Source organism: Clytia hemisphaerica, unplaced genomic scaffold (assembly GCF_902728285.1).
Source record: "Clytia hemisphaerica strain Z4C2 unplaced genomic scaffold, Clytia hemisphaerica genome assembly, whole genome shotgun sequence".
Classification (NCBI taxonomy): domain Eukaryota; kingdom Metazoa; phylum Cnidaria; class Hydrozoa; order Leptothecata; family Clytiidae; genus Clytia; species Clytia hemisphaerica.
Window position 1 is genome coordinate 546650 of NW_027103510.1, and position 60948 is coordinate 607597.

At 35.5% G+C, this 60948-nt stretch overlaps 2 protein-coding genes across 3 annotated transcripts; both read right to left on the reverse strand.

Moving 5' to 3' along the window:
* Positions 1–19546: 19546 nt before the first annotated feature.
* On the reverse strand, positions 19547–29780 carry LOC136799077 (programmed cell death protein 10-like). 2 transcript variants are annotated; one of them, XM_067055759.1, is made up of 9 exons: positions 29570–29780; positions 29095–29166; positions 28635–28692; positions 27424–27483; positions 26180–26236; positions 22324–22393; positions 21307–21400; positions 20546–20628; positions 19547–19957 (listed from the first exon to the last, which is right to left on the reverse strand). In XM_067055759.1, the coding sequence occupies exons 1-9, from the start codon at positions 29648–29650 to the stop codon at positions 19870–19872; spliced, it is 663 nt and encodes a 220-aa protein (XP_066911860.1). In that variant the 5' UTR covers positions 29651–29780; the 3' UTR covers positions 19547–19869. The 2 variants fall into 2 exon arrangements, with proteins under 2 accessions (XP_066911860.1, XP_066911861.1); XM_067055760.1 differs by having other exon boundaries at positions 19871–19953; positions 20542–20628.
* A 17506-nt stretch (positions 29781–47286) lies between these two features.
* LOC136799032 (regulator of nonsense transcripts 3B-like) lies at positions 47287–56798 on the reverse strand. The gene is made up of 13 exons (XM_067055711.1): positions 56660–56798; positions 56107–56213; positions 55742–55848; positions 55248–55343; positions 54655–54765; positions 54115–54188; positions 53835–53867; positions 52262–52317; positions 51647–51713; positions 50389–50614; positions 49717–49926; positions 47859–48040; positions 47287–47457 (listed from the first exon to the last, which is right to left on the reverse strand). The coding sequence occupies exons 1-13, from the start codon at positions 56747–56749 to the stop codon at positions 47287–47289; spliced, it is 1530 nt and encodes a 509-aa protein (XP_066911812.1). The 5' UTR covers positions 56750–56798.
* Positions 56799–60948: the final 4150 nt, after the last annotated feature.

Below are 60948 nucleotides of genomic sequence, written 5' to 3' on the forward strand. Positions count from 1 at the left end.
GATATTTTGATCAAGGTTACCGGTATTATAAAGTTTAGATGTTGGTATCTGACTTGCATTGACTTATCATAGGAAAAGAAAAGCAAAGCATTCTTTTAAAGCAGAAATGCCATCATCGATTGTGAGCTCTGCCCAGGCAATTACAATCTCTGAACGGACGATAGCATCGCTTACATTGTTTTAGGAAAATATTGACGTATTGAAATACATTACATCGGTAAAAAATTTCATCACTTGCCATTATTTTCGTCACTTTATCGACGAATTGATTTTCTGATGACATTTTTACCAGAGAGTAACTTCTTCAAAAATCATTCGTGCCACAGAGCGATTTCTTCGTCACTATCTGCTGAAGAATGTTAAGGTATTCTAATTCAATTCAATATTGCAATTATAATTTTTTCCTGCTCAAAATAATTCTTGAGAAAAAAAATATGTGTGGATTTGTGTATTGAAAGTTTTTCATTTGAGTTGATTTCGTTTTGAGAGTTTGTTGTTGCTTGATAAATTGTTTTCTCGCTACGCAAGTTTCTGCGTAGCTAGCCCTTGTATCTATAAGGCTGGAACACCGGATTCTTCCAGTCGTTTATACAAACTAAATCCCGTATTTTTATTATTAGTATTGGTATTAGTAGTATTACACGCATTATAAACGACTCAAGTCTAATACTTAACAAATATTAAGCACTCGAGTTATGAAGTAAATTAAAAGGCATTATTAACTGAAGGAACGAGAAAGCTTGTTCGAGCTAAAGAGACATTCGAGTTGTAGAGGTTCGAGTTAAATAGATTTGTATTCGTAGGAATATCCATGGAATATCCCACTTTAGATGTGGAAAGGAAGAAAGAAAAAAATGTGTAGGCATCTCTATTATTGCGTCTTTTAAAAAGAGGTCGTTAAAAGGTTTGATGACTTCCTATTATTAAAGACCAGTTATAGCATGCCATTTTTGTAGCTTTTCCTTTTCCGCTCAAAATTCATTCTCTTGAGACATTATGTACGAACGAAAAATACACAAAGGAGTAATTAACGTCTTGGACAAGTAATTAGATGCTTCTATTCTTCTCCTTTCTTCAATGTCACACGATGGGTAATTGCAAACTCATATCCAGTCCCTTAATTCGCTTTTTGATCATTCTAGATAGCGCTCGCTAAAGGTTGTACCAACGTCCTGTAAAATCAAAAAAATTGTACAAGTGACTCTGGGCATGACATTGGTTTTAAAATAGTGTTGCTAGAATGTTCCTAAGAACGTAAATATCATGAAGATTTTTATGTCTTTTTGTTACAAAGACAGATACTGCACGAGTACGCAACTTTCCTGCAAAGATATTTTCATCTCCTGTGAAAGTGTTATCCACTTTTTGGTGACGGAGGAGGGTGCGTGTACTCCAAAATCCTTAAAAGGAAGGCGACATTCTCCATCAAAGTGTGATCTTTCTGTAGGACGTCTAAATCGGGATTATTTCGGCTAGTTTTGTTTGTATCTCTGAAATTAGTGTCCTTATGAAGATATTTTTTGCACACAAAGTCACCACATAATAAGTCAAATTCAAAAGTAGAAGAAAAGTTTTTTGATACACAACAAGGGGTCATAAGTTCCGGGGCACTTTCGTTTTCGAGAGATCCCTTCTATACCTTCCTCATCCTTGGTGGGATCCCTTTAAGTCGGAATCAATATATCTCCGGATTGGAAAGTGCTAGGGACTTGAAATTTTGAGAAAATATGCTCTTTATACTCTTTTAAAAGGATAAAGGAAAAAGAGATTATTTATTTGCAGTCATTTTTTTTAAATTTGGCTAAAACAGAAAATTATGAATCCGATTAATCCACCAGTAACAGATCGCCGTGTCATTGTAGAGAAATTGGCAATAAAAAGCATAATCATAAATTTAAGCTATGCTGAATATAATTAACTCCAGTAACAACAAAGGGAAACGAAAAAGACAGAGCAATCATCTCAGATAATTAAAAATGCGTTCGATCTGTATTCCTCAACCACGCATATCGAAAGAGTTTTCTCTTCCAAATTGCTGGTAATTGATTCAAACAAAGATGGTTCGTCGGCTTATTTCCTATTTAGCTAAATGAATAGCGAACGTCATCTACGAATTATAGCAAATTATTTGGAGATAGTGAGAGAAGAAGGTATATGCGTAGATTGATTTGCTGAACAATTAGTAGGCCCGGTGGTGATTGTGATAGCTGTGTAATATAATAAATCACCATGACTGACGAATCAAAGAATTGGAATGCATCTGTATCTACTATCTTTGACAGAAACTATCTACCCACTCCCGCAATATGGATGTGTATGGAGGAGTCTTGTGAATGTGCAAATATTCAACTCCAACTTTTGGCGGGAGAGGGTGGAGGTGAGGGTGGGCTTTCTGGTAGAGAAGTGTTATCAGACACCAGTGTTTGACCATGATTGTTCTGTATTTCAATTTTTTGAATTGATAGATTCTTTAAATTTTATTAGAAATTAGTAAGACTTACAGTTGAAAATCCTTCTTATTGTATTATTGTATCATATTCAATATGGAACTTGTTATGATGATTTTGTACTAAATCCATCCGCCAAATTTTATTCTAATAAAGTTTGAGCTACGAAATATGATTTTTTTGGTTATTCAGTAACATTTTATTAAAATCTTGGTCGTTGGAAAGATGATCTTGAGTTGAGGCTCTGGAAAAGGTCCAAAATTGTTGAAACCCTTTCTTCTCTGTCATATCTCTTGCGGAAAAAAGGCACCCGAAAACACCGGCACTCAAATAAGTAATTGGATCTTCATAATTTTAGTAAAGATTGAATATACATAATGATTGATCATTCATTTGTAAAATCCAAATGAAAGTTATCTTATGCAAGAGTTAACAGTCTCAAGGGCTTACTTACACTATAATGAAAACAATCAAATATCAAAAATTAAGTAAGAGACGTGTTTGATTAGATTCTAAAGAAATTGAAACAGCACTAGTTAATTTGGACTCATTAAAACACCAATATCAAACTTAATTGAAATTTTTCATTGAAAAGATTGGTCATAGTGTGGGCTATATTTAATTAATAAATGGCAATTTAGAATGATCGATTGGTTTAGTAGTTGAATCAAAAGTTGTTTTGTTCCAAATTTCGATATTTTTCTTAATTTTCAATACCATTTGATTTTTAACTATAAATTTTCGAGTCTGATTTAATTATGACACATTTTTAAAGGTCAATAAAAGGATTTAAATGCGTCGTCAATTTATACAATAGATGGCTCCATGTGAAACAACTAATGACCTTTTTATTGTCTCTTTCTTCAAAATGATACTTTTTTAATGATTCTATTGTCATTAGATCATTAACTTCCTTAATTAAAAGTAGACAAATTAAAACAACAGCTAAAACGATCATCACTCGGGTAACTTAATGCATGTCCCAAAAATGCATTAATTTTTCCGCCCCAGTTCCAGTCCTTAAACCATAACAAACTATACATTTTTGGAAGCGTATTTGAATGTAGAATACTGTATTCGGTGTAACTTAAATTCTTTCTCAGGAGAATTTGAGTTTTTTTAAAAAACGTGATTATGACGTCATTATTTATGACGTCATAATTTTAAAAAGTTGAATATCTCAAGAACTAATACTCAAAACTTTATAAAATTTGGACCAATGATAGAACTTGTCAAGAAGAGGAGAATATTTTTCAAAAAATTTGAAAATTTGCTGATGTCAGCATTTTATCGCAAAAATTAGAATTCTTGCAATTTCTGATGACGTCATTAATTTTGGGTAATATTTTCAAAACTTTTTGAAACATCTCAATGTACTTTATCACTGGTCCAAATTTCATAAAGTTTCGATTTATATTTCTCGAGATATTTAACTTTTTGTATTTATGACGTCATCAATCATGACGTCATAATCAGGTTTTCCTAAGATATCTCTAATTATATTGAGAAAGAATTTAAGTTACACCGAATACGGTATTCTACATCCAAATACGCTTCCAAAAATGTATAGTTTGTTATGGTTTAGGGACTGGAACTGGGGCGGAAAAATTAATGCAATTCTGGGACATGCATTAAGTTACCCGAGCAAGGTATACAAATGTATTTGGATTTGAAGCAAAAACGGTTTCTTTTGATTAATGAAAGTATTGCGCAAAACGTGTAAAAGTTTTCCGGATGTTTAAGATGGGCGGAAAATTGTTTTGGTTTTTTATAAGAAAAACTATTGTTATGTATATACGTAAAGAACGTACTGAACGGACTAAAGTAACCTGTTTGTATTTCCAGTAAAAATACGACTCTTGGTTGAAATTAAATACAAACTGAAAGAGACAGAGTTGTTATCAAACATACAAAGAGGCCCCCCCCCACAGCGGACCCTCAATTCACACAATGAAGCAATTTTTTTTCGAAATTCACGCATTCACGCAAATTTTCCTCGAATTTCACGCAATAACCCAATTTTTCAGAAAATCGGAAAATTTTCGGGAAAAATCGGGGAAACATTGGAAAATCGGGAACACTGCACACAATCAGTGGAAAAAAGAGAAAATTCACGTATTCACGCACAAAATAGCCCAGATTTACGCATTCACGCAGTAAAAAAGTGGATTTCACGTTCACGCTAGTTTTTTCAATTCACGCATTCACGCAACTGAAAATGCCCATTCACCCGGGGGGGGGGGGCAGTCAGGCAAATTGACCGACGGGTATGTGCGGCGGTTAAGGGTATGTTTTTCAAAATATCAGAAATGCACTGTAAGGGTGGACTTTTGATAAATGTACTGTAAGGGTGGAAATTTCAGCAAATCTGGGAAAAATTGCAAATTTTTGCTCGAAAATGTTGATTTTTTTTGCTCTAAAAGAGTTTAAAATTTGAAAAAATGCACTGTAAGGGTATGAATTTCACCGATTTTTTTCTGCACTGTAAGGGTGCGATTCTAAAAGCCAATTTTTTCGCCGCACATACCGTCAGTTGGTAAACCCACTGCCCCCCCCGGGCCATTCACGCATTCACGCAAACCGCTGGGGGGCCCTACAAAAACATCGAGAGCTAAAAAATGTAACGTTTGTTAAAGTTTTGAGCTCCAAGATAAAGAATAACCCCAGTTAGGTTTATAACATAGGTAATTGTCCAAAAGTCCAAAAAACTAAAAATGACATTCTTATATAGATTCAAGTTTTTCCCAAAATATAGAAGAATCTCGTGTTTTTAAAAATAATTTCTCATAAGGAAGTTTCTTATAAAGGAGACTTTTGATTGGCAAACATTTATTAACCGCACCCAGTGTGTTTGCCAAACAGGAGCTTTTTACAACAATGGTAGGGCTTTGAAGATCTTCATTGCCAGAAAACGCATAATAAAGAAAGAGAAAGATACGTGACATGAGTCTTCCTGCCAGTGGCGTTGTGGCAGGGGGGGGGGCCGGGGGGGCCATGGCCCCCCCAGCGGAGCTTTTTGAAGGGGCGCCGAAGAGCAAGGGGCGCCAAAAGAGATTTTTTTAAATGCCCCAATCTTAAAAATCATACTTTATGCGCCTTAAATTGCGCCCAGGACCAATTTTACTGAGATAATTTTAAAATACTTGCAATTTTTTTTGCTCGCTTCGCTCGCAATACAGTTAATTGGTAACTTCTTTGCTATCTAGCTAATTTACAACTTCTTTTTGTGTACAATATAGCATTATTAAATGAAAATCTAACTGCGCCCCAAGACCAATCTGGTGACAACAATATTGAAATCATAAAACATCAATTTTTTCGCTCGCTTCTCTCGCATAACACATTGTTTCTTTAAGTTTCTTTTCACTCTAGCAAGTGTCAAATTTGCCTATTTTTATTTAGTGATTTAGGGTATCTTGGCAGCTCATTTTAAAAAATTTTCTATTCGGCCCCAACCATGATGGGGCCTGTTTTTCCCTTTTCCATTCATCAAAGATAAATCTACTCTTCTCCACTAAATATTTCCTTCCTCATTATGCCTAGGCAAATGAATTTGGTAAAATTTTAGAAAATGATGGGTGGGGACACCACTTTGAAAAATTGGAGTCGGGGCGCCATTTAAAAAAAATTGACTTTGGCCCCTCCAGAAAAATTTTCCCACAACGCCACTGCTCCTGCTATTAGTAATGGATCGTGAACGTCGTAATGAAGTCCAAATGTCCAAAATAATGTCCAAATAACGCTTGCTGAGCATTGAAATAACGTTGCATGTCATCTTGGGGTTTTTATCTCTTAAGGGACACAGGGTTATTACCTGGTCGAATATATATCGGATATATGATAAGTAACCCTTACAACCTGTCAGGAATGATTCTTAATATCTTGTTCAATACATTTATCACGATATTTGAACCTTTAAAAGTGAATTAAAGATTCTGGAGTTCAGTATAGACTCTTACACAATAATTCTATAACAGCTATATTGTAGAATTTTGTTTCCAAAGTCCTCAATTAATCCAAAAATAAATTATAATTATTGGTTTCGTGATGCAATTTACTGGTATTTACAGGTTACCTTGGTAACCCCTCTCTAGAAACCAGAGCGTGGGAAGGCCTAAAGAACCTGTATGTGATGTGATATTTCTTTGAGGTGTGTTTCAAAACCACATAAGTAGACCAGTAATGGCTCCGGTTAAAAAGTATTTTCTAAGATTGGCATAATAATGTTTAGTGCCTGGCTTAGATCATGCTCGCACGTGACGGTTTCGTTTTGCTCACTGACTTTTATATATCCCTGGACCAAGCTATATCCGCCATCTTTGATCGAAGTTTTTTGAATGTTGGTACCCGCAAAGAAGCCATTGTAGTGTTTGGAACTTTGCGTACCGACAAACGGCGCTACATCACTAGTGCACAAGCCAAATAAGAACTAGCGCTCTCTCCGCGGGTACCAATTTCAAAAAAATCCCGATCGTAATATTTTGCTTGGCCGGCATTGAGTAACTTGGTCCAGGAATATATAAAGGTCAGTGGTTTTGCTCTGAAACGAAATGAAGCCATTTTATTTACATTCAAGTGTTATGTCACTTTAAAGGAACCGCCACGTGTAGGATTTCCTACCTAGCCACGTCACACTTTTCAGCCAAAACACGACATCTAACCCTTCGGGTTTATAAGTCTGTGTGCTCGGCTTTCTTATACTATGCTTAAAGTACTGGGTTGTCTCTTAGTTTTATACTTTCTGCCCTAAAATGTAAACAAAAATCCAATGTAAAGGATGTAAACTTCCGAAATAAGACACAACAAATTTGATTTTCCAAACCCCCGGCAAATGAATGCAACTGTTTCAAAAGTCTGTATTCTGTATAATTCAGCACGCTCCCTAAATTTGGTTTGAAAAAAAATTACAATCTGTTGTTTTATATTGAAGATTGTTCCTGTGTATTCCCTTCCACCAACGCACAAGATTATAACATTTTGTCCATATTGGAACTCCTACGACGTAATTCGCACATTACTGAAATTAAAAAATGTTGTGAAAAAGTCATTATAGCGTGGGCTGTGAGAAAACGTGCAATACATAGACAACGACGGCTTCTTAGAAAAATATTGCTCCATTGTACGAATATTCAATCCCTGAGCATATTTTGACGAATGACATCTCTCTGAGGGATGAAAAGATGTATATTCTATATGCTCACGGAAATCTTTTTCCATATTTTGACAACCAATGACAAGCCTGAAAATGTTACCTATAAAGCTTAACTGGTTGATACTTCAATTAATTATGTTTGAGGAAAAAACAGGAGAAGGGGGTACTATTATACTATGCTATGGTCTAAGACAAACCACTATTTGCCCAAAGCCAAAGAAAATTCGCAAACGGGTTTTTTTGCCGAAAAGAGTTTACAGTCGGTAGAGTTGCCAGTCTCAGTTTTTTGAAACTATCCCGCCGATTTTTTCTCCGTATACCGCCATAGCACCATACCGCCATATTTTCCCGCCTTAACGGACGATAACATCGTCTAGATCGAGAGACGAAATTTTTCATAAATCATTTCTGGGAACTCGTCAATGAAAAAGGGCTCTCCGAGTCTTAACCAATCTACACTTCAGTATATAAAATGTTATGTGATTGTACGTGATTGCAAAGAATTTTAGATTGGGAGTCTAAGGATCCCTCCCTGTAACACTTAATGCAGACTAGCTGGATAAATCCTGCCAAAATTAAAGAACAATTCAGAAAATTTACCTCAGATTTATTATCTCGATAAAGACTTTACAAGACATGCTGTTTAAGAAATCAATGACGTCATTAACCTGATATAATCAACCCCTCTGCAAAACATGAACGTTGTCAAGGGGTCAGTTTTCTAAACATATGTAAAAAAGATTATAGATTTCGCAAGTAAAAACCTATACATTTTATTCTCTATCAAAATAATGTCAAGCCAAGCAGACCAGTAAAGAAAATATATGACGTCATAATCTAAGTCCCACAGAGCATGGAATTTCATTATCAGCGTACTATGAAGTAATATGGACATTGGAAAAAGATTTGATTAACAGATAAAACGATGGGTTTTAGCTATTATAAGAATATGTCACTATCAACCCGCCTATACAGTATCTAGATAAGCCAAAACTATTGGATGAAAATGAGCAGATTCATAAAACAGGCAAATTCACCCAGGGATGCTAGAATTGTGAGATGACTGGTATTTGTAACTCAAATTCTAGGTACAAATTAAGAAAAATAGCAAAAATTTCGTAAATTTGTTGACTCTTGTTGGATCTTTTTTAGTCTTTTGAGAGTCAAACACCAGATTTTTATACTTTTAAATAACATAACAATTGTTAAAGGGAATTAAGATAGATACTACTGTAGATGTTTTTTGATTTATTTACTCTTACAAGGAGTCATTGGAAGCCCAAAAAAGCAGGCTTAAACATAAAGGGTGCACATACAAGGACATTACATTTGACCAGGTAAATCCCAGGGCGAATTTGCATCTTTTTCAATTTCGGGTCTTTTCCGCAAGTAGCTTCTGACGTACTCAAAATGCTTACAATACGTCATCGGAAAATACACTTTAATCTCCCAGGTGAGAGTTCGTATTGTATAGTTGTCATGCAGATCATTACAATATTTGCATTACGTCAGGTGATTGACATGTCATAAAATATAAACAATAGAAATAAAAAGATACGGCTCTCCCGTTACAATACGTAATAAACCTAGGAAACCGGACAAACTTGTTTAACATGTTTTGCACTTAATGTAGGGGACATAAAGTTATAAGAACAAGAACGAAATTATAAGGAGCATAAATTTAAGCTTATACAGTAGAGTCTTTATAACTCGAACACTCACGGGGAACAAAAAGTTGTTCGAATTAAAGGAATTTTGAGTTATGGAGTAATGGTTTATAGGGCAATTCTAACTGAAGGGAAAAGACAACTCGTCTGTGTCAAGGAGACATTCGAGTTGTAAAGGTTCGAGTTATAGAGACTCTATTGTATATGCACAACGGCATGACAGTTTGTTAACCCAAATCTTTGAATTCAAATTGAGTACCCCTAGGCCCCCCCCCTAGGGGGAGTAGATGTAGACAGATGAACAAGTCTAACTAAGGGTCGTTAATTGCCAGATTTCGAGAGTCGAAAGTAGGGCGAAAAAAAACCCAAAGTGTTTTTACTAGCTCTATAACCGTTTGCTGCTCTAAAAGTTATCGGAGTAAGGGATAAAAGAAAATCGTTCACTGCAAAAAATCATTTCTTGTTAGAAGAAAAAAAATAACGAGTTAAGTAAAAACTTACTTAAGATGAGAAATATTTTCTATTCCGATAGGTAAGAAAAATTTTCTTAAAATTCTTTTAAGATAATTTTTCTTATACCATTAAGAAAATTTTTCTTATGTCAAGTATTTTTACTTAACTTTATAAATAAATATTTTCTTGTGATGAGAAAATATCTTCTTTAATTTTCTTAAATCAAGAAAAAGTTCACATAAATTATCGGTAATAGAATACGCTACTATTTTATAAGAAAAAAGGAAAAATATTACTATAAGAAATATTTTTATAAATTGTTAGAGCACCAGATAAAGTAGCTGGAAGACCTGGAATTTTATACACAACATAAGTAGATTTGCATGGATAGTCACTCACTTTTCACTCTATCATACAGCTGAGCTTATAAAATATTTATGGCTGGTACTAAAAACAGCACTGGTTAAAGCACTTGAAAGTAGACCACATCCATGAATTTTACTAAATACCACTGACTCGTTCTTTCCCATTTTTACCTTCATACAGCTAAGCGAAAATCGTTATGGCTGGTACTAAAAACAGCACCGTTTAAAGTACTTGAGAGTAGACCACATCCATGAATTTTCCTGAATACGCTGACTCATTCTTTCCCATTTTTACCTTCATACAGCTAAGCGAAAATCGTTACGGCTGGTACTACAAACAGCACCGTTTAAAGTACTTGAGAGTAGACCACATCCATGAATTTTCCTGGATACGCTGGTCTCATTCTTTCCCATTTTTACCTTCATACAGCTAAGCGAAAATCGTTATGGCTGGTACTACAAACAGCACCGTTTAAAGTACTTGAGAGTAGACCACATCCATGAATTTTCCTGAATACGCTGACTCATTCTTTCCCATTTTTACCTTCATACAGCTAAGCGAAAATCGTTATGGCTGGTACTACAAACAGCACCGTTTAAAGTACTTGAGAGTAGACCACATCCATGAATTTTCCTGGATACGCTGTCTCATTCTTTCCCATTTTTACCTTCATACAGCTAAGCGAAAATCGTTATGGCTTGGTACTACAAAACAGCACTGGTTAAAGTACTTGAGAGTAGACCACATCCATGAATTTTCCTGAATACGCTGACTCATTCTTTCCCATTTTTACCTTCATACAGCTAAGCGAAAATCGTTATGGCTGGTACTACAAACAGCACTGGTTAAAGTACTTGAGAGTGGACCACATCCATGAATTTTCCTGAATACGCTGTCTCATTCTTTCCCATTTTTACCTTCATACAGCTACGCGAAAATCGTTATGGCCGGTACTACAAACAGCACTGGTTAAAGTACTTGAGAGTAGACCACATCCATGAATTTTCCTGAATACGCTGACTCATTCTTTCCCATTTTTACCTTCATACAGCTAAGCGAAAATCGTTATGGCTGGTACTACAAACAGCACCGTTTAAAGTACTTGAGAGTAGACCACATCCATGAATTTTCCTGAATACGCTGTCTTACTTATTCCTTTCCATTCCCTTCAATAAAATTTGCTTAAAGATTTGCTTTACATGTATCAGCTTATAACTGTGGTATGTTATAGCTTTACAGGCAAAAAAGCAATAAATAAACGATAAAGTAACAATGAAAGAAAAATACTTATCTTTTAAGTTTTTGAAGACACGTCTTCTCGCACCGCGTGCTTTTTTGAAAATTAAAATTTTACACTCAACAATTCTATATCTTCTCATAGCATTTTGGTACTATCTTTTCGTCAATTTCCAGAGAAACATTTTTTCAAATGTTTATTCGAAAGATAAAAGAAATATGTTAATAGGAGTAAAAGCCTATTGTTAAAAAATACGCTTGCTATTGATTTTCGCCCTTTTTAAGAAAATTTAAGAAAATTAATATTGTAATTTTCTTAACATAAGAAAAATATTGACAAAATCTTTACAGTAAGATTATTTTTCTTGAGCGAAGAATTCAGTATTTCGACTTTTGAAAATTCTAAGAAAATGAAAAACATTGAAATGGCGTTTTCTTGTATTAAGACTTAATTCCTTATTAGGAGTTTAACTTTCTTGCTATAAGATGTGTGACTTTCTTTAAGAAATGATTTTTTGCAGTGTTTAAATGGTGTAAAAGTATATTCCACTTGTATCAAGGAAGAAAGGTCAACAAATGAATACCCAAAAAGGTTACAATTTCTAAGATAATTAATAACAGCAAAATATAAGATGAAAACACTCCTGTCTCAGTGGACTGTCATAGGTCAGCTACGATGAATATCCAATAAAGCTCAACTCAAGCCCTGGTGGGAAACAGGCTCGGCGGAACAACCGCAAAAGCGGGGAGACTGAAAGCTAAAATGAGATAGAATTCGCTAGGAATTTGAGAGAAAAAAAAATCTCATTTGCTCAAAGTTGGGGAGGCTGAAGACTCCCAAGTCTCCCCGCTTCCGCCGGGCTTGGGAAACAAGTCACTGACGCCAAGAAGATTGTCTAAAAACGTCAAAGGAAAAGGGAGGTTAGAAAAAAAAAAACATCGATGCACAAATTATGGAAAATCAAAAATCTGATACTAATAGACGAACTTCCTTATCAAAAACCATATAAATATTCCTATAATAAAATGTGTACGTGCCACTAAAGTACATCCTCAGTCAGACAGAAACTAATTGAAAAATTTCCCTTGCCACACCGCAGAAAACGGGGATTAACGATCAATGCAAAAAGGATAGAATAGAACTGACAAAATACTAACTGTGTGTTACTTTAATTTACGTGATTCCTTATTGTATTGACATCTCGAAAGGAGTTTCCCAGACTGCACACAACGTCAAAACAACGTCCATGTGACATTCATAGCGTCCGTTATTTGAACGTTAAAACAACTTTGTGTGCCAGCTGGGTTGACATGCGCAATAGGACATTGTGTACTTAGTAAAGATAAGTGGAAAGTAAATCCTTATCCTTAGTTATTACAGAGTCGGATGTATATAAAACACCACTATTGCAGTTCGAAAGAGGAGCAGCATATGGTTTAATTGTGGAAGCTTTTCTGTGTTCCTGAAGTAAGGAAAATATGGGGACAAAAAATAGCTTGGCGAGATTAAATTCTCATTTTTTGCGATAATTTGGATACTGATTGGCCAAATTTAGACTTACAATTTTTTCTAAACCCATCCTGAAGATTTATGTAGAATAAATGATTTTATCGAGAAAGACCTTTTTTTTAGCAGCATGACAACGTACAACATTTGCTTAGGTAAAAACCCATAACATCGTCTGATGATATCAGAGTATACAATCATTTTCTTCGAGCGAACTCTATCCTCAAAAGATTACTGCTAGCGTCTTAGAAGCAATAACCAAGGAGCTTGCAATGACGTAAATCTTAAAAACATCGGAAAAGATAAATACAGAAAGCGTCCTAACAGGAACCCAGTGATTAAAAAACTCTGCAACAGTATAAGAGGTTTTTTCATGTAAGGATCTGCGGAAGAGTAACGCTTTTTTCTATCTTATCAGATATTATGAGTAGAGGCTCCCCCAGCGGTAGCTCTCATTATGTTATCACACAATTTTTTGTCTTCGATCACGATCACATAAAATAGCAAAATACTTGAATAATCACGCATCCCTTTGAAAAAGTCCAAATCACGCATCATGCCTCAAAAGTCTTTCAAATCACCATCACGTTTCGAACTCTGATCACGCAATCAGGAAGAAAAAGTTTCATAATCACGTAATCACGCTAGAAAAAAGTCCCCATCACGACATCACGCTTGGGGGACCTCTGAGTATGAATTACGGTAATCGTTCCCAGATCAAGGTAAATTAGGTTATCTCACAAACACTCACCTCACCCATGCCGATGAGATTTGTCATTCACGGGGGTTTGTGTTTGTTAAAGTATTGAGGTACTTTTTGTTAGAGTTTGAAATTTCATTGTTTGAGAAAGTGAAAATTCATTCCTTAAGGTACTTTATGTGGTGATTTTAATACCCGGGGGGTACTAGGGTTGCGAGGTGAGGGGGGGGGGTGCCGCCCGACTTTCGAACTTTGGACCCTTACTGCGACTAAAAAGGAGAAAACAAAGGAAAATTTTGGGACTTTTACGACCCTTAACGGGATAAATTTGACCAATTTAGACCAGATTTCGCGGGACAAATTTGACCAATTTAGACCAAATTTCGCGGGACAAATTTGACCAATTTAGACCAAATTTCGATCTTTCAGGGGGTAAAAAGTTGAAATTTTCCTTTTTTTCCGACCCTTAGTGAGACTGCAATTAGATTATCAAATTTTTCCAACCCTTAGCGGCACTTTGGAAGTCCAAAAAAGGTCCCCTCTAGGGCGGCACATACCGTAACCTCCATTTGTCTAAGTACCCCCCCCCGGGTTTTAATACCGCCAGCAATGACTAAGAAAAGCGTGTTTTGATGCGATGTTGACACATATAGTTAAAAATGAATTTGGCGGTTTTCAGATTTTGAATATTTTTAAAAATATGGCGCAGTAGTGTAGTGGTCATCGTTCTTGACTTCCGGTCAGGGTTCGATTCCCACTCGGTGCTACAATTCACTTGGTAAATGAATATACCTTGGCCCGGGTCAACGATGATATCGGAGAGTCCGCTTCTCTTCTCTTTCTCTTCTCTTTACAAGATATGGTACTTATTCGGTTGGAATTTTATAGTAAATATTTTATTTCATCAAATGTATCTTTTAGAATTTAAAGTTAGCCTCAAATAACGTAAATACCGATTTGTTCAATGGTTACAGCCAAATGGCAGTCATTAGATCAGTTGAATGTGCCATTAGTGGCATTAATGTGTGCCATTATTGTTATGACGTAATGAGTTTAAATCATGAATGAACATTCGACAGGATTTTCAAAAACGTCTTCTTACATAAGATATTAGCAAGCTACTGTTAATTTCTTACATTTTTTGACACTCAGCTCAGAGAATGCATTTTAGGAAGTGGTAGCTAAAATGTTACAATCCCTTGAAAATTGAAAAGGACGCTGGAAAGTAATTTCATTAGCGTTGCCAGGTGCTACCGTTTACTGTATGTTAACTTTGGAAATGCAGGATGATTTGTGTAGGAAATATGGAAGCATGGGAAAACTTTCCTTTTTAATCAAGGAAACAATAGGACTTAGATCGTAAATGCATGCATATCGGGCGTCCCTATTTCAAACTGAAAAGTGTTGTGTAGTCTGAATCGTAGCGAGCACCTCACTAAAAGCCGGGATTTTTCATCTCGTTAATTGCGTAAAAAAACGCGGGTGACGTCTAGTGTAGGCTATTTGAATTGCAGACCTCTACAAAACCCCAGGCAGTATATATATAAATAAGGAGCACGAATCCGTTAGTGGATGCCATTGATGCCAGCAACCTAGGGGTTATGGTGATATTTGTGGGTTGTTTGAATTTCCGAGGCCTAGAGCTATTTCGATTCGTTCATACGCTGCTAAGACATACTGACTACGCACACAACATACAATAGAACACAAATAAAAACATAAACAAAAAGTTGTAAAAATAAAGACAATAGAGTAGCGTCCAGAGGGAATAAAAAACAACAGAAATTGTCGTTAAGTGGAAATAGTAATTATTTTTACGACTTTGTGGTTCGTATTCGAGCGTCACTCATGAATTTTCTTTTATCTTTTAATGACCCCTATTATTCACTTAAAAAGAAATTAGTATGACTCACAAAAGGAATGAGTAGAACCCATTCTCCCAATACTTCGCCAAAATTGTGGTAAGAGCCCTGGGCTTGAGATTCAAAATGGAATGTTTTTGTTTAGCAGTTTTTTTTTCATAGGAACATTTGAATTGTTGCGCTATCTTTAGAACAAACATTTTAGGACATTTTAAAAATAAAAGTAATACAACGGAGTCTAGACGTTCTTTTATTAGAACGTCCAAAATTTTTGAAGCCTTCGGATAGATAATCTTAACTTTTTGAGTTTTAAGCCTAAAATGTTTTTAACATGCTCTTATTTTCACCATTTTTTGAGTATATTTGTCCATCCACTTCGTGTCCACGAAGCCTTAAAATGTTCTTAACTTGTTCTTAGTGTTTTGGCCATCGAAGCCTTATGTTCTTATATAGTTTGTTCTTAAAAAAACGTGTAACTCGAACACGCAAGGGGAACACAAATTTGTTTGAATTATGGAAACTTCGAGTAATGAAGATTGGTTTATAAGACCTTGTTAACTGAAAGGACCAGAAAACTTGTTCGAGTTAAGGAGGCATTCGAGAGTTATGGGGAAACTACAGCACACTCAAAAATGCAAACCGTAAAATGGGCCAAAAAGAATTTTCCAGAGAATTGTGACCCTCAATTACAGCTCATATCGAAAACCAAAGTAGTTCTAATTAGAAAAATAGGATGTTTTATTATGATATCGTAGGAAAGACAGTTATGTCTTGTTGTTGCCAACGAAACGGATCAATGATGGCTATTCAAAATAAGTTTCCATATAATCAGGATAAATTGGACTTCCCGAAAATTAATCATCTCATGATGTATTATTTATCATTCCACATAAGAAAGATATTTTTAAATTTATGACACATTATATTTCAGTCAATGCACGTTTTTCTATGTAAGAACAAAGTGTATAAGAAAAATAGTCAGATAGAATTAGGTGATAAACCTTCAAAACCGGGACAAAAACGGTGTAGAGATGAAATTTTGAGGTTTTTGAGGTCCAGGAATATGCCAGGAATCACCAAGAAAAGCCACACCCCCAGGAAGATGGGAACCCGGGGAGGGGGGGGGGCACTGACCTTGACGGCCGACGGGAACGTGCCGCTGGAGTTGACCCTGTCAGATATGAATTTTGGTAAAATGGAAACTTCCACCCTAACAAGTGGCAAAAATGACTACAAGTAGTAGTTATCCTGAAAAATTGTCCAAATAACCAAAAGTGGATCCTGTCAGATAATTCTGTCTTGATAATTAGTTGATTTGGGACCCTGTCAGATATCTTCAGAGCCCAAAAAAGGGAATCAGACCAACGGCACGTCCCGTACCCAATTTTGCCTAAGTGCCCCCCCCTCCCCGGGATGGGAACACCCTCAAATCCATAATGGCTGACATGGTACTTTTTTTCTACAATTTATCAAGGGGGACCCTTAATAACTGCTGATTTTCGATGGTTTTCGAATGTCAAAAATAACTAGACAAAGAGATTCCTCTCGATGAGTAGATAAGAAAAAGGGGTCCCTTTTGAAATTTGGACCACGTGGTCCCAAGATATGACCTCTAAAGTCCAAAAAAAGACGATTTTGACGCCGTCAGCAGGTAGCAATGCACTTCTACCTGACTAAAAGCTTCGATGCCAAATAATCTAAGTGATTTCTTATGGGCTATATACTACGTATAACATAATTTTGTTAGAAATATGGTGAAAATAAGAACATTTCAATGGCTGATAGCCAAAAAAGTTAAGAATGACGAGAGAGATGTTCCTATAAAATCATATGTAGCAAAGGTCTTATTATTACTAGAACAGTGCTCACATCACTGGATAACGACCGCCTTAAATTTGATGAAGAATTCATCGGTTTAGACAATGATCCACTTCGACACTCTCGTTTGCGTGATTTAACTTGAAAATATGGAATTATATTCGAATTGCACTCGTTATCATGTGATTACATATACAAATTAGGCATATAGCAAACATTACTTGAGCCTACGAAAAATGTTTTTTTCCTGATTTTGGCTGAAATTTTGCAGATTTTCAGTATTTCCCTAAATTTATGTTTTCGATTTAAGCATCCCCTCAAGCATTTTTCAGCCTTATAAAGCTTTGAACCTAAGCATCTCTGAGCCAGTTTTCGGATTTTTGTATGCTTATAAACAAAGACATACATAAGCTAAATACTGTGGCAGTTTTGCTAAGTTGTTTGACAAGATCAGTGATTTTGATGACCTAGTATATTTTGAGTTGTTTAATCACCTGAATCACTTGTGGTTTGAATCAAAAGCTGATAAATACTTTAAGTTTTTTTATTTACTTAACATTTATCTCCCTAGCGGGGCGCCACAACATGTTTTTCATCTATTCATGATTAACGTCGTTATCTCCGAAAAAATGCTTTTTTTATCTCCGTAGTAAAACGCCACACATTTCAGAAAACCAGCGATTCTACAAATATCTCAAATTTGTCTCAGCTGCTCAAACCTTTAACCGACAAAATTCTGCAAAACGTGCAGAATAGGCATGAATGGGCGAGTCAAATTTTAAAATATTCAAAAGGATAGCACAGTTGTGACAAATTTTGAATCCAACTTTTTTACCCGTATACAGCTCGGAAAATTAACCGCCTTCGGCGGTCGATTAGTCAAAAGTCGGGTTTCACATTTGTAATATTAGTGGTAAGCCTTTTATCTTACTTGGCTATCTACAAATTATCACATGATCAGACAGAGATTAAATACGCTGAAGTCTTTTTTAATCGAAAGACGAGACCAAAAAAATATTGCAAAATTTAGTTTACTATTTGGGCTCTCGTAGGAATTAAGTACCTGCTATACCATGTACTTTTTATCATTGGTTAATTAAACCAACCATTATCCGACAAATAACATCTTTCAACGGTCTTTTATCTACCCTGTGAAATTCTACTTTATTTCGAACCGGACTTTGAGGAAGTATTATTCTTTTTGGAAAGAAAATCTATTTCTCCAATATGCATTCATCAGAGTATATTTAAAGCTAGTTACAAACAACCCCTTCTCACAGACCTGTTGGGACCCCCCGCCTTAACTGGAAAAATTGGCTAAAATATCGTTCCCAGTGCAAAATCATACTCCAATTTTTGAACCCACTGAAAACAATCGTAAAAGCAAATCTAACTACAAAATAGTATGCTTTCTTTTCCCATCCCCAATGAATTTTCTGCTTGAAAGCAATGGAATTCAGATCCCCAGCCATAAAAAACATGGCATTATCAATCCCCATCGGGTTTCAGTCCGTTATTTTTACCCTCACTACAGTGGCAAAAAAATGATCAGCGAAAAGGGGGTGTTTACAAAAAATGAAAGGTTTTGAACTGAGGAAAAAGTGAAAAGCTTAATTACTTTATGATATACAAATCTTTAAAAACACGCATAATTCATTAAAATATACAAAAATTTAAATATTACAAGACATTCCCAATAGTGCATCTTAGTGCATTCACTCGATACAGTGACATTACGTTAGGCCAAAACACCCCCATAGTTCGAATGCGATGTCAGTCAGCAGGTTGCTGCAGTATATTTTTGGAAATGAAAAAGGACAATATATCCAAAGTAGTACCAGTTTTTACTTTTCACAATTACTCAGATATGACACATTCCACTTCTGTAACCTGAGTTTACATCTACAAAAGTTTCGACCACTGGATCCATATCAGATGACATGCTCAGGCAAATGTTTGTATTACCGTTCCCAGAGGTACTTTATATTTCAGTGGGCCAAAAGAATGTCAACATTTTGTTTGGTTTGTACAATTTGAAGTTTACAAGGAAAAACTCCGTGCCAATACAACAAAGCCAGAGCAATAATAACCGTTCAACGTTACAAAGCAAGATACTGTATACGGTACAAGAGTCAGTTGCGGATCTAAAGGGGGCTCAAAATATATGATGGAGAGGGTTTTTTGGCCATACTCCTTAAAAGTAATTGAAGACTCTCCGTCGTAAATTTGGAACCATTGAGTTTCAAGCCCGAAGGGCTAGAGGTCAATCTCTAACCTTTCTCAGGCAAGAAAAATTGAAGCCTTAAAATATGCGCCGTATTTTTGATGACGGATTGAATCTAGCAATTCCTTTGTTTTCGAGTGATATATTTTTCAAAATTAATCTGTCATTTGTGTAAAAACCAGGCGGGTCGCTCAAGGCCGCGCAACTTTGGATTTGTTGGCTTCAAATCCTACCAAAGAGATTGACTTCTAGCCCTTCGGGCTTATACTTCATTGTTTGGAACCCCCCTCAGATCCGCCACTGAAAGTTAGTACAACAGCTTTAACCAATTCTTTGACTCTTCAGTAAAACATCAACAATAACAAACAAATGAAGAATGAAGAACAAAATGTGTCCTGTTGTACTGTCCGGTAATTTGTCTTATGTTGCACACGTGTTCAATTTTTCCCAACCATTCGAAAAACGAGTAGAATATTATTGGTTTGGTTGATTAAACAGTTTGCACTATAAAATACACTGTTCTGCCTGAAAAATGAAAAAGGATATTTCTATAAAAAAAAATACTCAACACAAATGTGTATATATGTTAACCTGCTGTACAAGCTCAAGTGAGAAATGGTACTAATTAGCCGCGTACCAATCATCCAAATATCCCCTTGAAGGTAAGAAAGTTCAAGAGACCGTGGTTTTACTTAGCTTTGGTCGAGAACCAACTGTCAACAGGACACGGCTAACAAATACAAGATTTACCGGTTTGACTCGGGCTCTACCGAAAATATTGCACTTGTTTATCGCAAGACTGCTCCAAATCAGGTCCTTGTAAGCTCGGTCGTTACTGGACCTCGGGCAACATTTTTCAGTACAGCCTACGTCAACCGGTTAGTAAAAGGCGAAGCCTTGTATCGAAATTGATGTCTTCGGCAGCTATTTAGCCAACGCCAGACCTACTGGCAATGTTCCCATTTTACAGGAGGAATTTTTATCTTGTATTTGTCATCAATTTTACAATAACATAATTTTACAATGAATTTGCCAGTTATGACAGGTCTGATATTAGGAATCAAATCTGTATATAAGGGGACAATCATACTATTTAAAACTTTCAAGACTTACTTTTGGTCTTTGAAGTATTGCTTCAACGTGTCACTGAAGCTTTTTGAATACTTTACGAATTCTCGCTTATTCTGCTCCAAAGTCTGTTTGATAAAAGATAAAATGAAATTTTAAATAATGCTGGCTGAAAGATTTGAAGGAGTTATAATTTATACAACGAATAATTCATATTCACCACCCATTCAAAACCGGTATTGTTTTTTAACTTTATTTTACCCAAGCCAGAATGTAGCTTGAACTAACTATGCAGTTGAATTATCACTGATATGGGTAATCCGAATACCAGGAGGAAAATTTGGTAATAGTCAGATAGAGTCGATATTTCACGTTTGATAACCCAGTAATCTAGATCTTTTAGACAATCTTTCGATTGTTCTTACGGGGTGAACGGAACGACGGAACGGAACATTGGAAGGGACTTTTTTGTGCGTAATAATCAAGTCTCAACATGGCGGACGTATCTCATTAGTGCTGAAAAATATTCTTCTTGCTTTGGAAAATTTTTGATGGACAACCACCAAAAGATTGTATTTTGCCCAAAAGATTAGCAGTTTTCACTTCAAGAGGTATTTTATACATCATAGTTATCTTAGGCAAGGGAGGGGTAGGAGAAATTGGGCTCTTGACCATAACCTTAGAATAAAAAGCTACATGTTTGTAAATAAGTGTACAGAGTCGAGAACCCTATCTTTGTAACATTGACGTCTTTGACAACTCGGCCATCGCTTCATAATGTAAATTTGAAATAACCCCAATAATACCTTTCGATATTCTTTGATTCTCCCTTGATCTTGGTAAGTTTTAAGGACTTGATTGACAGAGTCCAATAACTCCTTGATTGCACTTGCAATGTCTCTATAATGAAATAATGAGAATTGAAAAATGGTGTCAAAAGTCACGAAGTCTTAACAAGGTTGTTTCTCTTAATGTTTGAGCAATTTCTCTGTGTCGGCAGTGCAAAGGTTAGCATTATTGCCTTCCCAGCAATGGATCTGGGTTTGATTCCAAGATGAAGCAGAGCATAATAACTATTATTATCCATATAGCGGTCATTAAGTAAGTCATTAAAGGTTCAATCGGCGGGCGGTATTGAAAGGTTTTGTGACTCAAATTGTCATACCCGCGCTGAGGAAACTAAAGCGCCAGGGTATAGGGCAATAACGTCATTTGCAGGCCCGCGTCAGAAAAAAAACACTTTTTGGTCATTTGCGGCCCACTCGCAAGGTGCTAAAAATTTGTTGAAGCGATTGCATTGAAGCGAAAAGACTTGGTTGACGCTAGAAAAAAAGGTTGTTTGAATGTCCTATATGAATAATAATAGTAATAGCGTTGAGTTTTCGTTCGTTGTTGTCATTAGTTCTGCCCTTGCAGTTTGATTATTAGCCCTCTAGTGCCATTTGCGCACTCCGCTTCGCGTCGGGCCCAACTATGCGGGCAGAAAATAACAACAACGACTTCAAACTGAACGCTATTGTTATATTTATTTGATCACATCTACAAAAAGCATTTTTAAAGATGTGTATAAACTAATGTATAGTAGAATAAGCAAAGTTAAAAAATGTGCCTTATCAGCCCTACACCGGTACTAATCTAACGTCGTCCAGACAAAGCCCTATTCCGCTAGAGGCTAGAAAATGACGAAGGACCTGTTTGAGAAATCTAAAAACAGAAACAGAAACAGACAAAGATGAAATCCTACAGGGAAATTTTAAAGATTTGGCAAATATCAAGTCTGGTAGAGAGAACCTTTCCTATAAATGAATATACAAGTGACTAACTTGATTGTTTGTAGGAATTTTGTTCGATCTTTGATGTCGTCTGGTATCTTGCCAAGAATCGTTTTCAATTCTGTAAAAAAAAGATAAGATATAATTAACGTGTAAAGATATAATTAATGTGTTAATCGCACGATGAGTTATTTTTTTCTTCTTTGGCGCGCCTTCAAAGAGAGCAATTAATCGCTAATCACACTCAATCACACTCTTCAATGAAGCGCCAATGTTTCCAAAATTGATCTTAATGTTTTTTCTTACATTTTTTTATCGAACGTTTTAATTGCATTCGAAATCATTTTGCGAGAAAGAAAATCTTTAAGCAAACAATAAAAGGAAAGGAAAACATTAAGAGAAGAGAAAAATATTAAACTTTCAGTGTAATTTACTTTCCTGACGGGGAAAAAGTAGTAAAAAAAATCGTGCGATTACACGATTTTTCTTTTATAAGAATAGTGTACTTTGGTTGAGGGTGAGCATTATTCTTATTTTTCTATTGTTCTAAACAATAGGCCTATTGTTTTAAACCCGAAATCTCACCCTGATATTCTTATAGAAGTTATTCTTATAAAAGAAAAAGCGTGTAGCTCGTAATCACATAATAACTCGTACAATTCGAAAATTGCACTCGTGATTTTTTTGTTTCGAATTTTCCTCGTCCTTTCGTACTCGGAAAATTAATAACAAACAAGCAACCAAATTTTCATGTCTAAACACACATATTCTTCAAAAGTAAGCCCTCATGAGCAAAAAAAACTTCTATCTCATAAAGAAATTGAGTAATTTGACTAAGAACATTGATGTATGCTTATTAATAGTGATTCTTATAGATAAACATGCGTTTTTTAAGCCAAATAAATTTTTTTGCAAAAATCTGCTTGAGCCATCTTTTACCTATGATGGTACCCTACTTTCATGCAAAAAATCAAAAAAATTCAATGATCCAATTTTTCACAAAGTCCAAAAAACCCGTTTTTTAGCCGTTTTTTTCGAAAATCGGGCTCCGTCACATTTTGGCCACTACTGTTTTGCACCTTTGTACCAAAAATCAAATGATTCCTATGATTCAATCTCGAGAAAAGCTGGTAACGAACGGACAGACGGACGGACGAACGGACAGAGGTGAATTTATAGGACCTTCACCCCACCGGGGTAGGTCCAAAAAATCACTCGTGCAATTATTCTCGAATTGCACTCGTTATCATGTGATTACATATACAAAGTTATAATTAATGTGTAAAGTTATAATACAATTATATGAAGAGCGACCAACAATCGCCCATTAGTTTTAGTCCGTATGCGGTGGCAAAATCTTTTGTTTTCATTAGATGTCACAAAATATTCAGCTATAAACCTCAAATCTAATGTGTAGACTCCCGTTCTTGGACGTCTTCTTTGCAAATTTCCATATAAAATCATGTTCATGGCGGCCATTTCTCACTTTGTTTTAAGCTTAATCTTTCCTTAATCCACCTCCCGAGCAGGATTAAGTTTTGGGGTGTTTAAGTCTAAGTTAATCCCTTTTTTAATCGTGATATTTTTTGAACAACAGACAAATTTTCGTTAATCGGCGCTAATCGCTATTTAATCCGGACTTAAGCTAATCGGCCGCTAATCCACTTTTGAACAACCGGGCCCAGATCTAATAGGGTATGAGTGTTGAATGTCTCATGATGACAATACGAAGAACAGAAAAATAGTTACGTCAAAAAATCTAGAGGTGCGGTTTTTTATTAATCACCCTGCATATGTAATACTACACTTAAGATAAATTGAATAAGAAGATACTCAGTATTGCTACCATATTACTTCCATAACATTAGACATCTGAATTAGGCAAGGGATTTTAAAAATCTGTTATCAGAATTTAATTATCTATTACCAAAATTTAACTATCTATTCCAACAGTTTGAAATAGCAAACTTAAGCAATACTTATTTTAAGATATCGGGCAGAGGCCTCAAATGTAAGTGTCGAGCACAAGGTTATCTTTTGAATTATCAAGGATTTTTAATTGATCCAAAATCGAAGCATTGTTAATTTTATGTGTTTTCGAGCTCAAGTAAAAAATTTTCATTAAAAAAGCAATACTATAATATTTCTCGCACAGTATTGTTTATTGTTCTATATATTGCTTTACTCTTTGAAGAATCATATCATCAAAAACTACTGAAAAAGGGAATTTTTAGCAAATATTGTTGAAAAAAACAATTATTGAGCGTAAAGCAAAAAGATATTCCAATCTTCAAATTACGATATTTTTTCATGATTGTAAAGAGTTGGGGACCTTGAAAAGGGGAAGAAGTGTTGAGAAGACATAAAAGAAGAAAATTTCCAATCCTCCAGGTTTATCATTTTAACATTGAGCTCTTCCAGAAAAATCGAATATGGGGCTGGAGGATTGGAAATTTTCTCCCCGGATTTGTGACTTTTAACCCCCCCCGGAAAACAGCTAACCCCCTGGACAAGCATCAGTTGACCCCCCGGACAGTCATAAGTACCCCTAAACAGAACAGCTTTTCCCAAGAAGGGAAATTTTGTAGATTTTTCCCTACCATCCCCCACCGGACAATATAATCCCATGTACGAATATTTTCTGGAAGAGCGCATTTTAACAAAAAGATTTCTATTATGCGTGCTTTTCGCACTTGAGTCAGGAGAGAAGCGATCAGCGCAAAAAAAAAAAAACATAAAACAATCAAAGAAGATATGGCAGGCTGGGACACACTCTCTATACTGCTTTTCGCGTTGGCCTTACTAACTGTACTTCTACACGCCACTGGCGTTTGGTTTCTACTTAATGCAAACACCAAAGTCAGAGAAAATATCGAGGTGCTCAGTATTTCGCTTTCCTTCATCATTCTATGCTGTTTTTCAATGACTCGCATAACCACCTATGTCAAATATCCACAATATGCTAGACTAGCTGGTGGGCTCACTATCTCACTCACGATTCCATTGTACAGTGGTATGATACTAGTGACGCTGCAAAGATTCTTCGCTATATGGTTACACTTGAGTTATGAAACTTCGAGCTGTTATTTACACAGAGTGAAATATGTATTTTACACGTGGATGGCATCCCTTCTATTTTCAGCAGCAACCCTGTGTGTATATCTCATGGGAAGCTTTGATTCAGTAGTATGGAAAGTGATCCAAAAGATTATTCCGTCCATTGGTTTATTCGGGACAAACATTATCTTTGTCGCCGTTTATACATACATTTATATCAAATATCGAAAAGCAACTAGCGATATACGGTCTTCGCTATACAGAAAACGAAAAGCAAAGATTTTTACACCTTTCATTATATGTCTATCGTTTTTCATGTTTGGTACACTACCACAACTGTTAGAGAGCCTGGCTACTGATTTCCGGTACAGTTATTTTTGGTTTTATTTGGATGGGATTAGTAATTCTATTGTGTATGTATTTATGAACAAAAATGTTTTGGTTTGGTTTAAAAAGTGCAGGAATAAGAACCGTATAAACCAAACGCAACGATCCGAGTAATAAATTGAATCATCTCATAATCCTATTCAAAATCAGAACTTTGAAAAATCAAAAGACAATATAAAGACTCTTTAAGTTAAATACCACATGATTATAATATTTATGCTGGTGTCTCTTTCCATCATCGGAAGTTTTGGGATCGTTAAACTATGAACTATAAAACGATATCATAGTCGGTCAAGAGAATATCATGAACGCAATAAAATTGACATGACAAAATCTCTTTTTCCAATCTTTAATTTCATTCTTAATAAACTTATAAATTGTAATATCAACTAAACAGTCTCTTCTAACTTTTTTTTGATTTAAAACAGTGAACGAAAATGAAATGAAGACTAAATATGCATACCATTCGCTTTTTTCTCCAGTTTGACAAACTCAGGTTCCGCTCGTTCGATTTGAAAATCTGAAAGAAATGGGATAAGTCAAGTACAGATTGGTTAAGAAAAATCCGATGAAAGGATAATAGAAAGGATAATAGAAAGCGTAAAAGGATAATATTCAATTGAGATTTTGTAAGGGGTTTGAGTTGGTATTGATAGTTGGTATCGATCGTTGGTATCGATAGTTGGTATCGATAGTTGGTATCGATAGTTGGTATCGATAGTTGGTATCGATAGCGTAAAATATCCGTATCTGGTCAACTTAAACATCTTACATGAACTTATAAATAAATAAATCTTATGTAACACTAGATAGATCTACACTTTCTTGCCCAAGGAACGGCACTTGGAACTAAAAAAATGCGCTGTATTTACACAAAGCAGATCACAGTTCAGTACCGATAATCATTTTGTTCAATTCAAGCATGATGAGAATAGAGAGAGACTGGTCTTGATTGACCAAAATGTCAACATTGAACTGTGGTCTACTTGTAATGATGACGTATTATTTTGCTTCAGCCAGGAACGAACTTGCTCTATCTAGAGTTTATTTAAGGTATTTTCGATCTTTGAGCAAAGACCTGCAAAGACTTCAGAAATTTGATGTCATCCGAACCAGGTGTAAAAGCTCAACCCATACTTCATACTAATTCTTAGTGAAGGAGGTACTTTTCAGCAGTTAAGATCGCTTCCCAATCAGCTTTTTTTTGGTCGAAGAACAATCCGCAAGGCTTAATTATTGCATAAATTTAATAAATTAAGCTTTTTTTAGGCTCGTTGCTTTGAAAATAACGAGATTTGAAAATATTTTACTTATTGGGCAGATATGTGAAGCCAATCAGAGAGAAGCAAAGCAAAACATTCGAATCATCTAATTTGTTTTTGCTTTTGTTTGTCTGTGTTTCTGTTTTGATTTTGTACCAATAGAATAAGAAAATCGTTCAGCGACCAAAACGCTTGAGCCATGTACGTTTTTCGGCGACCAAAAGACAGAGTGGGTAGCGATCTTAAATGCTGAAAAGTACCAAAACGGTTTAGAAGTCTTCCTATATTCATGATATGCACCATTGCAATGTTTTCTGATATTGCATCACGGACCCAACAGCTGATTGGCTGTAAGTGACTTAAAATCAGTCAATAAGTCACTTGCAACCAATCAGCTGCTGGGTCCGTGGAAGACATTGCAATGGTACATATCACGAATACTTACTGTCAGTCACAGTGTTGGAGCATCGTAACAAGATCTCATTGATATTCATCGAGTACCCATCTAAAAACAACAAAGTATAAAGGTTCACCTATCCCCTGTATGGCAATTAAATAGAATAGTAAATTCATTGAAGAAGGCACTCTTAAACAGAAGAATGATCAAAATTATAACCTTTTTGCTGATAAATTTTAAATTTCATACCGAACCTTAAATGTTTTTTGCCTTGAAAAGGCTCACCTATCCCCCATAGTGTCCTCCTGGGTTGGTTCCCCCCACTAAAAATCAAAATTTTTCTCCATTCCCCCCTCTTTTATTTCCCCCACCATATTTCAAAATTTTTCGGTTCCCCCCTCTTTTTTGAATTCCCCCAGCTATTTGAAGATTTTGCGGTTCCCCATATGGTCCATATGGTTAACATAAATATGCCTTAAATCAAGTTTGAAATTTTGGAAAGCTTGAAAAAATAGCCTTGAAAGTGCTGGAAAAATGAAATTGTATTGAAAAGTTGGTTTATCCCAAAAGATTTGCTGATTTTATTGCTTAAACAGGTTTTGCAACAAGATCACCTTGAGATCAGTGAAGTTCCCCCAGTCAAAATCTCCTAAATTTATGGTTTTCCCCCCTCTTTATTTTCCCCCAGCAAATTTCAAATTTTTCATTTTCCCCCATACTTTAAAAAAAGGGCCAAAATCAGAATCCCCCCCCCTTTATAAAGGGGGGGGGGAGGACACTATGATCCCCTGTATGGCAATTAAATAGAATAGTACATTAATTGAAGAAGGCACTCTTAAACAGAAGAATGATCAAAATTATAACCTTTTTGCTGATAAATTTTAAATTTCATACCATATGGTAAAGTTCTGAATATTCTGAATCCTCGTCTTCTGTCCGTCTAGGTCCGAAAAAAATCTCAACTCCAAGTCCCTGGCTCTTTTCGTCGCCACTCGGCTATTGTGGGGTCCGCACTTAGGCCTTTGGAGGCAAGACCGCTTTCGAACATCGGATAGGCCCCGCTGGCAAGATCGGTCTCTCCTCCATAGGGCATAGCGGATATCCCGTTTTTCTTAAATTTCAGTGCCCTATATATCTTATCATATATAACTGTTGCTTTTATTTTTAATCAAAAACGAAAGTGTAAATTTTGTTATATAGCCTAAAGTAGAGGATATTGTTTTAAAAGAGAATTTAATAAAAAAAAAACCAAAAAAAACCTGCACGTAAAATACCAGCAAGTACTTCTTGAGTGATTCCAGGAATGCATTCTTCTGCCTGTAAGGGAAATACAACATTCAGTCTCAGTTTTTCTTTTCTATCAGGAAATTGCTGGAGTTAATTAGTGTTCTTAAGGTTCGGTGACTTTTGTATTTAGAGACAATTAAATAACGGGGACATCCCTTAAATCTACCTACTGAAAAACCACCATTTTCAGTGTCCATCAATAATGATGATCCCTTTAAAACATTATTATAAGGAAATTTTACTAATCAGAAACAAAAAAAGTAAAACTGGAGGCTTTAGTTTATAAGGCCCTTTCCCCTACTCCTCCCTTATAGGGAGACTCTACCCCTAAAGGGAGGCTTTAGAAAGGGGGTTACTATGTCAATTTGGGATAGAACATAAACTTAAAAAAAGGGTTTTAAAAACATTTATTTCAAATTATTTCTATTTTACCACTTTGAAAGCCTGAATGAGTTCGTTCAATGAAGATCGAAGTTCTTTATGTGACTTCCCATCATTTGACAACTGAAAAAAAAAAAAAATTCAATTGTTTTTAATTAACCAAATCTAACAGTATCAAACAACAAACAAACAATATAAAGAACAGTGTTTTGTTAAAGAGACATAAAAGCAGTAAAATGTAAACATTGTGCGAACCACGTGTCCAAAACAAACTTGTAAAACAATTGAAACATTCAAAATCAGCTATGTTTTTCATTTTGACATGTGACATTTGTTTTGATTTTGCTGCATACAGTTAGTTTACAAATTTCGTCAGTACTTTTATGTCCCTTGAAACTGTTAAAAATAATTGACGTGCATTGTCAAACCAGTTCAAGTCATTATTTTCAATAATCAAAGAAGGTATTATAGCACAAAATATAAACAATAAATGAAATTTATCTTATATTTTTATATGTCTTCTTACCCCAGCCAGTGCAGGTCGAATAATGGATTGAAAAGCAAGGTTAGGTACTGGACTTGTGTTGTCTGTTGATGTTTGTGCCATGGTCGAACTCTTTAAGTCGAAATTTCAATGTAAGTTTCCCAATCGATTTTATTTGAGGATGGTGTGACCAAATTGATGATCTGTTATGTCATTATTTATCAGTTTTTTTTATTGTTAATTATTATTTTTTCTGAAAAAGAGAAGAAGTTGAATGAGTATAAAGGTTGTGTCATTTATATACAATCAATAGTGTAATGGTGTTTAAAATTCAGAACAAGAAACAATGCACGTTTTTTAATAAGAACAAATTTTTAAAGAACATTTCAAGGCTTTGCGGACTCAAAAACACCTGATTTTTTTAGGAAATCGGAAAGAATGGTGGAAAGAAGAACATGCGTAGAACATTTTTAAGCTGAAAATTTTAAGTTATGAAAAGTTAAGAACATCTGAAGGCGTCAAAAATTTAGGGTTATTTTATAAAAAACGTGCAGTAAAAAAGAAAAGTCCTGGAAACGTTGCTGACACTAGGGTAGCATGGAGGTAAAGATTCACACAAATTAATCAGTTGCTTTCTTTTGAAAGTGAAAAAAACGTGTGTCAAGAGACAAAATAATGAATTGAAATCAAACTTGAGTTGACTATAACTACCAGTTGAAATATCAAAAAATACAAAAAATACATCATTGAACTCAAATGACTTCGAGATACCTTTTAAGACTTGTGGGCAAAGAGCAGCTCACTAAAAAATCGAATGAAAAATTTGTCAAAATTGCTACTCTTGATATATGTTTCAGAGACAAGTCTATAGCTGGTAATTTATAAACAGAAAAACAAAAGTGGTTATGGGAGTTGCATCTAGTGACTGCCATCTCTGTCATATTCCAATTCAAATTGATTGAAGATACTGGATACTGCAATGGAAGTTCACAAACACGTTCTTCACGTAAAACATCTATCAAAATAACACAATTTGAATTTTGCATACTCAGCAACACTTTACCGTAAGATTTAAACATTGAAAACAAACGAAATCTTTGAATTCCATCTACGCCAATGCAAAGTGAAAATTCTTTTAAAATATGAATTTTACCATTACAAAGATTGACTAAATAGACAATCATGTCTTCGGTGACGTATAGGAAAGTTGAATTACTGCATTGTTCTATAAAGTCAACATATTTTTCAGTTTGCACTTCATAGGTGTGAAGCTTTTCGCCGGAGCTTGATAATTCTCTCATAACATAAGGAGAGTATGGCTCAAGGAGATAAATTTTTGATGCTGTTGCGTCCAAAAACAATTCCAAGTTTTTTAAATTATTTTCCACGATCCCAACCTCAAGTTGGATTTGTTGATGATGTAAGAAACTATTACGTGCAGAATTATATTGAATGAGGTGAATGACAGGTCCCTCACTATAATCAACTTGATATGACTTGAAACCGTATTTCAGTCCGCGGGCAAAAAGTGCTATGTAATGGGTTTGTCCAGCTTTTACCAAGGATTTGGTGTAAAGATTAATACCCTCAATATCCAAAGACATTTTTACTGTAGACGTTGGATTGAATACGATACATGCTGAAGAATCATATTTTGAAGAATCTAACCAGAATCCAAAAATATTTATTTTTAATCCAAGGTGGTGTTCATTACGGTTGTTGATGAAAATGAATAAGCAGTTCAATTCAGAATCATATAAACAACTATTAAAACGATCTGAAATAGGTAGGTTGGATATTTCTAAAGTTTGTTGTGTCAATATGTCATCACAAACTGCTGCTTTAGGACTAGATTCCAAAACATGAATTTTAGGGTTGTTTTCAGATGGAAAGTCCAAAACTGAGAATGATTTACCAGTAGAATCAAAACCAAGAGTGTGAGGTACTAGAGGAGTATTTTCTTCTTCATTGTTGTGTATGATTTTGGTCGCATCAGGTTGACTTAAGTAATTTTTGTTGAGATATGAAGAAGTTAAAAAATGTTTCTTGACTGGATGGGGAAGTTCAGCCATTTTCTTTTCATATAATTATAAATTCCATACTCATGGTTAGCCATTCATAAAAATTCAATTCAACTCAATTACAATATTTTATTTTTTATTATCTAAAAAAGAAAATGATTCAAACAATGTCAGTTGTATGGTTTGATATCAAACATTAAAAATCGCATTTCTTTTACAAAAGACTGTCAACTAGTAGAAGACACAAAATTATTAAATTTTTTAATGCTCTAATAGCCCCTTATTTTATTTAAAGACAATTTTTTTTTCTACAAATGCTGTCAATTCTAAATTCAAGTAAGCAGATCCATACTTTAAAAGAGTATTTAAAAAAAATAAGAAAAGAAAATTTTCAAAACGAAATTTCCCATAGAAAATCAGTTATAAACAGGTATTCCCAATGACTTTTTTAAACGACAAGACATTACAATATTTTGCAACTCATGAGATGAACAAGAGCTGAGTAGCATCCTTCTAGCAAAAGCAAATAATGAAGGCACATTTGAACCACTGTTGTCATTATCAAAATAATTGATGTGAAAATGTTTCAGTTTTCCTTCTACTCCATTGTCACATTCCACGAAAAGTTCCTCGCCAGACCAATTGATGTGCAACTCTGTCAAATGATACGAACCAAAAAGATCAACTTTTTTCATGATAACACTTGTGAAGGGGTCAATGATGTACACTGTGGTTTGAGTTGAAACAAACAAAACAGTTTGGAGGAAAGAATGCACCATAATAGAATTGTACGAAACAATACCAAGGTCTTTTTCCAGGTCACATATCGCTTTCCTTTCTAAACTCATGAATTTCACAACGTAACATTTTATAGACTTTTCTTGAGTTAGTTGATTTAAAGTGTGCTGAAAAATCACATCACCTAGCTTGGGATCTTTGATCAGGAAATGATTGCAGACTCCTTCAATTGTATCCAAGGATAGCAGTAATTTGCTGGTCATAGAATATACAACTGACGCTCGAGTGCAATGAAATAAACATATCGTTTCTTCAAAATTGACACAAATTTGTATAGAGTTTTCCTGAGAGTGCAGCTTATCAACAAAAAAATCTGTCAAGTCAATATGATGTAGCATTTCTTCAATTGCTAATGTTCCTTCTTTTAAAGAAAAGATCTCACTGAACCATTTATCACTGCGTGCTTTATAGAATATGATGAATTTCAGTTTTGGAGTTAATGTTGACTTAAATATTTCTTTCAGCGTAGATCTAACATTGTTTGGTAACATTTCAGATGACTTGTACTCATTCTTCATTAATAATGAGTCAGAATATGATGCATAAATGGTGAATTTGATTTGATGGTTTTGCTTTAACAAACTCAAAAAGGTAATATTTGTGAAATCCTTCAAACAAGCACAAACTTTGAAATCGTTGGATAGGGCAAAACATTTATATTTTCCCAATTCAATTTTCAAATGTTTTTCCTGTATTTCTGTTTCCCTACCACTGAAATTATATTCATAAAATGTTTCTTTTGATTTGGATAATGCAATGAGTTTTCCTGTTTCAGACAAGTGCCAAGATAGCATGCCATTGACATCGAGTTCTACACCATTTACAGTCAATGGTACAATATACTTTCTCTCATCATGAATGGTTCCTGTTTTAGCAAAGTCAAAATCTTTCACCATTTTTGGTATGATGTATTTGTGATCTTGAAAAGATTTATAACATCTCACACAACATAATAATTAAGAAACACGCCTAAACACTTCTTAATCTAAATGACACCACCAGATGTATACAAATTTAGCCTAAAAAATCACTATTATAAAAAAACAGAAAGAAAATCGGGGAACTTTTATCTAAAAATTGAAAAATCGGGAAGTATTTTTTTAGGAAATCAGAAAATCAGGGGAGACCCTGATTAAATTTGCTGAGATAAATCCAGTCAAATGTGTTAACCTTAAAACTGGAGCCAATTTTTGGCCTTCAGGGGTACTGGTTTTACCACTTCAGTGAATTTCAACTTGATAATTTCAATGAGTGTGGACAGAGAAAAACTCAAATGGGACTCAATGTGGGTAAAGTAAACACAAACTTGAAGCGAATGGTGATGTAGAATTAAGGCCTTAGCTACCTTTCAAAATAGCGACTGGGCTAACTCAAGATTTATCGTCAACAGCTCTAACTTGGGACTATCTAACAAAACATGGGACATCAATTCAGCCACCATTTCACTGAACCTCCAAAGTCATTCAATTAACATAACTGCAAATCATAGATAGCAAATAATGTGAATACCCTAATATTGACACCCCTCCTTTAAAGTCGACACCGGATCTGTAAAATAATCAAAACAAACCTTGAATGAAATTCTTGTAATCATTCTTATCAAACAAGTTCATCCATCAAACTAGAAGTTCAGTAAACATTGCAATTTTATTTAATTAAAAAAACAGCCAAATTATATAAGCAATTTTACATATAAACATACCAAACATGAAACGCATGCAAACTTTAATAATCTTTCTCGTGCCCATCATTAAAATTCTACAACTTTATTACGCTTCAAGTTACGTGAAAAAAATAATTTGCACGCTTAGTCGGCCTGGTTTCCCCTTTAGGCGCTAGGAGGCCGCACACCGTAATGGCCAGTGACGGTCACATTAAATTCAAAAGGAAACCAGGTTATTTTTATTATCTTTGGTTTACAGTAAAAAGGTCTACTAATAAATTCCTAGCGTGAAAAATGTTGTTAAGATTTGGATATCTTCGTTGAAAGCATGCAAATTAGTTTTTTAGTGATGACTAAATCGTTAAAGTTTACTTTTCAAACACAAGTAATAACACTTCACGTTTCTCATATATCAACAATCTGTGGCGTGATAGGGAGAGTAATAATAATAACAATAATAATAATGACTAATATTTTAAGTGGCTGGCCATAGAATAATGAATCAGCTTTTAGGCAGCTGAGCCATTGTCTCCCCCAAGGGCCACATGTATAACATAACAGAACAATAAATGGAATGATAACTGATTAAGATAATAAATAATAAATTTCTAATTGAAAATACGATTTAGTGATTGATTGGTAACTTTGCACATACGTATTTGTTTATGTTTGATTTTTTATTTCGAAGACCAGCCTACAGCTATGTTCGAAATAACAAGACGCATGTCGATATTGGACGATTCTACGGTACTCTCACCAGGTAGGCTTTCAAACCGCAAAAGGAGCAAATCTTTGTGACGAGAAATGCGTAAATGCCATCCCACAATGGAAATTGTGAGATCTGTTATTGATATTGTCACTTGGTAACTGGTAACTTTGACATGTCATTCAATCATGCACGCTGATAAAAAGTCTCTATAGAAAAACAACACAAAACAGAAATGGCGTAAAGATGTGCAGCGTGTGTGTGATTATTGATTATACTTCTTCAAATTATGTACTTTTGGCTGTGATAATGGGATGGTGAAAGTTTAATTGATAAACTTGGTTGAAGTATGAAAACAAACTTGTTGTCAAAGAGATTTAAACAGTAGTGAAAATACAGTCCAGAAATCAATCATCCCAAGATTTGGCCAGTCGTTCCAAGTTAGAGCTGTTGACGGTATATGTTTTGAAGGTGATAGTGGGGTCGTTTAGCATAATTTACAGGAAAAAAATAATTTATAGCTGAAACTTTCTCCAGACCTTCATTACCTAACTCGAGATATTTCATGCGCAAGTTCCACTTTTCGCCACATTTTGGTCTAAAATTGACCAAAAATTGCATCTTCTGCGTGAATTATCTCGAAATGTGAAATCGGCTATACCCGTCTAAAAGTCTTCTATATAGTTTTTTGAGAGCTTTCCAATGGTATACATGATGTTGTCTCAAAAAGAGTTTGAAATTTTCAAATATTTTCGACCTTAGGGTTTTGCCTGGGGAAAAAAGAAATTGCCCAAAAAAGGGATGTTCCACCAGTGGGATTTTAAGGGATTTTTTCCTGAGGCATAAGCATCCTATAGAGAAGGTCTGGAGAAAGTTTCAGCTATATATTACTTTTTTCCTACAAACAGCCTGTACTTTTGTAACACGACCACACTATGAGTCGATTGGGCAACCAGAACAGAGCATTATTGATGGTTGCCCATATCACTTGCTCACGCTATGCTCAATACAATGCGTGAGAGTTGGCATGTTTGGTCTTAATTTCCTTCTAATACTTTTTATAGCAGGCAATAGACCAATTCAACAAAAGCCAGTTAGAGACTATCTTCAAGCAAACCTCAAGCAAGCTTCCTGTTCTTAACTGACATAAATTTCATCCACAAAATAAAAAACCATGTGCAAGTTCAAACACGGGACCTATTTGAAGGCTTTTTGTACTTTGACCTATTATCTCAAGGTGTTACTGGACCCTGCACATACTTTCTAACCATTTCTTAGAAAAATGAATGATCATGGGTGAAAATGACGTCACAAGGAATAGGTCTATAAAGTTTGTAAGCTACATTGTCTTTGTGATAACATTGTCCTTATGTATCAGTGCGTCACAAAAAGCGATATTTCGATCACACGGAAACGCTTCAAAACACCAGCTTTTTTGGAGAATTGTCTCGTTTACCCAAACGCTTCAATCTCGCATAGGCTTAGGGGTCAAGACTAGAACCCCACATACGAGACATTTGCCTGACCGAAAAAAAATCATCATCATTAATTTTGTTTACTCACTGGAAATACGCAACTTTCTGAAGTTTCGTTTTTTTTGGTTGTTCTTCATTTTAAAAATAACGAAGATGAAAAGTTACCATCAATCCCGCGAGTAAAAGAAAGATTGCATTCAAAAATAGAACCCCAAAAAGTGAGGTTTTCAAGAGTCTGCTAAATGACGTGCCCTACGTGCCCACGTGCCCTCATTTTTTTGACGTGCCTTCGTGCCCTACGTGCCTTACGTGCCTTCGTGCTTGCGTGCCCAACGTGCCTACGTGCTCGCGTGCCCTCCGAAATTTTACGTGCCCGACGTGCCTACGTGCTTACGTGCTTGCGTGCCCAAAGTTTTGACGTGCCCTCAAGTTTTGACGTGCCCTCAAATTTTGACGTGCCCTCGAATTTTGACGTGCCCTCAAGTTTTGACGTGCCCTCGAATTTCGACGTGCTCTCAAATTTTGACGTACCCTCAAATTTTGACGTGCCCTCGAATTTTGACGTACCCTCCAATTTCGACGTGCCCTAAAATTTTGGCGTGCCCTCAAATTTTGACGTGCCCTCAAATTTTAACGTATTGTCAAAATTAACAACAGTATTTTCACTATGATAAATTATACACTACACTAGGTTGGGGTTTTAAAGTTGGAAGAAAAAAAATATGAAGAAGAAGTTTTGTCTGCTTATAAAAGAATTAGCAAGAAACACTGAGGGAGATGGTTAAGCATTACTTCGAATCAACCAAAACTAAATAAAGAACTTTTCTGATTGGTTGAAAAAAAAGAGAAAATATGTGAGACGCATGCTATTTACTTTTTATCAGCTGGCTCTCTTTTTATTTCAAGTTAGGGGATAAAGTGTTAATTATAAGAACTTTCTGAAATAGGAAGGAATTTTTTAAGATTTCAATAGAGGTATGGCATTAGAAATCCCTTCAAATCTTAAGCATCACATTGAAATACAACTTGAAATTTTGCACAAAGACAGTCTCATAGTTTTTTGCTTCCCTATATAAAAACTTTTTTAATTAGATGCCAAATTTTTTGGAAATTTGTATTAAAAAATGGTGTATGTTGTCTCCACTTTATCATAAAGTCAGTGACGCTGAAAACCTTAAATCCGCTGACCAAAAAGAAAAGTTTGTGTTTCTTTAAACACCACATTTTCTTATACAAATTGTCTGTGAAGCGTGTGGTGTACTCAATATGATGATAAGTAAATACGGTGATTTTTTATTTTTACTCTTTTGTGTCGACTTTTTGCGATTTTTGTGTGCAAAACGAGGAACAGTTTAACTTCACAGAAGAATTCATAGGAGAGGGACGAAATGTCTTCTGATAATGAATCATCAAGGTAGGGCACGTCAAAATTCGAGGGCACGTTGTAATTCGAGGGCACGTCAAAATTCGAGGGCACGTCGTAATTCGAGGGCACGTCGTAATTCGAGGGCACGTCAAAACTTGAGGGCACGTCAAAATTCGAGGGCACGTCAAAATTTGAGGGCACGTTAAAACTTGAGGGCACGTTAAAACTTGAGGGCACGTCAAAATTCGAGGGCACGTCAAAACTTGAGGGCACGTCAAAATTCGAGGGCACGTCAAAACTTGAGGGCACGTCAAAATTCGAGGGCACGTCAAAATTTGAGGGCACGTCAAAATTCGAGGGCACGTCAAAACTTTGGGCACGCAAGCACGTAAGCACGTAGGCACGTCGGGCACGTAAAATTTCGGAGGGCACGCGAGCACGTAGGCACGTTGAGCACGTAAGGCACGTAAGCACGAAGGCACGTAGGGCACGAAGGCACGTCAAAAAAATGAGGGCACGTGGGCACGTAGGGCACGTCATTTAGCAGACTCGGTTTTCAATCACAACCACTTTTTAGCCCACAGCTTTGACATTCTTGTGGCTGCTGTGTAGTACAAAATTCCATAAAATAAGGAAATTAATGAGCTTTCCAAAAATGTGGCCCTCTTTGAAGTTGAGTGATTCAGTCATGAAATATAAGATGGCAAAGTGAGGGCAGGTTTTGTGGCTGTATGTCACTGTGGCTCACTCAACGGGTTGGCTTATATGTGCTGTCCTGCTTTAAAACTTCAATATTTTTTAACCGTTTTTCTTGAAATTGGTAGTTTAAGGTCTGATAAAGATACTTATGGGTTTAATTTGTGGCTGCAGGGTTTTCAATGGGCTTAAAAAGTGGCTTCAATCATACTTCAATCACTAATTTATCAATTTACACATTCCAGGTTGGGTTTTGTTTTCGAAACATGAATATTTGCAAAGCCTAATACAAAACAAACACAATCTGACACAATACAGTGTTATTTAAAGAAAGAGTGTACATATTGTGGCTGCAAATACCAATTTTTGTAACTATAACCTTCTGAGCTGTTACATATAAAAGTATTAGTTGGCATTTTTAGGGTTGGCTTATGGGCTGTCCTGCTTTAAGAATTCAATATTTTTTAACTGTTTTTCTTGAAATTGGTAGTTTAAGGTCTTAAGATACTTATGGGTTTAATTTGTGGCTGCAGGGTTTTCAATGGGCTTAAAATGTGGCTTCAATCAAAGCATATATGAAAAAATTCGTCAACTTTGAGCCGCAATTCTAGCCCGATGACCCAATAATTTTGGTTCCATTTTTGATATTTTGTGGATAAACCCTTTTGCTATGAGTTTCACCTAAAAAAAATGATTTTTACTCATTGAACAAATTTGTGGCTGCTGTTTTATCAACATAGTGTTGTTTTGATTTGTGCCGCAATTTTGGCCCATTTTACAAATTTTTTTTTTCAACCTACTCCAACCTACTTTAGAACCAATATTATGAAGTTTCGTTTGAAAAGAGTTATTTTTAAAAAGGATATTCAAATTTCTTTTTTTTTGCTGTTTTTGAAAACCTCACACAATTTTTGAATGCCATCGAAAGTATTCCAACTAGTCTACGAAAAGTGCGCTCGCGCGGTGAATAGAATATCTCGCAAATTAAATACAAAAAAACTGACGAAATCCTTTCTTTTTTATGCTTAGGTGACGTCACCATCGATCCTGACTTGACAATGGAGAACCAAATTTGGCAATGCATAATTATTACAAGTGGCCGAGAAAGTTTGTGTGCGCGATAAACAAAGCCCTAGAAAAACGCCCACTGAAAATTGAAACTGGGAAATTTTTGAATATTTCCCTAATGAAGTATCAAACATTTTGTTTTTTTTAATTATTATAAATTCATAATTTTTAAATACTATTTTTTGAAAGTCAAAGGACAATGAAAGCGAATTTAAGCTGATTGGGTGGATATTGGGCGAACAGGCGTTTTGCACGTTCCGAGATTGGAAATTAAACGAGAGTAAAAGACGGGGGCGTCTTAGTATGTAATATTAATTCATTATTTTTATTTTGAATTTTTGATTTTTGAATTTTAAGGAAATATAATATAATATATTATATTTGATTGTCAATGCCAAAAGATATTTCTTTAATTTACGAATAATCTGCTGTGTTGCTTCGGCACTTACCCCCGGATTGTTTCCAGACGGTGTCAATCGAACAACTTCGAAGAAAAATCGCAATCGAACCAATCAAACGTAATCGAATGCGATCGAATAATTGCGATTCGATTGTCGAACGTAATCAAATCTCAATCGAACGGCCGATTCCTGGGTAATATTCGATTGTGTTCGATTGCGTTCGAGTAAGGTTAGATTGGTTCGCTTGATTGTTGACTATGTTCGATTGGTTCGATTGATTGTCAATGACATTGGATTAATCTTCGATTTCGTTCGATTACGATTATGTTCGATGTATTTGATTGCGATCAAATTAAATTGGATCACTCTGTTAGAGCTTCTTAGCGTGGGCGGCTGAGCGCTTAGGTACCATCTGGTACCATACTAAAGCGAATAAAATCTAATACAATTGAATCAATCGAACGTAATCGAATACAATCGAACGTAATCGAAGCAATCGAACAGCAAATCCTGGGTAATAAATAGTAATATTCAATTGCGATTTGATTGCGTTCGACAATCGAATTGCAATTATTCCATTGCGTTCAATTGCGTTCGATTGATTTGGCGTTTGATTCGTTCGATTGATTCGGCGTTCGATTTGTTCGATTGACACCGTCTGGTAGTTTTAGTAGGCACTTCGGTCACGTAAATAACCAGACGATCTCAATCGAACGGAATCGACGATCGAACCAGTCGAACCAAATCCAACGCAATCGACCGATTGAAATTCGATTGTTTTCAAGGTTGGCTTGGCTCAATTTTTTTCATCTATGGCTCAAATTTTAGGCAATTTCTCAACGTTTTTGAAAATGTTAATTTCATTAAAAAGCGCCGGGTTATTCTTTCATGATGAATCCCTTTACTTTAGAAGTTTTGCGGCACATTTTTTTGCTTGAGAGTCAAGTAAAAGATATAGCGCTTTCGCAGCATTAATCTTTGATACGCATTTTGGCGGGACGCTAGTGTGACTAACTGTTTGTAACGCACTGATTAAAGCTGATTAAAGAAGTCTGCTGTCCCACAACAATAACTACGCTACGCCAGTCAGGCATCCTGCTTGGCAAATGAACGGGGTATTTTTCACTTGCGACCATTGGCAAATGAACGGGGTCGAAAACGAAAGTGACGTAATAGCGCCGAATACCCAGTTTAATAGACCTTTTCGCCTTTGCGTCCGCCATATTGAATTGTATGCAAAAGTTATGGTTGCCGAATTGCCGTGGTGAAATTCCCTTAGAAAGTATGCAAAACATATGCAAAAAGAAAGTATTAAATAAAAACTTACATGCATAATTGGCATTATATTAAAGTGTAATCTTGTAGAAGAAAGATTAAATTTGCTTCTTTTGAAAACTAAAAACAATTATATTCACTCATCTCTTAGAACAAGCACTTCAAAAAACCATAACATTAGACATAAACTCAAACTGAAAAATCACCCGCGAAGGTAAAAAACAATCCTTATTCGGCTGACGGCAAATTATTCTCCTGGGAATAGAGCCGCCAAATGATCAAATCAAAACATTGATGAAGTGTGACGTCATAATTACTGCTTTCAGTTTGCGTGTTTTGAAAGTTTGATGTGTGTACTCCGTCTTCGTGGAATTTTTTAATGGCATGAAAACAGAATATGCAATGTCTTTAAGAACAAATTCCTAAAAGGCTTTTGTTGTTCTGTAAATATTTCCTTTTGGATTAAGAAATTCCATCTTTTATTGTTCTAATGATTATAATATTTATTTATAAGATGCTTTGTTGTCTTTTTAATCTTTGTGTAAACTTGCATATGTTTTGCATACTTTCTAAGGGAATTTCACCACGGCAATTCGGCAACCATAATTTTTGCATACAATTCAATATGGCGGACGCAAAGGCGAAAAGGTCTATTGAACCGGGTTGGAAATATTTTGCTTCATTTCAAAGAACTGCATAGATGAAATTTTTTTTCCATGGGTCAATTTTGTCTTCGAAGATTGAAGAAACTTTTAACGAAAAAATAAAGTTCCCAGTTTTCTTCCTTTTTTCCCTTTTTCAGTTTGAAGTTCATTTTTATTCATTTTCACGCTTAGTCCTATCTCATTTACACTGGGTGACGAATACCCCATGCAAATGCTCACCCCGTTCATTTGCCAGGATGTGCCTGACTGTACGCTGTTTTATCATGTCTGTTGTACTCAAGAAATGGAAAAAAAGAAACCATACCACCTTCTTTATGATGTATCTGAAAGGAACCTTGATGATGTTGATGAGAATCAGGTGGAACACGTTGAGATAAAAAAGCATAAAACCACAAAAACAAACCAAAAACCAACAAAAACTAAAAAAATATTTTTATCACTACTCTGACTACCATCTTTTTTTATTTCCCTGGACTTTCCGCCAGCATAGGCACCCGTAGTTTAAGGTACCCGAGCCTTCTACGGAAACCGCCCTTGAGTGACGCTAGTGTCAAGAGCTATTGCAAATTAGGCTATGTTCGCCGAATTCGCCGTTGCTGACCTAACTTGGATACATGGCCAAGGATGGCCTAATAAAGCCCCCAATAAAGCCAAAAATTGTAGCCTATTTGAAAAAAATTTCACTTAAAGTTAAAATACTCTTCTTAAGTCCAAGTAACAACAAGTCCATGTATTAAGATTGACGCGGATTTTTACTTGTCCTCAAGATTCCCGAACGATTCCCGACTTTCCTACACGAACGGAGAACATCATCATAACAGAAGATATGATGAGAAAACAGATAAAATTGCTGGACGTGAGTAAATCCTTCGGTCCGGATGATATACACCCGAAAATGTTAGTTGAACTGATTGACTATCATCATGAATAAGACCTTGTCTGAGGGAACAATACCAAAAGATTGGAAGATGGCACATGTGACTCCAATTTATAAAAACAAGGGTGTCCAAAACCTTGCGATAAATTACAGACCTGTTAGTTTGACTTCAGTAGTCTGTAAGTTAATGGAATCATTTATAAGAAAGCACATTATGAAGCATCTAACTGACGAAAAGCTTCTAACCAACAAGCAATACGGTTTCATTAGTCGCCGCTCCACCGTCACACAACTCCTAAATTATTTGGACAAGTGCTGTGAAAGTATAGCTAACGGAAGTGTTGTTGACACTATATATTTCGATTTTGCAAAAGCTTTTGATACTGTTCCCTATCGCCGTCTACTTAAAAAGCTGAAAGGATATGGAGTATCTGGAAACATCTTGAGATGGGTAGAGTATTTTCTGACTGACAGAAAACAATTGGTTAAGGTTAACAAAACTCGATCTAAGACGGATGATGTTATCAGTGGTATTCCCCAAGGAAGTGTTTTGGGACCACTTTTCTTCGTTATCTACATCAACGACCTCCCTGACAATGTGCTGTCTTCGATTCTCCTATTTGCTGACGACACGAAGATTTTCAGAGAAGTCAACTCGATTGAGGACTCATTGGCTATCCAACAAGACATACACAAACTTGAAAAGTGGTCAAATGATTGGCTATTAAGATTTCACCCAGATAAGTGCCACGTTCTCACTCTCGGTAAATATTGGAATATTGTCCACGGCGCACCCTTATTCACTTAGAGGTGAACAACTTGAACATGTTTTCGTTGAAAAAGATCTCGGTGTTCTGATAGACTCTGAATTATCCTTTGAAGAACACATATCAAAACAAGTGAAAAAAGCTAATTCCATTCTAGGAGTCATCAGAAGAGGTTTCGAAGACCTTAGCCTTAAAACTTTCTTCACTCTGTACACAACCTTTGTCCGGCCTCATCTCGAGTATGCCCAATCTGTATGGTCACCAAAACTACGTAAGGCCATCAACTTAATTGAGGGCGTTCAACGACGTGCCACTAGGATGGTCAGAAGGTTAAGTAATCTACCATACGAGCAGCGCCTACGAAAACTTGACTTGCCTTCTCTCGAATTCAGAAGACACTTCGGAGACATGGTTCAGATCTACAAACACTTGCACTTCTACGATAAGGACACCACAGTTGGAAAGTTTATTCGCAGGGTGCGTCCATCTCGAACTCACGATTACGAACTGATACCAAACTTTGCAGACGATGGATTTAGAGGTGTCCAGACCAAGTCGTTTTACTATCGATGTGTGACAGCATGGAACCAGCTACCAAAAGAGACTGTTAACGCTACTAGCATCAAAGCGTTCAAAGAAGAACTAACCAAGGCATGGATGGAACATCCATTGCGCTACGAATCAAGATCTTTGTAATTGTAGACGATAGATCGGTTTAGAGGCCCTCGTGTGCCTGGACTGTAAATCTTCATAAAAAAAAAAGATATTTAGCTTAGGTTTGAATATTTATATATCTAACTTAAGTCATTACAAAATATCAACTAGCAGCACTAGGATAGTCAGATAGGTAGGTAGATGAGCACTAGGATGCAATTGTGGCTTAATTAGGCAGAACATCTTAATTTGGCCATCATAACCTAATTTGCAATAGGTCTTGACTGTATAACAATCCAAAAGCAAGCTCTCTTAATAAGAACAAGAAAGTTTTTTTGATAAGAATCAAAAGCGCTAAAGCCTCAAAAATTTAGATATTTGTAAATTTGAGCTGTGATACTCACGTTATGTTTTATAAAATTTATCATTTTTGTCAACGATTAAATTGGTGGTTATGGTCATGTAGGTCGTGAGTATATTTCATATTTCATTAAATATTGGATTCTGATGAAAACTTGGCCTCTGACTGGTACCGACCCAGGCTATCAAAAATCCGGATATTTGCTGCAGTATAGCCACTTTTTGCGATTTTAGCGCTTTTTTATTATTAAGGCCATAAGGGAGCGTTTAGATTGTTAGTACGGTAGCAAGATATCCTTAGACGAACACGCTCGCAGATGAAGGAGCTATGTTATAATTATTGTGAAGTTTATCGAACCAGTGCCGAAAATTTAAGGCTCTATAGTCTTTCATAAAGAAATTTTCCTTAATCTTAAACACATTTCATATTCTTACATATTACTCATCGCGTTACCATTTCCAGCTGCAGTCATAAGACAAAGTTATCACAAAATGGCTTAACCTTTTTTATATACTAGGCAGGGATGGTGCGAATCTATTCTCGCCATCAAAAAGTAGAAAACGAAAATCGTGCTAGTCTGTGTAGGAACTTTTTTTCTGCGCAGACACAGACAAAAATTATTTGGTTTATTCTGCTTTGTAAAGAATAGAGGCACGCCTCACCTCCCCTCTCCATCATAAAACAGGATACCTCAAGGGAAGAAATTTTAGCGGGAAGAAAATTTGGCGGATTTGGTGGATTTGTTTTAAATCCGCGTCCTAATTAAATTTTTTCGGCATCCACCTTTTTTATGAGTCCGATTTTCAAATTTACTCCCGAATCAATGTTTTCATTTGATCGGATTAAAAATCCGTCATCCGCCAAATTAAATTCTCGCCAAAATTAGCTTTTTCCCTGATCCGCAAAATTAAAGTCCCCACGAAAAAATTTTCAGCCATCCCCAAATTATTTCCTCCAAATTTCTTCCCTCCTTCTTCAACAAACATTAACGTTTATATGCTGATTCTCAACATTTAGTTATACAAATTACATTTTCATATATAACTACAATACAAGAAATATGATTTCCCCGGCACTCATTTATACACAATTGGAGGGCGTTATTTGCGTTCAAAGTTTTCAACTAGCGTAATGATTATTTTATTAATTCTATTATTATTCAGCATATGAATTAACAGACAAAAAATGTGACAAAAGATTTTGGATTTAAAACCTGGTGTACTTAACCAGTAAAATAATCAGGATTCACAAAGAAATTGCGATAAAATTGTTTAATGAAAACAAAGAATATTTATACAAATCACAACACAAAATTCAATTCAATGATAGATAATTCAATGATTCACAAAGAGATCAAAAACAAAATTTCAGTAAATATACAGAGCAGAAATAAAAACTAAGTTAAAGGGAAATACTTTACATACGGAGCGGGGAGTAATTAGACCAAAAAGGTGCTGCGTATGTGCAAACGGTAAAGGTCGGTTTTTCACCTTTCAATGTCTCTCCTAGGGTTGCAAACATTAGAAAATGTTTAATTAGTTGCTCTAATTCACGATTTTTAGGATTTTTTTCAGTTTCGAGACAAAAAAAACGTAAAAAAGCTCTCTAACATCTAAGGGTAGGAAATTTTCCGAAAATCGAAGAGATTTTTTCAAAAAGTCTGTATTTTCAGCAAAAATCAGTCTCACTAAGCATCGGTTTCCGGAGGTCCCGTCCGCACATACCCCTCATTTGCCAATCCTAGTACCCCTCTGATAAAATACAATGTCTTTTTATTCTTTACCTAGCCAATTCATTCGATAGCGTTCTTGTTCTAATTCTCTCTCGCGCTCTTTGTCAACGTCTTTTTTCACGGTGACCGAGACATCTTTCTGTGATGAAGATTTTTTTGTCGAACTCGAAATTCGTTATTTTTGTTTTTGGAAGATTGAGGTCGTGTTGAAGAAGAATCGTCACGTTTCTCTTTATCCCGGTTTCCCGATTTTTCGTTATAATCGGAACCCCGTTTGCTGTTTCGGTTATCGGAATAATGCCGACTTTCGTGACTGTCGTTGTTCGATCGTGCCTATCGTTCCTATACGATACGATCACGATCACGATCAACGATCAGGGATACGGTCACGATTGGATCGGCGACGTCACGGTATCGCGGTGGCTTGTTGTTTTACTTCCACCGTCATATTTGGAATACTACTTCGGTGAGGAACGAACCTTGGTCGGTCGTCTAAAGAAAGATATACTTTTCATATTAACTGAAATTTTAAGGGGAATATTGTATATTTCAACTAAAATCTGACAGACTTGGCTCGCGCTAAGATTGCGAGACGTGAAACCGATACCTTATATACACAACAGTAAAGCTGGGTGTCCACTGGAAAAAATCATATGTCTGGTATTTGCGACGAACTTATTCTTTTTCAGTGGACACCCAGCTTAAGAATCTCAAAAATTTTAACGAAATTTTATAAGGTCGTTTTCCAAAGTCAACAAATTGCATGATCTTGGATGATCGTTAAAATTAAGTTGTAGCCTATACAGAGCTTTATCATACTCTATACCGCTTAAGCTATATACAGTAGAGTCTCTATGACGCAAATTTGTTGAGTTAGGAAATCTCGAGTTATGTAGTTTGTAGGACCAGAAAATTCGTTCGAGTTGAGGAGACATTCGAGTTGTGGAAGTTCGAATTACAGAGACTCCACTGTAGTAATAACCAAAACGATTTTAAATTCCATTTCCAGTTATGGGTTGAATAGAAATGGAAACTACCTTAAGGGAACTTATTTTGGCGGGAATTTAGTTTGGCGGGAACTAATTTTGACGAATTTGGCGCATTTAGACAATATTCGCCAAAATTAAGACCCGCCAAAATTAAATATTTTGCCCACTCGCCAAAATAAGTTCTCGCTCAAATTAAAAATTTTCAGGATTTTTGCCGCTCGTCAAAATTAGTTCCCGCCAAGGTATCAGATTCGAAACAGATAGACGATTGTTGCTTTTAACCAAAACAAAACAAACGAGCAAACTGTTGTGTTCGGCTTACCGAAATCTTTCTCTGAAGATAACGTCACATTCTTAGAAGAAGCAGAAGAGGGCCGTTCTGATGGTGGTCGGTAGATTTTCATCTCAGGTCGTGGCTGTAATAAAAAAGTTAATTCTACTTGTTATCTTCATATTTTTCAAGTGTAGAAGAGTAGTAGGTACAATAAAAGCACAGTAGCATTCACTTTGCAGTTTCCAGGCTAATTTACATCCATTCCATTTTATATACATACATGGGGGGGTGGGGGGCGAACTTTTTAAAGAGGTAATCCGAAGAAGAATTTTCAATGGAAGTTGTTTTTTATTTTTCCAAGTGGCAAAATTATTTTAAACTTCCAAGGGGTAAAAGACTATTTTTATGACCTAAAAGGTTATAGTTCGTCCACCATCACTTTAGTTCGTCCACCATCAATTTTAAGGTATTAAGGAGAATTTTTTTGCACATTTTGCCATTTTCCAGGGGTTATATTCACATTTTCAAGAATTTTTTGGTTACCTTTCGATTATTCTTATTCGGGCTTGCTTTTTCAGAGGAGTTTCCATCTTCTGGCGTATTGTCTTTAGATGCAGATTGAGATGCAGATTGAGATGCGGTTGTGGAGGACGAGGTTGGTGTATCGTCACTGGTGTCACGTTCCTTGTTCCGTTTGTCTTTCTTTGCTGACTTCTCTGGTGATTCTGTAAAGAGACATCTCTCTTTGTTGTATTATAGTATTTAAAAAATACATTTCATAGGTTTCTTTCTGAAGGATTATATGGATAAAACATGGCACGGGATAAAATTGGAATTATCGTAAATTCGATTTCCTAATGGATATACCGGGTGCGCCACAAAACAGTTTCTCACTTTGAAACTAATTTTCTCGAAATCTAAAAATTTTAAAAGAACCATTCCTATTTCGTTGGAAAGAAGAAAGATAAACTTAAATTTTGATGGGTCATTTATCAAATTTGATTCATTATAGATCAAAAGTTACGGCCCGGGGGGGGGGGTACTTAGGCAAATAGAGGGTACGGTATGTGCCGCCCTTAAGGGTAACCTTTTTGACTTCCAAAGGTCCCCGGGTCGGAAAATCAGAAATCAAATTTTCAGTCCCACTAGGGTTGTAAATGGAGAATTCAACTTTTTTACCCCTGAAAGATCGAATTGGTCAATTTGTCCCGCTAAGGTCGTGAAATTCACAAAGTTTTCCTTTGTTTTCTCCTTTTTAGTCCCGGTAAGGGTCCCAAGTTCGAAAGTCGGGCGACACCCCCCCCGCCTCGCAACCCTAGTACCCCCCCCCCGGGAGTTATGCTCAATTGAATAAAAAGTTACTTTCAGAAAGTGATCGAATACGTTAAAAATCGACCTATCAAATTTTTATTTTAAATTTGGCAATCGCAATAGCCTTTACAATAGCCTTTACATGTTTAAGAGCGTTTTTCAGTAACTAAATACATAAATTTTGAAACTGAAGGGTCGAAAGGGTTTAAAATCTTCATCAAAATCAATTTAATTTACTTTTACCGAAATTTTCCTCAGATTTTTGGTGCTAGACTGGATAAAGTCTATGTAAGGCTCGATCTACCTCGAAACCCATATTTGATGTATTTTTATGAATTTCAACTAAAACTTTTGGGCTTTTTCGACGAATTTTCTTCCTTTCATTGAAATTAAATTTTCCTTTATTATAACAAGGTCATTTAGACAGCTAATCATCATTTTTAATGACTGAAACGAAAATACTGGTGTCTCATGTAATTATGGTCTGTTTAATTTGATAGGACGATTTTTAACGTTTATGAGCATTTTCCGAAAGTAGCTTTTTTATTCAATTGCCAATAACTTTTGATCTAATGAATCAAATTTGGTAAATGTCCCATCAAAATTTAAGTTTATCTTTCTTCTTTCAAATGAAAGAGGAATGGTTCTTTTAAAATTTTCAGATTTCGAGAAAATGAGTTTCAAAAAGAGAAACTTTTTTGTGGCGCCTGGTAGATACTAGTACTTCTCAGCAATGAGTAACAATGCTTTGCAAGTTCTTTTATGTTATCCAAGTAAACAGGAAGACGTCTTAATGATGAAACCGAGACGTTTTTATGTGCCGAGATTATCCCAGGTATTTTATATTTTGCTGAATTTTGCGAAATTCCAAGGCGGAAAATTTTTGATTAATCATACAAATACTGTATACCTTATCGGCCAAAACTTAGTCGGCCTTAATTTTAGTCGGCCTTAATTTTTAGTCGGCCTTAATTTTTAGTCGGCCCAAATTTTTTAGTCGGCCCTAATTTTAGTTACCAAGCCAAAATTTAGTCACTTAGGACCGACTAAGTTTTGGCCGATAAGGTAGTTGAAGGAGAATCATTTTTACCTCCTCTGGACCCTTTTTCGGGAGGTGTCAAGCGTCTGTTTTCTTTTTTCGAAGAATCTTTAGACGAATCTTTATTTGACGATGAAGAAGAAGAACTTTTGTCTTTTGTCGTGTCTTTGCTTTGATCTTTTGACGAGGACGGATATTTCTCGTTTTTGGCTGATGATGAGGAGCGTTGCTCATTTTGTCGGTTGTCATTGTTGTTACGACCTAGTATGAGGATGAATAAACGATGAAAAAAGCCATAATACTCATGAGGTGGCAAGAGATATGTCATATATATAAATGAGAAAAAGCTCACTCGTATATCATAAAATCATGTCACTAAGAATAAACCTCACTAGCCAAATTGAGTTGTTTTTACCCAGGACAAAAAGCATCATTCGACCCAGGCCCCCGGCCTTTCCTCCCACCAAGCAGCTAAATATAGTCCTGGACAGAATCAATATACACCATGTCCCCTGCATAAGAATGAAAACGACAACTTCTTTGTTACAAAAACATCATCAACTACAGTTGAGTCTACTCAACTCGAAAACCCTATAATTCGAATATCTCTTAACTAGAACAAGTTTTATGGTCTTTTCAGTTAATAATGCCTTATAAACCTTACTCTATAACTCGTACCAATCTGTGTTCCCCGTGTGTGTTCGAGCTACGGAGACTGTTCACCTTTTTTTCTGTCGCTGGCTCGTTCACGTGGTCCACGTTTACCGCCCCCGCCACCACCACCGCCGCCGCCTTCGCCCAGGCGTTCTTTCTTCTCTTTCTCGCGATGATCGTCTTTATCTTTACTGTTGTTGCTTGCTGAGGACGACCTGTCTTGTTGTTTTGTATTGTTGTCTTTCTTGTCTTTTCGTTTGTCCGACTTACTGTTGATTTCCTCTTTCTCTTTGTCCTGAAAATAGACACATGATGGGTAGACTATGCTATAGTATAAGACAAATTCGAATAATAAAGAATTTCCGGGCGGAAATTTTGTCCGCACGCACAAGAATAGTCGGAGGGGCTCAATATAAACACAGACTCTATTTTTCCGCCACGCAGCATATTACGTTTTATAATATACAACTATGTTATATCATAATATCATCATAATATATTACACGGACGATAGCATCGTCTACATGGTGGGTAATTTTCTCACTCTCAGTCATTCTAGGGTCCGATTTCACTTCCAAAGATTGAATTGGATATTATATAACCCAGACCGTCACCTAAGACAACTAGCGACGCGAGAAGTAATTTCATTACTTAGATAAAATAAATAACAACAATATTCTTGCCAGGATGATCCAAATAAATATCATTCCAATCCACAGCAAGCTAGCAAGCAGAGAAAGGTCAGAAAACATTTTGTAGGTAGGTAATATCAACCGGTTCAAATAAATAAACACGCGGGAAAACGAATCATAGGAGTTCTCTTGCTGTAACATAAAGATTTAGTACGAAAACGGAGCGATCTGAGTAAACTGGAGAATTTGGTGTCATGCACGAACCACTAAAAAACACTGAATTTTCAAAGATGTTTCTAGCCATATAGGGACCAATTTAGTAGACCACGCGCACATTTTACCAAACGAGATCTCATTTTACCTCCAATCTAAAGTCTTATACGATGGGGAAGTTAAACGAGTTAACCTCCCGACCATCGGTTCTTCATCGGAACATAATTTTTAGCGAACAATTGGAAGAATTAAATTAGGATTGAAAGGGAGAGAGAATGGTAACTTGGTACTTGAAAAAATATTTTTATCCAACCAGTTCACAAAGATTTACAAAATCCGAATAAGAGCCACTGGTGTTATGGTTTGACGAAAATAACTTTGAGATTCGGTGTAGTGTCCTATTTTGATATTTTGAGTGAAATTTTAAGTGGCGATTGTAAATACGTGAGAAAAGTGTTTTAATATTGTTAATATAATCATACCTTGTATTTGTCTTTTCGTTCCTCGTTTTTCTTCGAATCACGATTGGATGATTTGTCGGCAGATTTTCTAAAAAATATTCTCCATAGTTAAAGAAATTCGAATTTGTTTTTCAAGAATTACTTCAGGCGTACGAACTTTCACGAGGTCGAAAATTCACGACATTTACTTTCGCGAATTTGACGAAATAATCTTTTTCGCGAATAATAAACTTTCGCGAATCAAGACAAAAAATTCAAGAATATTTCAAGAAAGTTTCCGCTCGCGAAAGTTTGTACGCCTGAAGTAATTCTTGAAAAACAAATTCAAATTTTTTTAACTATGGAGAATATTTTTTCTCGGTCGACGCAACAACCTCGCAAGCTCGGTCGTTACTTGAATTCGAGCAATATTTCTCAGTACTGCCCTCACTAACCAGTCATTATTGTATTAGTCGAACTTCTAAATATTCAAACATTTCTATAATTCAAACTTGTTTCCAGACCCCGTCAAGGAGAAGACCTCTTAAAATACTTCATATTATTCGAATCTCTCTGTAATTCGAATAAACAAGTTGTTGTTGTTAACGTATTCACGTATTCACAACTTCAAATCTGTTAAAACGAAATACAACATACCTTTCACTCCGTTGTTCTTCGTGTTTGTTTTGCTTCTTGTCTCGTTGTTCCCTTCTCTAGAAGAATGAAACAAAACAACTTTGTATGAAATAAACAACTTTGTATGAAATAAACAACTGAAATGAATACATCTTTTCGACCGTAGTCACGCAGTCAGGCGCGTGCCACTTTATTATTTAATCATCCCTCTAAATCCTTTTTTTACACCTTTTTCTATCATTGTCTATAGGGGCGAAAAAAGAACTGGAACAAAAAAAATGCCCGCGCGGCAATTGGTGACTACGGTCTGAAAGGTGTGTTGAAGCGGATTAATGGAAAGGATTTGTATTCAAGTAAGACTCTTTGATATTGCTGGTTAAAATAATTATATAAAAAAAATATGTCTAGTTGTATTTCAGCAAATCGGCTTTTTTCAACTTTTGAATTAACAATTTAAAGAGGTCACCTACCGGGTGTGCCGCAAATAAGTTACCTTTTTTGATCTGATATTGTAGGCAGTAGAAAAGAGATTTTTCAAAGATTGTTTCGGATTAATTCAGAAGAAAGCCTAACTTAAAATTTGGTGTATTACTTTTTAATTTCACTTCATTGGTTCAAAAGTTATGTTCAAGAATAAAAAGTATTAATTTTTAAAAATGTCAAAAAAGGCAAAAACGAGAGTATTAAATTGGCTGTAATGAATAGAGACACAAAGCCATTTTATGAATCAGGAAATGTATTTCCATTATGTAAAAAGCACTTATTTATTTAGCATTTTTGCTCAAAGCTTTCACCTTATCTACCTTTCTCGACGATGATGCACATACAGAAAAACTTTCGGAAACTCTTGGAAAGATGTTGAAAATTTTGTGGGGGTTGAAGCATTTTGCATCTTGTCTATGCCCAAGGGAACACAGAAGTAAAAAAACAAAAACAAAAACAAAAAAATTGAGATAAAGAGTGTTACAAGGAGCAAGACTTGGTAAAAGTCTCTCATAAAACGATACCCTTGTTTCTAGCCTTTTTTGACATTTTTAAAAATTGACATTTTAGGTCATAAAAGGAACATAACTTTTGAACCAATGGAGTAAAATTAAAAAGTAATACACCAAATTTTAAGTTAGGCTTTCCTCTGAATGATTCCGAAACAATCTTTGAAAAATCTTTCTGCTACTGCCTGCAATATAAATTCAAAGAGGGTAACTTATTTGTGGCACACCCGGTATATTTCCTATTGCTCCTCCTCAGTTGTTCCCCACCCTGGATTCAGAAATTTTTCCTCCCCTTAAACCTCCCTTTGGTCTCAAAACCTATATCCCCCTGACCCTAGGAAGACGACATCTAAGATGGCTTAAGTTCTCTACAATAAGCGAATACAGTGAGTTTGACTGACAATTCCTGCATTTAATAACACACAGGCGTAAATTTATCGTTCTTTTAAGCCATTAGTCGTTGATAAACAAAGAGGAATCAAATCGTACGGGTGGACAAACTATCCGGGTCGGGGCTGTGGACGTCGAATTTTGTCGTTCTTTTTGTCTATTTTTAGCAAATGCAGGAATCGTAACGCTGAAGCCTTCATAGAAAAATATACCTTTTGTTCCCTTTCTTTTCGTTCCTTCTCTTTCTGAAAAAAAACAACAAACGAAAACATTAAAAAAAAAAACTTTTTCAAGTTGATTGGAATATCGCTATTTACTACACCCATTATAGCTCCCCTGTAAATTTCCTTAACTCGAATAAATTTGTGTTCCCCATGTGTGTTCGAATTATGGATTTTAATTATTCCTAATGATTGTACTTCTCGCTTTTCTTGATAATATAGCAAGGTTCTGCAAGGTTTTTTCAAAACATATCATTATACTGGACGTTACCTGGGCAATGGCAGCTAACCGAACATCTCTCTTCTCTTTCAAATAATCGATCAATGGCGTGGTAAACTTCACCTCTACGAAAAGCAAAACAATACTTTAAAGAAAATACACAAAATATCCATGTATCCCAGATATTACTAAGGCTGCTGATGAATGACAGGGTCGCCAACTCGGTGTGTGAGTAGCTTAGATTGGGTAATCTGACATAGGTTGGTTAGTTAAAATAGATGCCGAGAGTAGATGTAGTTCTCCCCCTAGCACTCCTAGCAATCTCCCAGGTCAGCGCAATTAGAAAAGGTGATTAACTCCCCCACTCCCGGCTCCACCAACAGCAACCAGATGAATATACTTACTTATATTAAATTTAAGGAGAGAACAAAAGGAAAGGGGGCACAATCTGTATTCCAGTGGTAATTTAGTTTCCACGTAGGTAAGCATCTTATTGGGCTTTCAAACATTGATCGATGATGCGAGAGAGAAATAAAATTCCAATAGGAGGATATCATTCTAAACATCCTGTTTGAAGCAAAAAAAGCTTACTGTTTTTATCGATAGCTTTGGCTGCTTCAATTTCTTCGATGTAGATCTCAGCACTCGGTAGCTTCTCTTCTTCTTTGTCCAACGATTCCAAGAATTGAATGAATTCTGGATCTGAGGAATATAAAAAGAATTCATGATATACACCACTGGAGAGTCTTCTGGGAACTTTTAAAATTTTCCACCCAATATGTCACTTAAACAATAGAAAAAGTGATGCATTGCTGGGTGGAACAAAAAGAGAAAAGTTGCATAATTTCCTGAAGTCATATTGCAGTGGTGCATATCATGAATTGTCGAGTGTTGTTGATTGATTTGGGAGTAAAGTGTGGAACAAATGATAGAATTAGATAAACAACAAATATTTGTTAGAAAGAATACACCCCGTTTTATCAAGGATAAAATAAAGGGGCCAAATCCCACCCAATGGGAATGTGGATATTCTTCTCACTTGGACAGTTTTAAGCCGATTTCTCCAATGAGGAGTAGGTTTTACCGGTTTTTGACGAGTGTACTGTAATATGTGTACTGTAAATAGCACTACACAAATGACGAAGGATTCTTTTGATGTAAATAAGTAAAGAAAGCATTTTCACCCTTTTCCAGTGTTCCTGTTTTGTGGTCTTTCTTTTGTCTCTCTTTGGGTACAAGTTGACACGGTGCAAACTCAACCACCGCACTAAATTCACGACCTGTGGAAAATCAGGAGTATCAGTACATTGTACAAGATAAAACTTAATTCTAAAATTGATTTTTCCATGGATCAATGTGAAGTCAGATCACAAACAACAAAAGTTTTTCAAAAAATGAAAATTTTGTTGTTTGTCAATAATATTCGGATTAAGTTTTATTTTATTTTTACTGAAGCTGTCATATGGTCAAAGTACACTGTACGCTTTTCTCTTTTATAGCATTATGGGTTTTCATCCATTTCATCATGAATATTCGTTACTTTTTGGACGAGGAACCAAATATTGGTCAATTTTGGCCCTTCCAAAGTACACACCTCCTTTGACCTTTGACACAAAACAAAGAGAAGTCTTGGTGTATCGTTAATAGGATAACACTCTTATAACAGTTAAATTTATACCTGTTGTGTCATAGAAAAGATGTCCATCAAACTTATTTCGAAAATCGTAAACATCGTCATAATTTTTGAAGCTAATGTATGCTCTTGAATATGGTTGCATACCAAAGCTAAAAACCAAATGAAAAGTGTTGGGTCACAGTTCTAAAATATCAGTATATCTAAAGGCTTGGGGACACGAGAACTTTTTTTCGCGTTGGTGCAATGCAACATGCTCCATCCCACCAACACAAGAAAAAAAGTACGTAGTTCCATGGTTTATTTATTTTTTTTTTCATGGGACAAAAAGTGAGGGAAATACCCAAAAGACACCATTACTTAATGGCGGGATGTAGGGCGGGCAATAATAAATGAAATTTCCATCAAACCTTGTGTCACCAGTAGTGAAATAGAAGTATTCATATTCTGGAATGTTTCCTAGCTCTTCTTTCAACGTTTCCTCGTTCAAACTTGTTGGAAGTCTTCGAATGACTAGCTACAAATACAAAAATTAAAATTATTTTGAAAAAAACAACTTATCCAATCATATAAATTATTTCAACAAAATAACGACAAAAATCCAGTCAAGAAAACCGTGTTTCTCCGCAAAAAAACATTACTTTAAACAACAACAAATCAAAAAAGTGTTCTTCACACATTTTTTAATAAGAACAAACTATGAACCATCTAAAGAACATATTATGGCTTCGATTGCCAAAAATTAAGGAATTAAGAACGCGCAAAGAATTCTAAGGATTTGTGGAATCGAAACACCCGATTTCTTAGGAAAATGGACAAATTTCGACAAAAATACTCAGAAAATGGTGATGAAAATGTTAAGAACATTTTTAGGCTTTTAACTCAAAAAAGTTAAGAGCATTCAAAGGATTCAAAAAATTTTGATGTTCTTTATATAATACAAACGTGTGTTTCGAAATTTACCTTTCTGGGATACATGTGTTTTTCTTTCTTCGTTTTTGGTTTTTCCTTTGGTTTTTGGTCAACAGTAGTATCTGATGCAAGCTTCCCCATCTTTCAAACGTGAAATGTAATCTCATATATCTTTTTTTTTGGTCAATTGCTAAAATCAATAAAATAATCATATCGTTTGAGAATTATCGTAAATAAAAATGTTTTAATATGCTAATCATAAAAGAGAGAGAAAAGTACAGTAGCTGTCCAAGCAAGCAGAAGACAGAAGGGTGTTTGACTTCGTTCTCTTGGGTTGTTTACGTTAATCTTAGTTAGTGGCGTCAAATATATGAAACTTTGAAGGTATCGATTAACTAAAACTCAATTCACTCGAAAACTTCATGAGATTCAAAGGCAAGGATAATTTTTTTGTCCATTCTACACCCTATTAGAAGCGTCAAATTAAGAATTTGCCCAGATCTAAGGGTTCTCCTACGAAAACCTGTTTTAAAAAGGCCTTTTCTGAGTTTCGGACACTGGTCTATAGTTAGGAGAATTATACAATTACACCTGATAGTTGAAAAAGAATTAACAAGTGATACTTTTATGGATCTACCTGGTTATCAAGACTAGTCAATGAATATTAGAACAATGAAACACATAAGACATAACTGGTCAAAATAAAAAATAATAAGGTTTGTTCGGGTAAAATGGTAATTTATTCATTTATAAACTAAAAGAATATTGATATAATGCTTGTAAATAGTGATTCTTTCATAGCTAGATGAAAGACAAATTTCATCATTTTCACATTCGATGAACTGACAAAGGTGTTTTGTGATTTAAAGACTGACGGAGGTAACAATAAAGAAATGTTTTAGTTTTAAAGCATTTACAATTATTTTCACAACGCAGAACAATTATCATTACATTGTTAGTAGTTTGATAAAGGTATAAGCAGGTATCATTCATTTCAAAATAGCAGTTTTTTTTTTAATTTTGCATATGATACTTAAAAATACATTTCCCCTTGATAAAAGTTAGACTAGTCCAGTCAGGATTAATTCTTAAGTCTCTTACAACATTGCACATTTTGATAATGAATTTCACCTATTTCTAAGCCTTTAAAAATGTGAAATTTTATTTCCAATTATTTCCCAAGACAGCAGTCAATCATCTTTACTAAATTTTTATCCACAGGAGGCTGGTTGGCTGTAGCCTTTAGCTACTGTAGCTGTAGTTGATGATGCGAATCCTAATGAAGTAAGATATACATTTGGCAATAGATCTCAGCTTCAAAATGTGCAAAGTGGTCAATTTGCACTGGAACCAACAGCTCTGTCAATTCTACAACAATACATTGGTTTCACAGAATTCAGAATCAAATGCTTCAAGCCTGGACACAATCGCACACTCAGTGTGGGTTTGTCTGGCACACAAATAATTTCATTCTTACTGAACCCCTTTAACATAGCTTACAATGGTCATTGTGGTGCATCAAGATTTTTACCTGATGATAGCTCAGTCATTGGTGGAACGAATTGTCAACAGACATGCACGGGATATCATATACATGGTGATATACACATGGCCCGTTCTATGCAGGATCGAATCATGTTGTTTGGTTGCAAATTTCAGATGTGATGATGTTTTTTCCTTAGACATTGGAACTTGGGAGTTTTATCTTCGTTAAATTGAAACACACTATACAGAATTTATCTGGGCACTTACAGGAAATTTGTTATCTAATTGGTGATGGTAGTCTTGTAATAAGCCTTGAAATTTCGATTTTGACCTCAGACTAGTTTTAAAACGATCACCATGCTGCAAATCCTGGTAAATTTCAAATTCTAGTTTTAGGAAATAAGAATATTCCTAAAGAAATTTCTGTTAGAAATGCAACAATGAAATCTGCGAATTATTATATTAATATCATTCAACATTTCTCCAAATTTAGGTCAAGAGTAAGGAGTTTTAACTAGATATTCAAAACGTTCTACATCTTGAGCAACAAAAGTTGTTATTTTAACAATATTTAATTTTATTATATTATGTCAATAATCAAAAATGTGCACTTGTTAATTTGAATGCATTGTAATAAAACATAAGAGACATATAAGACACTGAAATGTAAAACAATTCATGAAATTCAGCTTTGCTTTCTATAATGTCAGGTCAACAAAATTTTGAATCTGAAGTTCATGCAATAAATTGTAGCAAAGATATATTATGAAGAAATAAATTTTAACTTCAGAAAAAAAATCAGCAGACAATTTATTTAAAAGGCTAACTCTCAACGTTTTGGAGCCCAATCCCTTCTATTCCCAGTAAGCCTGTTCTGGAAAAAAGTTCCTGGAATATCCAAGTTCCTGGGATATCTAAGCTCCAGTCCTTAATTATTAACGAGGTCCAGTTTGCCCATTGTTTTGCATACTTTGAAGGATTGTAAATTTTGGTTCTAGACTGATGTGAAAAGGTTAAAAAGACAAGTATTATGGGCAAAATTTGGGGCATTTGTCTGTGCTCTATTTCAGTTTTGCTAGGCTAAACAAGACAAACCAAAAATGTATGGAATCCAGTGAATATTTCGCCAAGGGAAACCCTTGCCATAGAAGACAGAATATTCTTTGAAACGAGTATGGCAAAGTCATATTAGAATTGATTGAATGAATTGATTTTCCAAAGGCAAGATATTATCCACAGTCAAAGCCATATTTCTATCATCCACACATAACTCCACCATTTTTAAATGATTTTTTTGTAGCTGAGCCTCTTTAAATAATGAACTGCAAAAAACATAACAAAAAAACAAAATTGTAAGCAGCGATGCAGGATTTTCAAAGATTAGCATTATCTAAGTTATTAAAATGTTGATTTTTAGTATTTCTATTTGGTTACAAAGGAATCTCCAATCACGGTCGCTTCATTATTTCTTATTCGGCATTTCAAAAAAGGGTCCGAAAATCAGAAGGTTTTCTTCTTCAATTTCCGAAGAACATGTTCAAAATCTTTGAAGCCATATTTTTCTGATAGCTTGACCGATCAGTGAACGGGATCTGAAAACAGAATGGAAAAAGACATTGTCAGTGAAGTATGAGAGGCGATTAAACAAATTATCCGATTCACCCCGGGTATCCAACTCACCCCGTCCTATGGTAACCAGTGCGCGAACGATCTTTTGAAAGAAAAAATTACAGCTCCACTCGCAGGTAATAGTAATACTTTAACTCTCCTCCGAGATGATACAGGGGTATTTGAACTTTTCAAAACCACGCGCTTTTTCACTTAAAAAGCATCTTTTTTATAAGAACTTTAGCGTTTTACTAACCTGCTTATTTTTGTAAAAAAATTTTTGTCGTCCGTTTTTTGTTTTCTTTTTCAAGTTTTTCTCATCGAAAAGCACGACGTGTCTTCTTTTCCCCTTCTTTTTTAATTGTGATCGCAAGCTGTCGAATGTTTTGACGTTGCAATGTCTTCATTTTGAATATAGTGTGTTTGGATTGTTCAGAACTCTTCTTGTTCATAATCACCTTATAAAAAACATTTCATCTCGCGATCAGCCATGTTTACAAAAATCCCAAATTTCATGATTTTTTTACTTGGCTTCTCTCAAAATTGGTTTGGTCGGTGTTGTTCGAGATCTAGTGCTCCGTTTATTTTAATTTTTGGACAGATTGCTAGGAATAGTTCGAGGATTCTGCTGCACAAAGGAAATTCTATAGAAATTTGTTTTTGGTTTTTTTTTTTCAAGTTCAAAGAGGTGCGTTGTTCGTGCACTGGAGTCATTCGTGCACTGGTAACTTGACTCCTATCTATATATAGCCAATCAGTGATTCCAGTTTTCGTATTATTCTTAAATATCTCTAAAAGAAGGGTGTCAGAATTAGATGAGGAATGTCACTATAAGACCAACTTACGGTACTACTGTTGACTGTTTCATATTGTTTGTTGCTCTTGAGTCTTGTACTGTGGTGGAAAATAAAAGTCTATTATTGATTTGGGAGGAAAGCAACAAAGAATGCTAGAGGCCTGGCTACTCGAGTATGTGATGTGTGTTGCCACTGTAGAAAAAACTATACTTTACCATTCTTTGATTTACTCTAACCTTAAATCCAATCGATATTCGAAATCTTCTATATCGCCGCTCTCTTACGAAAAGAAGAAGAAAAATTACAAAGCAATTTTTAAAATGCACGTCCCAATCAAAGAAGACTAAAATAACAAAGGAACTTTTGACAATTGAAAAGGACTTACAAAAATCATTTAGGGATTCCATGTGTTATGTTGAAAATATAGCAATCAATTCCATAAAGAAAAAC

Coding starts and splice junctions, on each gene's coding strand:
- LOC136799077 (XM_067055759.1), bottom strand. CDS start 29,650: ATGGCACAAACATCAACAGACAACACAAGTCCAGTACCTAACCTTGCT. Junction 29,167..29,569: donor TTCGACCTGCACTGGCTGGG/GTAAGAAGACAT, acceptor TTTTTTTTTCAG/TTGTCAAATGATGGGAAGTC. Junction 27,484..28,634: donor TGCTGGTATTTTACGTGCAG/GTTTTTTTTGGT, acceptor TGTTGTTTTTAG/ATGGGTACTCGATGAATATC.
- LOC136799032 (XM_067055711.1), bottom strand. CDS start 56,749: ATGGGGAAGCTTGCATCAGATACTACTGTTGACCAAAAACCAAAGGAA. Junction 50,615..51,646: donor AACGAAAAGACAAATACAAG/GTATGATTATAT, acceptor GTCTATTTTCAG/GACAAAGAGAAAGAGGAAAT. Junction 48,041..49,716: donor CGAAAAAGGGTCCAGAGGAG/GTAAAAATGATT, acceptor GTCTCTTTACAG/AATCACCAGAGAAGTCAGCA.